This window comes from Neolamprologus brichardi, chromosome 23, assembly GCF_056152115.1.
Source record: "Neolamprologus brichardi isolate AB-2024 chromosome 23, ASM5615211v1, whole genome shotgun sequence".
Classification (NCBI taxonomy): Eukaryota; Metazoa; Chordata; class Actinopteri; order Cichliformes; family Cichlidae; genus Neolamprologus; species Neolamprologus brichardi.
The window spans coordinates 37,287,847-37,359,089 of record NC_142125.1 but is presented as its reverse complement, the minus strand read 5'-3'; the positions used below and the strand labels follow the sequence as shown (position 1 = coordinate 37,359,089).

The 71,243-nt window shown below is 42.5% G+C and overlaps 4 protein-coding genes and 1 long non-coding RNA gene across 6 annotated transcripts in view; all 5 read right to left on the bottom strand.

Moving 5' to 3' along the window:
* The window catches only part of appa (amyloid beta precursor protein a), a 35,857-nt gene extending 24,542 nt beyond the window's left edge, over nucleotides 1-11,315 (bottom strand). Inside the window, exon 1 of one of the 2 annotated variants that reach the window (XM_087836851.1) lies at nucleotides 11,068-11,315. In XM_087836851.1, the coding sequence (XP_087692977.1) occupies nucleotides 11,068-11,127 (60 nt within the window). In that variant the 5' untranslated portion in view covers nucleotides 11,128-11,315. The remainder of the gene's footprint in view (nucleotides 1-11,067) is intronic. The other variant, XM_087836852.1, reaches the window with a different exon arrangement.
* A 458-nt stretch (nucleotides 11,316-11,773) lies between these two features.
* Nucleotides 11,774-22,947, bottom strand: cyyr1 (cysteine/tyrosine-rich 1). The gene is made up of 4 exons (XM_087836209.1): nucleotides 22,613-22,947; nucleotides 18,889-18,988; nucleotides 16,816-16,979; nucleotides 11,774-12,871 (listed from the first exon to the last, which is right to left on the bottom strand). The coding sequence occupies exons 1-4, from the start codon at nucleotides 22,686-22,688 to the stop codon at nucleotides 12,738-12,740; spliced, it is 474 nt and encodes a 157-aa protein (XP_087692335.1). The 5' UTR covers nucleotides 22,689-22,947; the 3' UTR covers nucleotides 11,774-12,737.
* A 6,606-nt stretch (nucleotides 22,948-29,553) lies between these two features.
* LOC148096292 (uncharacterized) lies at nucleotides 29,554-31,528 on the bottom strand. The gene is made up of 3 exons (XR_015717222.1): nucleotides 31,389-31,528; nucleotides 31,051-31,185; nucleotides 29,554-29,765 (listed from the first exon to the last, which is right to left on the bottom strand). It is a non-coding gene; the product is annotated as an uncharacterized LOC148096292 (long non-coding RNA).
* Nucleotides 31,529-41,174: 9,646 nt separating this feature from the next.
* Nucleotides 41,175-47,018, bottom strand: adamts1 (ADAM metallopeptidase with thrombospondin type 1 motif, 1). The gene is made up of 8 exons (XM_006804993.3): nucleotides 46,008-47,018; nucleotides 44,844-45,184; nucleotides 44,612-44,744; nucleotides 44,062-44,519; nucleotides 43,780-43,966; nucleotides 43,482-43,660; nucleotides 43,078-43,253; nucleotides 41,175-42,981 (listed from the first exon to the last, which is right to left on the bottom strand). Exons 1-8 carry the CDS (start codon nucleotides 46,630-46,632, stop codon nucleotides 42,234-42,236), a joined length of 2,847 nt encoding a protein of 948 aa, XP_006805056.2. The 5' UTR covers nucleotides 46,633-47,018; the 3' UTR covers nucleotides 41,175-42,233.
* A 5,412-nt stretch (nucleotides 47,019-52,430) lies between these two features.
* On the bottom strand, nucleotides 52,431-70,621 carry adamts5 (ADAM metallopeptidase with thrombospondin type 1 motif, 5 (aggrecanase-2)). Its single transcript, XM_006804994.3, has 8 exons — nucleotides 69,290-70,621; nucleotides 60,948-61,080; nucleotides 60,543-60,710; nucleotides 59,744-60,027; nucleotides 58,252-58,435; nucleotides 57,979-58,154; nucleotides 57,718-57,893; nucleotides 52,431-56,847 (listed from the first exon to the last, which is right to left on the bottom strand). The coding sequence occupies exons 1-8, from the start codon at nucleotides 70,367-70,369 to the stop codon at nucleotides 56,175-56,177; spliced, it is 2,874 nt and encodes a 957-aa protein (XP_006805057.2). The 5' UTR covers nucleotides 70,370-70,621; the 3' UTR covers nucleotides 52,431-56,174.
* Between the last annotated feature and the right edge of the window lie 622 nt (nucleotides 70,622-71,243).

The window sequence follows — 71,243 nt, the reverse complement described above, 5'->3', positions numbered from 1 at the left end:
CAAACAGTCAGAGATTACATTCTGCTCTTTACTCCAGTGAATATACCTTTCCAGATGTCAGTGATACTTTAAAAGCTTTTTGAATCATTTCTTATCTAATTGTTGTATCCTTGTAAAAAAAATGCTGTAAATATCTGCATCATAACCCTGTCTTATTCCAGCATTTTCCTTCCTCATTCTGTCTGAAATGATCAATATATGATGATTTATTGTAACATAAAATAATATAGTTGGATGGTGAGTGTAAAACAGCTGAATTTTAAAAAGATCCAGTGTTAAACTTTATTTGAAAATAACGCTACTTCCCTACAAAAGGCACAGTTTTTAAATTATGTGATAGACATCTGGGTAAAAGCCCCTGGTTATTTATTGGATTTTTATTTATTAAAGCATAACAGACATTTTTAATTAACAGGGAAATGCTGACATCTGTAAAATAAGAAAACACACACTTATGCTTTATTGGTAAATAAAGGTAATATATAAGTGTATTCAGTTCCCAATGGGCTAATCAGTCTTTTTTTTTTTTAAACATAAAAAAAATAGAAAATGGTAATAAGGCTATTCTAAAACACCATTCAGTCTTAAAAATGTCCCAAAATCTTGTTTTGTTTTTAAATCTCCTTTAAAAAAAAAATTCTTTTTGAAATAATTAGTTCAACCTTGAAAAAACAAATTCGGTGTAAACTCTACTATCTGCTCCTCGACTCTCAGAGGACCAAACATGCCCAGCGATCTATACCACTGCACGCCACTCCACACGTGGGAGTCATAAAGACATAACTCTTCTTCCGCTTTATGGTAAACTGCCTAACCGTTCCCGTCTCAGAGCCGCCTGTGACTGCTGCATTCACTGATGTGATTATCTGCATTAATAGCAGAGAAAAGCAGGGACAAGTTTATTACCCCTTTGGTGTCACAGAAAGAAATATTACATCACATGTATACGAAATGCAAATAAATCCATTTTCTCACGCACGCACAGAGAAGCACAGAAATAGTTTAATGTATTCCAGCGCACCGAAAGACACACACAAACGCAATCTTTGAAGTGTCCCCCATGGGCACTGGTCCTGAAGCGCTATTAATTGTGCAGTCTTATCTGTGTGGCCCAGGCCTGCCACGGGGAGTTGGGTGAAGGTGGTGGGGCTGGTGAAAGGAGGAGGGGGGGGGGGGAATAAGAGGGAGGGTGTCTTAGATCAGCTCTCCCTCCAGGGGGAGACTCCCTGGAGTGCACAATGTGTTGCAGGAGCCACACACACACACACACACACACACACTCTGGGACGCATCTTTTACAGGCATCTTTGGTTCTATATGTCCAGGCAAGCAGCAAACAAAACAAGGCATTATTGTCCAAGCTGGTACATAATGTTCCACAGACAAATGATAACGTCAGCTGAGTGGTGAGTGTTTAGAAATGCCTAACAATTACTTAGATACACACGAGAAATGGCAGCTTAACACAATGTAAATAATGACTTTGCTGCGTTAACCTCAGAAGCTTTCAGCATTTGAGATTCAGATTAGATGCTGTGTGAGACACTGCAAACTTGGATGGCTTTCCTTCCAGTCATTAATCAATCAGCTGCGGTGGAATCGAGCAGAAGCCCGGCTGTCTGTGGCTTGTTTACAAGATGCATCACTGAATTAAATAAGACCGGCGAGGTAATGGAAGTGCTGCAGTATGTGCGAGTCTGCATCGGCACGACGAGCCAGCCTTGATGTTACCCAAACCCCCAGATCACCTCTGACCTGCCCTAAAGTGTGTGTAGAATGGCATTCCATCATACTGGTGTGTATATAACATTACCAGTGCCTGATGTTTGGGAAGCACATCTAATGGATAGTGTTTCACTAATTACAGGGCAGTCAAGCCTGCTTCCCCTCCCCTGACCCACCCTGTCGACCAGAAATTCAATTACAGAGTAGATCTAAAAACTAAATAAATATCATTGTCATCAAACATTTTTAGGTTATTCAGGACAGAAGCTCTGATCTAAATATATAACAGGGAAAAAAAAAAAAAATCTGGGAGCAGGATGATTACTTAGCTCATCCTCCAATAGCTTCAGGTGGGGCATATGGAGCTAAATCAGGTTTTAATGAAACCAGAGCACCTCAACAACAGTGCATCATGTCCATTCAGGCATTGCTTAGAGAAAAAAATAAAAAATCAATAAATCAATAGATGTGCATCAGTATGGGATAAATATAGATTTCCTTACTGATTTCTGCTTAAAGAATAAACTGACACAATCAAATGTTTCCTCGGATCAAGACTGACGGCTAATTCCTTTTAAGCGCGTCTGTCTGTGTCGATGACCTTCACAACGACACCCTAACTGGTGTTCTTGATATGTTCTCTTCATGTGCGTGCCATCTATTTTTTTCCTTACTCGCGGCTTATCCCACAGTCCTCATCTTAAAAAGTTTGCATACAGTCTGAGAGGAGAATTTAAGTTTGTTTGAAGAATTATCTTCATTCATATTCAGTGCGATTAAGCTTTGTCTCGGGGGGTTCCCCTGGAATTAGCATCTCAGACAAATCTGTTTAAAATCTGATTAAGAAGTGTGTAAGAAACACACATCTGACTTCTGCCCATTTAATTTGTCTAGAGGTGATAGAAGGACTTTTGGTTTCCGTAGTTATAATCACCATGGACACAGAGGCTGGTCTCAACCTCGGGGAACGGCTCGTTATAACCTCCCTCTGGCTGCGGCAACCTGAGGCAAAACCATTATCCAAGTCGCCGGGGAGCAGGAATTTCATCATCTGGTTACTTAGCTTTGAAAGGAAGTGGGTTGGTTGATGTGTAACTTGCACATCACTGCGTGTGCATGCGTTTGTGTGTGTTAAACGTTAAGCCATTGTACCGGCCTGGTAAACTGGCCCTGACCTCAACACCACTCAGGCGGGAGTCACTTTGCAGCGACATGCCAACATAAACAGATGTACCTCTGATCGCTGATGCCCACAGACACACAAACACGGTGACTAATTTATAAACTTAGATCAGAGATTACCAAAACCGCTTTTGCTTCAACAGAAATATGCACAAATACACTAAATATTTCTGTCAAACGCTTCTTTGCAGGACTGCGGTGGGAATTCTTTTTAATTAATTAATTAATTTTTTACAGCTTCTTGTAATTAAAATGTTTAATTATGTGGGAAAACATTTCTGAATGTTATTGACTTTTATCACCATGTCAGCTTTTTTGTCAGTGGCCAGAGTTACAAAACCAACCAACCCACAACACTTAGCCAGTTACAGCCTTGTGGTCACAAATGGACCACAGGAAAAACAGAATTTCCAATTATAACCGATGGGCATGGAAATAGACGGGCTTTTAAATATTGCTGGGGTTTGTTTAGTCTCAAAGAGCATTACACTAAAACTTGTGCACTTTTAACCAAAAAGAGTCAATGTACACACTTTCAGGACTTGAACTACCTACAGCCAATTTAGATTTATGGATCAACTTAACATGCATGTCTTTGGACTGTGGGAGGACGCTGGTAGCACTTAGAGGACAAGCAAACACCACATAGAAATGAAAGCCAGGGTAGAGCCAGGATTTGAACCAGGACCTTTCTGCTGTGAGACGACAATGCAGACAAAGCTGCTACCACTGTGCCACCCATTGAATACACATTTCGTAATTTGTTCATTAGCATCAATTTTAGAGGACACTGCTTAAAATAATTCAGCTGGCTGATGTCAATACTCATTTAGTGTTTGATTATTTGATTGGGGTTTTGTTTGTTTGTTTTAAATACCCCAATTTGTACCTGGGGAAACAGAAATTATCTGTCTCTTTTAGCTCTTAACATCATGTTTGCATATTTAGCTGGCACAAAATTGATGGGAGACAAAAAAAATAGACATCACAGCCAAAAAGAAATGTCTTATTTGTTCTAGTGAGGAGCCTGAGGTCTTGGTGATCTCTAGACAGGAGGTAAATTAATGAGGGGACAAACATGCTAAAGCACCACACCAGTATTTCCAATGTAGATTTTAGTATTATGCAGTGTTCTTATTTTCCTGTCCTTAACTGCATTACATGCAGAGGACAACAAATTGACCAGCTTAGCAAGGTGGGCAAATTCTGTTTCTAAAATCTCAAATGGATATGAAAGCAGCTCAGGGTTTGTCATTGTCATTTCAAACAATTGGGATTTTTTAATGAGTGGTTTCCCACCATCCACGCAAAAACACAAACACACATGGCTTGTTCTGCATCGGTCCGGTTTACTGCACAAATGCAGGAAGCCCGCTTCTATCATGGAGTCCAAACAGGAAGAGGATCCAGAAATAGCACAACGCCGTCAAGAATTCCCGTTCGCTCTTTGGTGCAAATCTCCGCTGTGCTTGCACACAGCACAAATCATGCTGACACACAAACACACACACACACACAAACACACACACAGAAGCTTGGCATTTGAAACAAGTGTTCCAATTTCACAGTTGGACTCCGAGAGCACTTGTCATCTACAATTGATGGCGTGCCGCCTGACATGAAGAGGTTCTAGATTAATAAACCCTCTGATCTGTGCATTTCCATCCCATTCCATGTACAAGCACACCAGTAACACATGGAAAGCACGGGTTTTTCAGAATAAAAGCAAAAGTGACAAATTCGTGTGATGAAAATCTAGACGCGGGTAAGAAGAACAGCGGGAATAACACGGAAAAGCCTAATTATACCAGGCACTTGGGGGAAGGCTGTACTGCTATGGCAACCATGAACACCCAAGACGACAAAGGGGGAAGCGAGACAGGAGAGGATGAGATCATTTCTGTAAGTGATGAAATATAAGCTTTAAAAACAAGGACCCTTGTGGCTTTTTATGCAGCGATGGTGAAACCAAAAACAAAAAAACAAAAACAAAACAACCCCCCCTTCCTTAGGAAGGAACTTTCCCTAGAAGATTCACCCATCTTAGAAAAAGCCCACAACCTCTGCAGTAATCAGACACATACTGAGGCAAAGCACTTTCTTAGTCTACATTCATTTAATGAAAAGGAAAAAAAGCTGCATACGAGAATGATGGAAACTCCATCTCCAGCCGCACTGTGGCTCTGGGAAACATTTGAACGGTTACTGTTAAAGATTCAGCCTCTGCTGTTTAGTTTGCTTGTGTATACCTTGTCAGGAGCTCAAATAAGATGCATGCATATTTAATTATGATTTAAAATTCAGTTCATAGGCCAAAAATCAAATCTTTAATCCACAATTATCAAAGGACATATTTAATCACTGCAACCTGAATTTTTGATTGTTAATTTGTGCGTTCGAAAGCTTTCTGACCTTTTTTGCCAACAGCATCTGGCACACGTCTGCTAGTTAGCATCAGCAAAGAGAAAACTATTAGCACCACAAGCATAATGCCGTTTCTGGACTGTGCCCTGCAAGTTCATGATTAAAGAACATTTACTTTTTAAGTTGAAATGTAATCGTGATGTGTCAAATTTGTAATGGTGCAGCATGTTTTTGGATGGTCGGCAAATAAGAAAACAGGACAGCAAGCAGAGAGGCAGCGAGAACCTTACAAAGACTTTCTTGCAAATCAAACCTGGTCCTAGCAAAGCAAGTCTCTCTTCTCAGCAGGCTTCTTGCCAAGGCCTCCAGGCACATAACTGAACAGTTTTTTGAAGCATTGTCTAAATTAACTTTAATTTGAAATCGTCACCAAGACCACAAAAAGGTTTTATTCCACCACCTAGCTTCCTTTTGCAGAATTATCTCTTTTAAAATGTCACTGGCGACAGATGTTTTCTACCCCACCATCCTTCATAGTGGGGTAGAAAAGACAAGTACCATTAAACTGGCACTCTAGTTTAATGAACCTGAGTTTATAGAGCTGCAGTATATATGTCAAGACCCCTTAGCAAATGTCAAACCTCGCCAACACAAAAATGGGAGCTGGACCTCCGAGTATTGAGGTTAGCTTAGAAGATCCTCTCTGGTTCATTACAAACCTCCAAGCAAGGCAGCCTGTCAAACACATTGAGTCCTGTCTGAGTCATGATAGTTGTGATGAGGATGATGATGATGAAGGACTTCATATATAGTAACATAATGACTGCAGCACCATGTGTTACACCACTGTGAAACTATACACTCAGTTATCATGCAGAGTCATCCATCCTGCTCTGATAAGGCTGCATTTGTGCGGTAAAAAAAAAAAAAAAAAACATAATTAAAATTTGATTGTCATTGGTCAGATCATCACACTGCAGGTCATATCTAAGTGGAAAGCCAGTTCCATACAACAAATCACAGCCAAACAGATGCTGCACTCGTGATGGAGCTTTGACGCATTGATGGGAAATGGCAGGGGTGCACTTTCAGATGTGGCATGACTACTGTGCTGGATGTACTCTGCGCAGCTGCTGAATGATTGTGCAGGTCAGGGTGACTTGCTTCTCAGCTTATTATTCAGATTTTGTACCAAACAGCTGCTTACTCAGCAGCAGAGAAATGAAGAGTTTGTCTTCATGGTGCGTTGATATTTACAGATGGAAATAACACTGGAATAATGATAAATGGTGCTGCCGTGTAGTGGGAGATTCACTCTGAAATAAAAGGGGGGGGGGGGGGGGGGGGGGGAGGAGGAAGAATGTTCCCTGAAGACAACCTGAGAATAAAGTACATGTTGACCTATTAGAGCTAATTATAAGCCAGACACAAAGAGGCGGAGGAAGAAGAGGCGAAGGCTTTTTCTGGAGGACTGACTTGCAGAATCGCATTAGTGAGACACAATGTCTTGAAAATGAAGGCGCCGTGGTGTGACAGAGTCATCAAAAACTGTCAGGTTAACACAACCGCACATTAACCAAAAAGAAAACCAACGAAAGCTCCCCTATACAACTTGGCAACTTATGCCTCGTACTACTCTCCATTACAGTCAGTGTAGCAGGTTCTTGACTCAATCCTAAACTTAAAACTAGATGGAAAAACCCTGAGACTACTAGTACTAATGCACCTGCAGAGATATACTTTGCAGACTTCAAAGGAAGCCCAACCATCAGATACTTGATGGATTTATTCAAACCTTCTTGTGGTTGTCCACAATATTTCATTCAGAGAGCAGGCTGAAGTACACAATGCAAGCCTTTGACCTCGCTGCTGGCCTCTGCACTACCGGATTCCTACCATGCTTTGAAAAGGACGGAGTCTAGAGAGGAAAACGCTAGAATAAGGTTGAGGCAGACCATTTCTAAACAAACGCTCCTATACTTAAACTTACAGTTTCAAAGTGTCTCACAGTGTCTTTTTTATTAGTAGCAAAACTGATCACAGTAAGAGACTTCTCTTTAAGTATTAGGTACGTCACAGCACCACAAGCCACCTGATAGCATGCGTGTCTAACTTTCAGTTTTGAGTCAACTCATCTAAATGTTTATTGTGCTGGTGTGTTTTGAGCATGTTTGGCTTTCCTTTCACATCTTAATTTACTAAAATCTGGGCTTCTTTGTCTACATTCAGCTGTAATTGCCTTGGCCGTTTAGCTCTATTCACTTATATTCAATGAGGACCATTTTTTGAGGGAGTGATTGGTGAACTGCACCCATTTCTGATACAATGGGAAATGAACACTGTTTGCTGTTTTGGACAGTGCATTACTTGGAAAGAAAAACCCCTATGAGCAGTCGCAGGTTTTGTTAGGTGGAGACAGACTCAAAGCTACAAAAGACAACAAGCAGATAGGTGTCATCCCAGTTTACCACAACAGAAACAAAAGGTCAGGAATGCTTTTCTCTTGGTCAGACGGGGAGGGGAGAGGCATTAACTGGGAGTGCTGCGGTATCAACGTCGTCGTTGTTGACACAACCAGGATGGACAATGTGCTGTTTGCACCAGTATTTTTCATAACCAAATATTATCACAGCTGGTAGGAGAGGCGGGATTAAAGCCAGATAAAAGAAGGGCAAATGACAATATCCAGGAAAAAAAGTTACAGCCTGACAGCCTAATTTTCATTGCTTGGCAGTTCACTTAAATAATTCTTGATGATTAAAAAGAACTGAAAAATCTAAACTGATTATTTTGGTCACTACACTTAGCAATGAACCAATGTATCACTTAAGAGCTCAAGTATTTGTTTCCAAAAACATCCAAACCACTGATTTGAGTGCACATCTGTACTGAGTACAGTACTGAGAATTTGAAGGGTTATTTATGAAATCGAGTAATCCCAGTTCGTATACAAATAACAGCTTTATGAGAAATCAATACGATTCGTTGTAAAACAGGCTGTAAACAGAGGATTTTAATTAATTACGAGTAGTTGATGCTTTCCATGGAATGACTGATCAATTAATGGACTAATTGTCTAAGCTCTAGATTACCATACAAAGAAAAAAGAAAAAAAAAAAAACTACAGCAGGTTTTTTGGTGTCAGTCCCAGACCAATTTGACAGTCGACAATCACGCACATTTCTCAGAGTTAAAACTCACTCACTTGCAATTGCTTTTCAGTCTGCAAATATGCTGGAGACACCGGGTTAAACACAAAACGACCCCCTCCTTCTGTGAGGGCTGTCAAAAAGGCCTTCTGCAAAATATCAACTTCAAACTGGAACAGAAGTGGATGCCATGCAGGTGAAATTGAGCTCAAGAAAGCGGAAAATAAGAAAATGGAAAATGAGAGAGGACACATTAGTGTCAAGTGGATTTCTCCTTCAAAGACCTCAAACTGCAGTGTGAGCAGCGGAGAGCATGCCAGAGAGCGAAGCACTGGCACTGCCAACAGGCATAATGGCATTAAGGTTTGCTAATAAAGGGAGAGGGCTGGTCCACCCCCAGGCTGAAACACTGCAGTGTGCACACAAACAGGCTACCAGCACCCATCCAAGAGCCATTTCCCAAGGATTTGGAAATAGACAAAGACTGGCATCTAACTCCCACGCTCCACACTGCGGCCAGCGTGTACAGGGCGGGTCTGTCAGGAAAAGCTGCTTCCTCGGGCTAAGTGTTTAGAAGCGTTTGTATGTGCCAGTCATCAAGGGCCGAGAAAAAGCAAGCCATAACAAGATCAAAAAACTTATAACATCTCGTTTTCAAGTCTTATCTCGTTTATCTCATCTTGGGTAAATTCGCTCTATTCGTGCTTGTGTCTTTGTTTTTGATGTAAACACAGGACTCAAAGGCCAGGGACTGTCTGGACTGACCTCAGCTTTGGATAATCAACAAAGCCAAGGGTTTGCTTAAAAAGAAGTCCAAACTCCCCATTCCAAGTCCACTGATTGCAGCGTATGCTTACAGGAAACAACAAAGATCAGCTGCCTAATTTCACCTCAAACACTGATCCTTAATACATAGAAGGACCCAGGCTAACAGGTTGCTGGCACCATTAGTCGATTTATCATGTTTAAGAGCTCTGATTATTAAAAACCAACAACCCCTCCTCTTCCACAATTGAACATTCAATGTGGCTAAGGGAATGTGTCATTTCTCTCACAACAAAGCCACAGCACAAATCATAAAAAGCAAGATTTTAATACATTCTTATTCTCATGAAAATTACCGATTAAAATAACTGAAAATTTCATCGTTAGGGAGGGGATTTTGATTTATTTATTTATTTGAGACAAGGAAATGAGTAATTCTGTCATGACAGAGCCACAATACACAATTATGACGACAATGATGATTTTTTTTTTGTAACGCGTAGGCCACTGAACATGTCTGAAATCAGACAGGCATCAGCACAGGACTGAGTAGATGGCGTGTAAAAATAGGCATTTTCGCAGTGGACAGTCACAAAGCGCTGTCCCTGGCAAAGACCATGTTTAAAAAAAATCCATAAGCAGCGATTATGTAGAGCTCCGTGATAATACATAACCAGTGTTACTGCTCGCATGTTAAACTCTCCTATATGGCTTTAAAAAAAAAAGAGCAATGAAAGGCAACAATGCCAGTCAAAGCTCCTGTTGGCTTCCCAGTTTCCCCTCGATAAATGCTGCAGTGCACCGCCGCCATCTTACTTCTCTATTCTCGCCCATCTAATACGTGGAGGGCGTTTGTGGCGTTTTGTTTTCTCGCAGAAACTCGCATATTCGCTATTTTATTTTTACATTGTTATTGTATTTAAAGCCCCGTCATCCCAAGCTTTTATTATTATTATCGTGAGAGAATTACGTTTTTACTTACACTTACAAAACAAACAAAAAACACGCCCACTGCCAATAAATTAGCCCCGGGGATATAGAAAATGAGACAATACGCTTTTACGTTTATTCACCGTGATTAGTATAACGAGATTGAATTAGCGCAGATGACCACTGGACAGGAACAGATTCCGTAACCATCTGCGCAGTGTCACTGGCTGGAAATGGTTCGCTGGCAAACCGGACCGGTTTGTAACGTTTTAAATCACAGCAAAACGAGCAGTTTCTCAGTTTTAACGCAAAGTGAAGGGGGGAAAGGGAAACACATAGGCTACAGGTTTAAGTCAAAGGTTTCGGAGCTTGTCTCCTTTGTCACAAAGACTCAGTAAATGAAATGAAATTACACGTAAAGCGAGGGTATTTAAATTAAACTACGTGAATACATCATTTGTTTCAAATTGTACTTGTTAACAACAGACAGTGAAGCATAGTAATGAAATAGCCCAGTAGATAAGCGAAATTGTACTAAATATTAACGTCGCCTCTGATTTAGGAATCTAAAATAATTCATGTTTAGCGTTCAAGTTAGCTTGATTGTTTTACATTACACTTCCGGTTACAGCCTTCAACACAAAACAAACTGCGCATTTATATTCAAACACACCGTGTTAGGAGCAGTTTTATAGGACAGAAATAACAGCTTGTTGTTGATGGATCGGTAGACACAATACATTTACCTACAAAGATTTAATTCCTTCTTTTTTTTTTAAAAAAAATTAAACAAATCTAGTCTAAGCTTTACCTTTGAAGGAACAGTTCAACTTCCGGTCTCCTTTTAGCTACCTCTAGCTCACTTGACTCAGCCGACATCAACAATATGGTGGAGGGGGATAAATGCTACAAATTCTCGCACATAGGGGAAAAAATGAAGCTTTTCTCTTACCTCGACAGCCAGAGCCGAAGCCGCTAAAACCAGCAGCAGTAAAGCTACTCGGTCCCCCATGCCTTTTCGCTAAAACAACGCTCCTACAGGCTAGCGTTATACCGCACCGTTTTCTAAAGCTTTGCGTCAGGCGAGAAAACGAGTCTGCTCAGCGCCGGTGTCTCCCGTTGTCTGATGGTGAGCGATACCGAGGCTGTACAGCTGCTCAGCGCCGGATCACCTGACCACGGCAGAGTGGGATTAACACACACACATACACACTCACGCGCTATCTTCCCGGCGCGCACACGTTTGTTTAAATCGCTCGTTGAGCTTACTCACACGCGCACATAGCCTACTTGCGCGCGCATGTTCCCTTTTTTATTTTAGAGCAAAAAACAAAACAAAAAAAGTCCCCAAGCATTAAGTTTCTTTTAACTGAGAAAAATAAATCCCCCAGTATTAGTCATGATTAGTATTATTCTGTTTATTTTAATGTCAGCCTTGTTTCTAGCTTACTTCACTATATTGAGCAACTGTAATGCTGCTATTATGAGTCACTGGATTATATTGTGAATATTTGTATTCCTGTTATGAGTTTTTGTTATTAGGAAAACATATTAAACAGAAAAAACCCAATAAAACAAGTTGTATTATTAATCATAGTGTAAAGGAATACTGGAGTTAACACTTTAAACACATTTTATTTACAACAGTTATTGGAAACAGTAACAAAGCACTTTATTTACCTCACTATATTTATTACATGGTTTAAATCCTTTCCATCATTCACAGTCAGCCTGGGAAAGCGACCTCATTGTGCTATGGCTGAGGCCACTCTAGATTAAAATCTTTAAATCAGCCTTCAGCTATAATTCCACCATGAATCTGTTACTGTGTCAGTTCAACAATTTCATAAAACACAACAGAAAGACATGTTTCTGTTTCAGTGTGACCACAGTTCATAACATGTTTTTTCAAGTAAGACAATTAAAAAAAACCCAAAAAAAACCAAAAAACAAACCAAAACAGTTCATTAATCCTTACAAGCCATCCAGGCCATTAAGACAGGCATTATTATGAATTATATTCAAGTCTTTATGTGACAGGTCCAGACCTGCATTTAAAAAAACAGACTTAATCATCAATGTACACTTCAGACGCTGACATAACTCAAGATTTAAAACAAACAAACAAGAAAAACCCATGAGGGCTTGATAACTTTCTGTAAGTCTACACTGTGTCCAGGAAAGACTCTTTGCCTCAAGTGATACGAGCTTTCTCCCCTCTGTGCTGACAAAATGATCATTTGAATGCTTTTAATGTGCACAGGTGTGGGGGACGGATAAGGGATATCGGTTATTAGCGGGCAAAAAAGTACCAGCTGCAGGCCAGCAGGGCTGCTAACTGTTAAGTCTATCATCAGATGAGTTGAGGCTCTTTGGCCAGCTTGACCCACATTTGTCAAATGATTACTTCCCCGCCACGTCTTCAACTACAGAGCAGCAGAAATACGGGAAAGCTGAACCAAGTGCTCTGGCCTGCCAGTTAGGTTTGTGTTTCAGTGTGGAAATTTTTGGTGGTCACACCCAAATTGCAACACCAGCTCGCTGCTTCGGAGTTCGGATTTGCACAGCCGTCTCTGTGTCTGCGAATCTGGGCCGTGGCAGCATGTTTAGTGCAGCGGGGATTCACTTTCGAATGTATCCAGGGTAAGGAGGCGGCGGGGAGTAGTTAGCTGACCTAGGCTGTGTTGGGGTGTAGGGCGGGGGATGAAGGGATGGAGGGTACATCTCACAGTCGTAAGTGTATGGAGGCGGTGGACCTGTGTGTGAGAACAAAATTGACAGTAAGCAGGCTGGTCAAAAAAAACAACTCAGTTATTCTGTAATAATTGCAGGCTTCACATTTCTTCCATATTCAATATGAATAAGACCCACTGAAGCTCAGGATGCCTGCCCCAATTTTACTACAGGTTTCACACGACAGTTGCACCCTCTAGTGGTTACATAGAGAAACCACATTCTTTGGTGCCCATGCTGAATGAAGGAAGAAATGGAAATACTGTAAAAAGGCACTTTAGTTGACCCCCTCTATCAATTTCACTGAGGAAACTTGCATTATTTACAAGAACAACAAAGCTGCAGATATAACAGAAAAGGGGTTAAGAGGTTAGAGCTTGCAAACAGTCACATAGTGGTGAGTAAGGACTTTATTTTAAAATGACTAGTGCTGATAGGGAAAATAAATAAAAAATGAATATTAATCAAAAGTGACTCACTTATGGGATTGGAGTAAGCAAGTAATAGCAGCAACTACTCCTCACACCCAGTGGAGAAACAAGCGTACGTTTATTATACAGTACATGCACTGACATTGCACTGTGCTGTATTCATGAAACATGATCAGAGCTGCAGGGCAGCGCGGCGAGCTCTCGGCCAGTGTAACATCAAGGTGATACGCAGAGAAGAATGAAACATGATAAATAAACAATGAGCCCCAGGAGGAAAAAAAACAAAAACAAAACATAGTAGCATTCCTTAGGCTGGAGAGTATCATAGAACACAGACTATGATACGCAGACAATGTACCTTGTGAGAACAAGGTGGAAACATTGTTGCCATTTTCTCCCTCTTAAGCAGGAACAGAGTGTATCAGATGTGGAGCTCTGAGAGCAGGGAGAAAAAACAAGCATAGAATCTAGCAGATAATGAAAGCTATTTAAAGAAAAGTACTTATTTGTCTATAATGATTAAATAGTGGCAATGGTAAATCTGTTTGTGGTCCCGGTGGAGCTTGTAACATAATATGCTCCTTCATTTTTCTTTTTCAATTTTATTTTCTGGTGTCGCCTGAGGCCAGTAGATAAGGTTTCACCATACCAAAATCAGTGTAGCAGCCTCATTTGTGCGTAAGTCATCATGTAGACCCAAATGAATTACTTAGACTGCTTCCTGATAAACTATAGTATAAATAAACTTCTAATACTAATAATATATTCATATATGACAGATTTGTTACAAACAATTGAGCAGCATTAACTAATAAATATCCTTAAAATGTTTGATTAACTTGGTTGTACTGCTTTTATTATTGTTCAGTATTGCCCTTTAACAGTTATAACACTAAGGCTACGTCCACACGTACACGGGTATTTTTGAAAACGGAGATTTTCCGTTTTCATTTTAAAAAATAATCCCGTCCACACGTAAAGGCAGAAAAGAAGGAAAACGCTGCTAGGAACATGCCAAAGCAACAGGTGGCGATATATTCCTAACCGTGCAGAAATGTTGGCCAATCAGAAACCTCGGTGGGAAAAAGTAAACAAAGCTGGGGCATAGAAGCAGAACCGAGTCGTATGTGTGGAGGGACAGTAACTGTGTGTGTATATGTAAGCATTTAAACACTGCACAGAGTACAATTAACAGTAACAGTATTGTAGAAATTCATTTCAACGAAACAATAACGTGGCGCACAGTGTGACGTCAAAAAAGGCGCACAACTTTGACGCTGCATTTTCTCCGTTTTTCTCGTCCACACGTAAATGCAAAAACAGAGTTTTCAAAAATATCCACCCTGGCCGGAGTTTTTAAAAATCACCGTTTTCAGTGACCAAAAACGCCGTTTACGTGTGGACGAAAGGTGCAAACGCATAGAAAAATCTGCGTTTTCAAAAATACCCGGGTATGTGTGGACGTAGCCTGAAAGTGCACATGTGCTCCAGTATATAGTATTGTTCCGGTGCCCACCTAGAACCGGCAGATGCAGCCCACAAGATGTGTCCTAATGTTGTTCTTATGGGAAATATCCCAATTCTGGGTGCAAATGCTGCGTGCTAATCACGCTGAAAAGCAGACCAGCTCTGATATGGAGCAGACTCAGAACGGCACTAGGGGTACTATTTTGGTGTAAAAAGGGCAATAGTTTGTCCAGAAGAAATGCTCCAACTCCAATATGCATTCAGCACTGTCTACAGCACATGTAGCATAATAGGATCACAACTAAATAGCTTGAAACCCCAGACCCATCATTAACATTAATTAATGATTTTAGTTTAAAAAAAAAAAATAGTTACAGCTATCAGTGTTCAACAATAGTAGAGCCTGATCGATATAGAATTTTTAAGACCGATACCAATATTTAATGATTTAATGCTGACGTGTGTAAAATCTCACCACTAGATGTCAGTAGATTGTAGTCAACTAAGCACTGTTTTCTTACCCCTACAGATAATACTAGTTATGGTGGCCGCTATACTACAAACACATTAACTTTAGATCCCCATAATGGCCACAGACAGTCAGCATGTTTCTAATACTGTTTGTACAAATTATATAATAACAGATTTAAATAATACCAACACTTAGCAATGACTTCAAAACAGATTCAATCAATTAAATATTTTGCAGTATTTTACGTTTTTACCCCAAAGTCACCTCGAAAAGTCTGACCACTGTTCATCTGTATTGGGTGTACTAAGACAACAAAAGCCTCAGCCTGACACAGACTGGATCTGCTCCGGAGTCTCGTGCTGTGTGGGTGGACCATCAGTCCATTGTTTATCTCAGCTGTCAATATGCCAGTGTAAAGCGTCCATGTCTACTCCGGATGAGGCTTTGAAACTTTGTGAAAGGAGTTCAATACAGGTCGCTGAGTCAGTGAAGTTCACTTGTGAAGATGACAAGTGAGTTGTTGAGGATAACCTAAACTTTTTTGTCAGTAAATCCTGCACTTTTAGCTGTTATTAGCTGGTGTTTTGCCAGAGTAATTACCCCTGTCAGAAATTGTACCGCAGTGGCACAACACCGGCTCGTGGTCAACTGTCCAGAGAAGGGGGGGGGGGGGGGGGGGGGGGTCACATGTCTAATCTGCTGACAGTAAGTAATTGTGACAATATCTGTAATAAATAAGCATGTTTATGCACGTTTCTGTGTGCTAGAGCAGCGGTCCCCAACCCCCGGGCCTCGGACCGGTACCGGTCCGTGAGTCGTTTTGTACCGGGCCGCGAGAGTTGAGGCTCAGGTGTGAAATGTATGGTTTTCAGGGTTTTTATCGGTTTTCAGCGTTATTTTGTTATCGTTTTTATCGTTAACTCGGTTTTCCTGGGTCTTTTCACGTGTGTTTTGAATAAATCTTCTTTTTTTTCGTTACCGGTACTAGTTTTATTTTGTTGTATTTATCCGCGACACCTTAAAGGCCAGTCCGTGAAAATATTGTCCGGCATAAACCGGTCCGTGGCGCTAAAAAGGTTGGGGACCGCTGTGCTAGAGCACTGATTTCAGTTCTGGAGATGCGGCTTTAGGTGAGAAGGAAGAAGATGACATTTTAATAACATGTCCCTTTCCTTTACGTTTTCACTTCTTTGGTGAAGAGGACTACTTCTCCGTTGATAAAACAATATTATGATCCTTCATATCAAGTCTGAAGGTGCAGACACAAATTGAAATTTACCTAAGCAAATGCCTGTTTGTTTTCCAGGTATACACAAATATTGCCCTCTGGTGGAGAGCACGCCTGAGAGCAACACTTGTGACATAGTTGAAAGGCGTTTCTCCTCTCTTCTTTACTTTTTACTATTTGATGAAAATGATGACAGATGACAATATTGACCTATTGATAAATCTTTCTGTCTTAAAGAGTAAATATCTAATTCTCTTGCCCCTTGTATGCAGTTAAAATCCAATTAACTTGATGTATTTTAAAATATATATAATATAGTAATAAAGGTATAGGACACATCAAGTTGTGTGGTTGTGTATATTGGCCCACCTGGATAGCCCTGGGTCACAGTGCTGATGTTATAGGAGGTGCTGAACACGCCGACCCGTGCACCACGCCCGTTCTTCATGCACATGCACACGCACAGGAATAAGGCTGCCACGGCCCCCATCAAAAACACCACACCAAAAACAATACCAGAGATGGCAGTGCCTCTGGAAAAAACACACACACACACACACACACACACACACACACACACACACACACGTGAGAAAGGAGGCGGCTGTCTCCAACAGACATGCTACCCAATATTTCTAAGGTGCTGCCATGGAGATAAAATGCAGCATCTGATGTAACTCAGCTGTGTGTGATATGCGTGTGCCTGTGACCATGTGACTGCTGAAGATCTTGTGAACTGGCACTGGAAAATAGAAAAAGGACTCATCGCTGACAGGTTTGTTACATCTTCGTGGTCAGCATGAGTCAACATGTCAGCCAAGGCTGCTTTGCAAATTCTGAATATAATCAAGCCTTAAAAGGTTATCAGATAGAATTGGTACAAATATACACATAAGATGCAGGGAAAAAAAATGAAGGATACAGTTACTTTTTTACAATTACCATCAATTCAATTTCAATACAGTTTTATTTATAGCACCAAATAAGAACAACAGTTGCCTCAAGGCGCTTTATCTTTGAAGATAAAAAAAACTAGAAAAACCACAAAAATCAGACGACCCCCTATGTGCAAGCACTTGGTGAGAGCAGGAAAGAAAAACTCAATTTTAACAGGAACCTGCAACAGAGCTAGGCTCAGGGATGGACAGCCATCTGTCGTGATGAGTTGGAGGTGAGGGGAGAAAGACCGGACAAAAGGCATGCTAAGACTTTAAAGGTCTGAAAGATATGTTAAAGGAGACCTACATCCATCCTCCATTGTCTTAAGGGTTGCCGGGGGGGCTTGTGCCTAATGAGAGCTTGGGTGCAGCCTGAGCAGGCCACCAGTCTATTGCAGAGCTAAAGGGGACATGTTAAACCCTCACTTTAAGCCAATGTACTTCTGATCGGCTGCCCCTCATAAACAAAAGATCTGAACTGGGCTGACCATATTAGGGATATCTGCTCTCACTGACATCACATGGAGCCAAATATTTTTTTAAAACTGCCAATTATTATTATTTTTTTAGACCAGTCTGAAGCCCGAGCCCTTGACTTGCAGGGACTATTTGCACATGCAGTGACATGATTTAAAACCGGCCATACAAATATAGGAAAAGCCCCCAGGTCCCCTTGTATGCGCTAAAGCAGCTGTGCTGTGCAGGTCAACTGAATGTCTTCTGAATAGCTCCGACCTGAATGAGTTCTCTCTCCTTTAAATAACCTCCACACTTTAAACGCACGCTGAGGAGGTGTCGATTCCAGTCAGAGATTCAAATACTGAGGGCTTTCTTAGCCAGCATTTACCGACTCTGAGCAGATTAAATCATTGACCTCCTTTTTACGCTTTTAGCACCAAACTACCAAAGCACGTCAAGCTCTTCCTTCCACTCTTAGTTTTATGGTGGCAGCAAAAGAAAAGAAAAACTAAAACAACAAAACAGTAAACACAGACATCGGATAATGCGTTCTCTTATTTCCAGTAGGATCCGACACAATACATGTAATGTGACCGTGAACTGATGGGAGATAATTGCGGCTTCCTGGCAACCAAGGCTGTTAAAGGCTGGACAGCTACACCGGGACCTCGAGTCAGTACTTCATTTATCCTGATGAAAGTGTCTGACAAACAGATTTGCCAGCGGCTACACCTGCATTTTGTTATCAGCTATATTTAGACACAAAAAAGGGAAAGGGTGATGGCAGTCTTAACACCACCCCTAGATATTTTTGCCTTTACAGAAATCAGGACCTTAAAACTTGAGGAAACTCCAACAAAAACACTGTCTTTGATATCTCTGTATTGCTTCCGGTGTACGTGGGGTGACGTGATACTGTAAATTGTGGTATCGACCTGATATAAAGTAATAAAGTATCGATCCTGCTGGGCTAGTATCGATCCAGTACCAATACCATTAGTATCGATACTATCGATATTTGGATTAATCCCCCACCTCTACTTACGAGAGGACGTCTCCCACATAGGCGTAGTAGGAACAGCAGAAAGGCGGCGACCCATCGCAGCAGTACTCTACGCAGCCCTCACACTGGGCCTCGCTGCCACCTGTAACACACACAAAAGCAACCACACACGGGTTACAGACTGCTAATGCAGGATGTTATAGGTTTGTGTAGCCAAAGAAGTGCAAGTGGACAAAAAGGTGAAGCCTGAGAGATAGTTCCTTCGATGAAATAGTGGAAATAAAAAGTCACAGAGCATTGTCAAGGTGTTAAGCTGCCAGTGTACACTTCAAAAACTTCTTCATTCAGGTCTTGCCAACACTTTTTGATCCTTTCCCATCATGAAAAAGAAAAAAAAACTTCAACACTATAATGAAACCTCTTATGAACTAACCCCTAAGCACACAACCTCCAACTGGCAGCTTCTATTTATATTTCAAGACAGATTTAAAGGCGCTGCCTGCGTTAAATGCACCTGCGGAGCATTCAGGGGAAAAGAAAAAGAGAAACACACACATTAGGGTTTTGTTTCAGTGCACTCAGCCAACCCTGCTTGCCTCCATCACAATAATGTTTCTTAATATTAGCCAGCGGGGACAAAAACATTTTAATTAAGTCTTCAAGTACAAAGAAAAATGTCACAATGGCCTATGAAAGAAGAACCTCCTGATGGCATAAAACAGCAAGGCCACGTGCCGTTCAGGGTTTCACCGTTGAAAACTACATGTGCACGGTTTATTTTCCCACACGCAGGCTGGACCGAGGTGGCAAAACAGCCCACGTGTCCCACCGGCTGAATCAAACACTGTAGGCTGATGTAGGATGACAGACAAATCTGTGACACAGCAAAAAAACATAACACTTTTCATATGATGACGTACCGGTAATATTAAATTTAGATCGTGTTAGGATACCAGAACCTTCCTTGTCTTAAGGTTAAGGTTTTTAAAGCTTATTCCATGGGCTTGAATATAACCCAGCCACTGGTTAATAAACTATATGTAAAATAAAGAAATGACCTATTTTGTAAGTGTTTTTATGGCACTGCATTACTGTACCTACATTAAAATCAATCCAGTGGTTTCTGCAGCTTCTACCTGATGACAAGAGTCTTTTGATTAGCTTAAAATGACTTGATATCCTTCATGACAGCTATGTTTGACATATTATAAGCCAACAAGTCATTTACAACTGTTTAAATACAGGCAATCCTTTTTGGTACTTCACCAGTCCCAAGCCTGGATAAATGGGAAGAGCTGTGTCATGGAGAGTATCTGGCATTAAATCTTGGTGAGGCATTTGGACACGGTGGACACCATCGACTCTTTTCCACTGACTCTGGGTGTAATCTGGTGCCTAACCTGGAACCGGCACCACCACAAAGTTGTTGTCCCAAAACTGTGTGAGGCAATATTTTGTATTAATCACTTATATTGTGCAACATAAAAAAAAAAAAGAAGATGAAACCGCTGTTGTGGTTTTCTGTTTGAGAGCTCACAGCTGATTTCACAGATCCATATTCAGTCCACTCTCGGTTTCTTCCCACCAAAATTACACAAACTTCTTCTAATGCTGCGTTCCATTGTGTAGCCTGTGTACAGGTATGCAACACCCAGGCAATGCGGCACTAGGCAACCACCAGGGACACAAGGCTCACTTCTCAGAAGTGATCAAATGAGGGATGGTTTTTAAAAGGAACTCAAGCAGAACTGGCTCTGCACTTGAACAATAGATTTGAGAATAAGCACCAAACAATGCAGTTTATCAGTAATAATAGCACGCCCCTAGCTTAGCAGCTCCTTCTGTCAAGGCTGCCATGACTTCAACTTGATAGAAGTAGATTTTTTTCCACTGCATTCAGGCTCCGGGAGATAAAACCGAGCATTTACCAAAACTGATGAAAAATCAAGAAGAAAACTGAAATCTCTGTGGACCATCATGCTCTGACTCAGAGACTGCAAATTGCTAGAAAAAATGCATTTGGTACAAATGAAGCATAAAGATTGGTCTTATTATAGGCAGCCTAGACTCCAGTGTTTTGGAGAGTTGACCGAAGATGTCTCAACCTCTAAAATTAGTTTTTTAGCTATTCCATTAAGTACCCATTTCCTACGAGCCCCTCAGCTTTGAGAAAAGCCACATTGCTGGAGTTCAGGCAAACTTTAAGAGTCCTCAAGATCTGTTTAGGCTCTCAGTCATCACGCTCATGGCAGTCTTGTGATGTGATGATCAATAGTGGGTGTCCAAAGGGGACAACCTCCACTAGGGTTTAAATACGCAGGTCTCTCCACCTTTTTTGTTTTTAGAACTGAGGAAGCCTCTCGGATGGGAGGTCCAGTCACCCTTTTTTTCCCCTCCCAAGCTCTTAAGAGCACTCATGACTGTGGCTCTCAAATTAGCACACGATCGTGAGCCTCAGCAATCCACCAGCTGAATTAATTACCCTTTGAGTGTTAGACCATTAGAATAAGATACAGTACAAGTGTTTGTGTACGCGTGATGGATCAAATTAAGATGGTTTCAGAGCTTTTCTCCTTCTGCGCCGACGCAATTCACGATCCACAACGAGAATTTAACACCCATTTGAGTGAGTGACACTGGCAGGATCTCTTTTAGTGTGTGTGTTTGACTAATGTGCTTTATTAAACCCCCCCAGGGCTCAGCTAAAAAGCATTGTACACACAGCTGTGCCTCTCTGTATACTCGTCTCAACCTGCTGCCACGACACTAGCCCTTTTCATTCCGAAGGCTGTCTGCGATATTTGCAGCTTTTTCGCGCAGAAGGTCGGGAGCCTTTCACAACCAAGAGCGCGCCGGGGACGTGATTCAGATGAAGGACGCTGCAGGAAAAAAAAGGAAAAGAAAGGAAGAAAAAACAAGCATGTGTGTACACCCGGCTCGGCTTTCTCTCAGCAATCACTCACACTCAGACTGTGTTTGCCCAAGGGGAATATGCACACACATTTCCACACATGGGTTCAAACGGAGGCAGAGAAAGTAGATGAGAGGGATGGCTTTACATTACTACAGATGGAGGTATGTCATAAAAAACGTAATATGAAAATCGGGCAGGGCGGGGTGGCAGGGGCGTGTGCAGTGAAAGTGTGGATTTCCAAATCAGTTAAGCCTTTATTTATTTATCTTAGTTTAATAGATGCTGTCTTTGCAGTGGTGACACATCCTTTTAATTACACACTAGCTCCCTGAATCAAATACTTCCATGTCAAATCAATAGGAGGTCCCATTTTTGGTTTTTTTGCAGACCTCTGGTGTGCTCAGTCTGGGTGGTCCCTCTTGAGGTCCTGGCTCCTGTCTCTCCACACGCTGGGAGACAATGGGACCATGTCCTTCACCCCCCCACCCCCTTTTCTTTTTTGCTCCTTCTCTCAAATACATACACCAACCCCTCCAGCCAGTCCTCTCCCCTGCCCCCAACCACAGCAGCCCTGTAAGGCACACTTTAACTCAAGATGAGAAGTTTCTAGCAGTTTTCAAGTCCTGACTGTTCTCGGATTTTGAAAATCTCTACAAAAAACAAACAAAACAAACAAAAAAACCCCAATCATCCCCCCAAATGTTCTTATATATTAAACACAGTTTCCTTCCTTTCCAAACGTTTCATTGCGCTTGTCCAGTGGCTTATTTGTACGGCTGGAAGAGCCACTACAGCCACCTTAAAGGTGACTGGGAGATAAAAGTGTTTTAAACGATTAAAGCAGAAACTCACCGGTGAATAAACAGAGCAGCAGCGAGTTCCACTTCCATCTCACCGCCTGCGTCCTCCTCCTCCAGAGGTTTTCCATAATCTTCACTCACCGGGTGCCCACTTTTCCCCCTCTCTGCTCTTACTTTCTCAATCACAAAATATAAGAAAAAGCGCTCATTTACACTGCCTGGTCTCCTCACCTATACGGCTCTCCCAGTAGCATTGCCTTATCTCTTCATTCCCCCCGAAACACACAGCAGTTAGTTGGGCTACTTGTTTAAGCGCTCGGTTTGTTCCTCCACGTGTGAGCGTCTTTTCCTGTCCTGCTGGGTCTCGTTCTCACACCTCCGACTGATCGCCAAGGTTTTTTTTTTTTATTGTCCTGCCCTCCCCCCTGCCGTCCCCCCTTCTCTCAAATTACAGAGGGATACGGGCTATATATAAAAGCTTCTGGTCGAGACTTTCAAAATAAAATTAATGGATGGTTTTTATTTTTATTTGTTTATTTATTTAGATTTTTCTTCACCCGAAGTACATATATATATATATATAAATCAAGCTAAAACCATAAGCCCAAGTGGAAGACACCCTTTCATCTCACTTCTGCCAGACAACAGAAAGTGGTTGTTAATATTAAATTACGATTTTTATCATTTAAAAACGTTTCACGCGAAAGTATTAATTAGCTCGAGAGGTCTTAAGAAAAATACATTTCAAAAAGAAATATACCTTATTTTTTCCATATGCATTGAGTGTACTGTCATATAAAAAAATTAAAGATTTCAGAATAAAGGCACAAAGCCTTTGAGTTTTGTTGTTGTTTTTGAGGGAAACAACATTATTAGGCCTATTTTCTGTCTTCATGATACAAGCTTTTTTTTCTAGCTCTATAATTAGTTACCAGTTCAATACAAGGCCCGTATTCCAGATATCAATACCGATACCCATAGTTTTAACTTATAAATGCAGCTTACCTAGGGGAGAGCAGTGTGTCATGATTTATGAGATGATTATTTTCCATGATAATTAGTTACAACAATAAAATACAACTTTCAGCTTTTTTTGTATTTTGAAACTTTTTTGAAGAGCTGGAATTAAAATGCGCTTGTCCCTGAAGCACTTTGGGTCCGCTATGTTATTTAAATGTGCTATAGGCTATAAATAAAAGATGGATGTTGCAACAAAAAATAATTATTTTAACACAATTCAGTGCGCTTCATACTGAACTGAGAGGATAGAAACAAAGTATCGATCCTATCACGCTAGTATCGATCCAATACTAGTACCAGCATTGGTATCAATACTATCAATGTTTGGATCATTTCACATGCCTCTAATAATTACTTTCATTTTCATCAGTTTCATCAGTTAATTCTGACTCCTGTCTAAGGCTAGCATCACCAAACCAGGAATAGCCATGCATTTTATTGAAAATATTGCCATAATTAACAACATTTTCTGCAATTTTCACTTTGCAAAGATGACCTGCTGAAGCTCAAACTGAGAAAGGTGACTTTGAACATGACAGGGTTGTTGGTATTTGCATGCTTGGTATGACATTTTAAAAAACTGCTGATCTGGTGGGATTTTCCCATGCAAGCCTCTCTAGGGTTTACAGAGAATGGTCTAAAAGAGACCAATGAGTTCACTCCACTCAAATGACCCCCGCAGTCACCAAGTATCAACTCAATCGGGCACATTTGGGATTTGGAGACTGGAAATTTAATTCATGAACAATTAAGGCAGTTCTAAAGACAAAACATGGTCCAACCCTGTGCTAGTCATGTGCCACTAATAGAATGTAGGCCTATACTGTCAACCTACGCACTTTAAGACTTGTTTTGACTCTATAGCACATAGGTGTCAAACTCTGGCCCGCAGCCTAATTACATTTGGCCCGCGAAGCCATACCAAATTACTATCAGAGCTGGCCTACTGGTATTATACAGCTAATATATATATTGTTTAGTATTAAGCTTTGCTTGTTCCATATTCAGTTTTTCAGCAAAACGTGTTTGAGTCCATAAGAAAAGATTCATTCTTATATCTGGAGGAATAAATATATTTCAATAAATATTAACGTTTGCCCGCGACTTTGTTCCAGTTTTGAATTTTGGCCCACTGTGTATTTGAGTTTGACACCCCTGCGTATAGCACGTATCCATACAAATCATCACTACTGAATTTTAGTAGTTTATGGTTCAAATGTCTGGTAACTATAGCAACTCAGGTGTTCACGTTGTGGTAAGAGTTGAGTAGCAATGAGATGTAGTTAGCAATATTGGTATACAATGAATTTTACAGCCACTGGTGCTTTTACTTTGAAGGCACTGTCTGGGCTCCTCTTTTATCTTCGTTGTGACCGTCAGCCTGGCGCGGAGAGAGAAAGGTGCACGTGTTTCGACGTGCTCGCGCACACGCTTGTCCTCCACTCATCTCAGGGCGCAGCTTCTCGTGCTGCCGTCACATCACGACCTCTATTGAGATAAAAGAGGATAATGACCCACGGCGGCACGATACACCGCTTCACACCTGCCTGACAACACTCAGGGGATTTTTTTTACAGCAAGCGAAACAACACGAATCACACACGCTTAGATCCGTGTCAGGGACAGGGGAACACAAAAAGTTGCATAGCCCCTCAAACTCAGGGGTAGGGGGCGCATAATAGGTACAGAGAGCCATTAATTTTAAAACTGTATATACTGGATATTCTGTGTATTTATTATCTCACTCTTATTGCTTGTTCTTATTGTCCTTGTCTTCTATCTACCTCTGTTGTATGTTAATTGCCCCTTGGGGATAAATAAAGTCTTTCTGATTCTGATTCTGATTAAATCTGGTCCGTCTTTCAAGGCCTCTGCCTTCTGAGTATTGTATGCAGGAAAAATTATGGCCATGACAGCAGAAACCATTATTTATTATTTATTTAAGGGATTATATATATCTGATCACATGGCAGAGTAAAGGCAGTATATATAGGGGAGGGGAGGGACATTATTGCACCTTTAGCCAAAAGGGCAAGTCCACCACCCCCATGCACCCCCCACTGTGCTGGGAAATTTGGTCAGACACAACAGTTGTCCTTTTCTGCTGACTTCACCACAGAGAAAGAAGTGCAACATCAACTGCACGTCTCAGCTTTCTAACGAAATCCTGAACTCACCTTGATGTACTATGAATGGCCATTCTGGAGGCCTTTATCAGTAGAAAACAAAAAAGAAGCCCCAAATCAAGTTTTCAAGAGCTCCTCAGTGGGCCAGATTGGAGCGCTGGGCCAAATCTTGCATTTGACACCCCTGATCTAAAATGTGTACCAGTTTGAGGTGATGGTCTACCGTGCCGCCCTACACTTGAATACAATGGAGCTAAATGGCACTGGTCGTATGTGTTAAAAATACATATGAAAACCTCAGATCCAGTTTTCCTTTCCACCAAACTACACACCATCCACATCACTCTGCAGCAGTGTGAAGAGACATGTGGCCAGATGCTAGCAGTGGCACGACAGGATGTGAACACTAATATACCCCCACCCTCAAGCATGCTTTTTTTGGTTAGTGGATGTAGAGAGTAGAAATAAAATAGTTTCATATTATATATTCAAGACACTCCAGACATTTTTATAGCTGATATATTAAGTCACACGAAAAAAAAAAAGGCGTGGATGGAAACATATCACTACATGCCAAAGAAAAAAATGTGCAAACTCCAGTCCTGATTTCAGAAGTAATCTGTAACAATTTGACTTAAACTGTAGAATTTATCTAGAGGACTATGAACATTTTCATATCTGTGCTTGCACACTCATATTGCACTTTCTGCACAGGCCTACTGAAGTCCTCTTTTGGCCATAATGGGTTTAGATCCTCAAAATATGAATGCAGTTTCTTCTGCAGTTGGGAAAACTGGATCAAATTTGCCATAATTTAAACAAACTTTTACAAGCAACCAAGGGTGGCAAGAGGATGAAGGTAATTTAGTTCTCGGAAATGCCACCCACATCGAGCAGCGATGATTCATAATGCCTTCCAGATGTTTCTTTTAAGCTGTAATGATGTGACGGCAAGACATGTAAAAACAAGCAGGTAAAAAAAGAAGAAGAAGAGGAAGAAAGTAGGCATCGCTTTCATTTTAGACATTCACACTGAAGGTGACATCTCCCCCATAACTGTGTGATTTTCTATTAGCTGTAATTTGAGAGGGGAAAAAAAAAGCCAAAACATCACTGTGACCAGTTGTTTGGGCTGGTGACACATTATGCTATTATCAAGATTACAGAGACAGCCAATCTTCTTCTCAACCATCTATAATTAGGGGATAATCATTTCCTTTGTGCTGCACTGAAGCCGACAGGGCGGGAAATCATCTTCCTCGGGGCCAAACAGGAAGTGCCACATGTGCTCCAGCTTCTAGTTCAGGAGAGACGAGGTGGCAATCAAACTTTTCAATGAGGCAAAAATGAGACGTCAGTGGCTTCCTAAAAGTTATTTCCTGTTATACCGGACTGTACAGTAAGGACAGTGTATTTTCCACTTTCTGCACTGTAGCTCGACATGACAATGACTGCTTTTAAGCCGGATCTGAAGTAGCGCCTCGCTTTGATTAGACCAATTTTAGAGGAGGCGGTAAGGTAGGTGCTCGGCTTATTCAGAGTGACGTCAATGTACTCAGCACAACATTTGTTATATTACATCTGAAATTGAACAGATATATATGGGAATAATAACATAATAATGTCAGACCCATCCTTACCTTACTCACAAACAAGGAGTTCTTTTCAGTCGTGCACTGCAACTTACTTTTCTAATTTAGATAATTTACCTACTGGTGTGTGTGTGTGTGTGTGTGTGTGTGTGTGTGTGTGTGACAGAGAGAGAGAGAGAGAGAGAGAGAGAGAGAGAGAAATCCAACCAGGCCTAGGTGTTGCCGCTCGTTTTTTCAAGACAGATAACGATACCAATATTTCATGATTTTTAAAATCCAATATATTAACCGGTATTTTTTCTTTCTGACACATGAAACATAAAACAATTTCCCTAATGTTTGTTAAGTCTAGATATATGCGAGTCCTTACTAAGATAATATGGAAATGCAGTTTTAAATATAATCAGGTTGTGGATTACTCACTTGGATCAACTGGCTGGGAAGTTGCCAACACAATAGATGATGGATGAATTATCCAACATCAATACTCACAACATGGTTGAAGGGTATTTCTGCTGCTTCTCCTTTGCTTCTTAAATTTTCTTTTCATAATAAAATGCAGTTCTGATATATTGGCAAATAGCTAACATTGACTGATATAAGCTGGGCTCTACTAATAATGGATAACTCTGAGTCTTTACCAACCCCCTGTACAACTGTCATTTAGATGTGATGGTTACAGTTAGAAGCTACTGATTGTTTAGGTCACTAAGGTCCAAATAGATATAAAACACAGCAAAAATACTCTTTGTGTTCCACTTCCTTCTTTGACTTTAATAACAAAATGTATAAATAACATTTTATTAAGTCAAATAATTATACAGGTTGTACAAAATAAATAAAGTTTGGATATGGTTTAATTGGTTTAATTAATTTGAAATTAAGAGGTTGTCATGGCTGGAAGGGCTGGTGTGTTTGAGGAGGGGACCCAAAAGCAGAACGCACGGGAGACAAAACTAAAGAAGCGTTTATTTAGGCTGATAACTACAACAAAACAAAAACACAGGTGAACAGAGATGAGAAATTAATCAATAACCTGAACTGGCAGGTTAATGGCAATGCTGGAGAATACACCCCACCCACTCCATGACATAGTGGCCAGTCCCAGGAGCACAATTAGAACTGCATGTTCGGATGAAGACTTGAACAGCGGCTAAGTGAATAAGGATCTGTGTCCACAAATCCTCAGCAGTGACAACACTTAAACATCATAGTTCAAAATCTTCAGTGCACACCTTTTTCTCCGCTATGTTCAAAGCTGTTAAAGTAGAGGAAAAAGTCTTACATATTTCACAACAATTAAATGTTAGAGAAGCCTCTGAAAATGAGGCCAAGGTAACTTCCCAAGCAAAAACCTCTGCTTGTGCGCACAGCCCCTGAATCGCAACAAATAAGACAATAATAAGACAAGTGACTACAAAGTGATACCAGGCTAAGCGCAAGCATAAAGTGACACGTTGTGTGTGCACAATTTCTCTTGTTACCACTCTTCATATATCCGTGTGATAAAGTCCTGAATGCAGCATGTTAGTCCATCAAGTTCTAATTGAGCTTTAAATAAAATACAATCCGCTTTTCCTTGGATTTTCAGTTCAATTCAATTCAATTTCAATTCAATTTTATTTATATAGCGCCAAATCACAACAAATGTCGCCTCAAGGCGCTTCATAGATACAGAGAAAAGCCCAACAATCATATGACCCCCTATGAGCAAGCACTTTGGCGACAGTGGGAAGGAAAAACTCCCTTTTAACAGGAAGAAACCTCCGGCAGAACCAGGCTCAGGGAGGGGCGGGGCCATCTGCTGCGACCGGTTGGGGTGAGAGAAGGAAGACAGGATAAAAGACATGCTGTGGAAGAGAGACAGAGATTAATAACAGATATGATTCAATACAGAGAGGTCTATTAATACATAGTGAGCGAGAAAGGTGACTGGAAAGGAAAAACTCAATGCATCATGGGAATCCCCCGGCAGCCTACATCTATTGCAGCATAACTAAGGGAGGATTCAGGGTCACCTGGTCCAGCCCTAACTATATGCTTTAGCAAAAAGGAAAGTTTTAAGCCTAATCTTAAAAGTAGAGATAGTGTCTGTCTCCCGAATCCAAATTGGAAGCTGGTTCCACAGAAGAGGGGCCTGAAAACTGAAGGCTCTCCCTCCTATTCTACTTTTAAATACTCTAGGAACAACAAGTAGGCCTGCAGAGTGGGAGCGAAGTGCTCTAATAGGGTAATATGGTACTACAAGGTCATTAAGATAAGATGGGGCCTGATTATTTAAGACCTTGTATGTGAGGAGCAGGATTTTGAATTCAATTCTGGATTTAACAGGAAGCCAATGAAGGGAAGCCAAAACAGGAGAAATCTGCTCTCTCTTTCTAGTCCTGTCAGGGCTCTTGCTGCAGCATTTTGGATTAACTGAAGTTGTTCAGTTCATACAGGAACTCCATCTCAGTCACAATTTATTCTGAGGAAAAACAGAGAAACAAAAATATATTTTAAAAAGTTGTTTTTTTGTTGCTGTTGCGTATGTTTAAGGTAAAAAAAAAATGAAGAAAAATACAAAGGATTAGGACTGTGAAATATGATGAAATATATCAGATGATGATATTAAAACCTCTATCGTTTCATATTATACACTATTGTTTGTTTCATGGTGTCACAAAATAAACCGTTTACAGCAATATTTTTCATCGTTTTGATGGTCACTGTAGTGGCTATACTAATTTCTTTAAGTTCTCTCGTTCTATTATATTTAAAATCACCACACTGCAGACGGACAAGCGACTGTTTTCACGCGTTAGTTCGTTAGCAACGACAGCAGAACCACCGCTTGTTTATTTTCCACATAAACCTTTCACAATAAAGCTAAAGATCCCATTGAGACTTTTCAAAAATAAACTAAATAAATGATGACATTATACAATATTCTCCAACATCAAATTTCAGAATATGCATCAAACAAATTACCTCAAATAAAAACAGGAAGTAACTATAAATGGCGCTTACAGTCACCACGTGGATGCAGGCACAGAGAATACGAGCATGGCCAGTGAAGATGAGGCAGAACCAGGTAGCTCCAAACAGAAGGACCAGTCAAAACAAATCGAGGACCTAATTCCTAAACGAGGGGCTACCTCTGTAGCATGGACATGGTTTGGTTATGAATAGTCTGACACGGACCAGAAAACTGTACTATGCAAATTGTGACGCAAACCGGTCCCTACCACAGACTCAAACATGACAAACCTCTTCTACCACCTACACAAGAATCACGTGAAAGAGTATGGAGAGAGTTTACAGATGAGAAGCAAAAAAGAGCTGTCAGGTGCTCAAAATAAACCTTAGATTCAAACGTTATAACAGGCTTTTTCCCGCAGCACGCCATGTAATAAATACTCATAAAGAAAATGGAGGCTGTTACAAGTTATATCTAAAAAATATATAGTTTCATGCATCGGTCCAAACACTCGACTCCAGGTACATGACGCCCAGCTGGAAACACTTCATGCAAGTCGAGTTGCCCGAGATTCACAGAATTTACAGAAAATGCACTATTTTGCGATATATATCGTTATCGGGATGAGAAATGTGTTATATGAGATTTTGGTTACATCGCACAGCCCTACAAAGGATTATAATACACATAGAGTCGCATATACATAACAGCATTCTGTTGCAACATAAACAGTTTATAAATCAAGTAACATACATCCCTTGAAAAACTAAATCAATCACAACAGTAAACTCACCGTGTTTTTGTGGAGAAGGTGATCAGGCTTTTTCTTCATTTTCTGACACCAGCTGCACTGGATCATCACCAGCTTGTATCTTCATCCTTTTTTTCACTCAGTGAAGTCTTTCCTTTCCTTGGCCATGTCTCTGTGCTGGAAAAGGATCTGAATTTTTAAGAAAGTCACAAATATCTCTGCATATATTAGGCTTGATCAGGGCCGTGCAGAGAGGTTTAAAGGGGCGGGTGCTCAAAGTTTAAAAGGGGCACATTGAACCAGGCTGAATAACAATAACACACATTCATCAAGAATCTAATATGGGCAACAAGGCAAAGCAAACGAAGCCAATGCTTTACCTGATGGGTACAATGTTGCTGTTCAGGGGTTGCTGTGGATAGTGCTGGAGGGCAGGGCTGTGTTGATCTGAGACTGTAGACATTAAAAAGTCCATAGGAGAGATGGTAGCTGATTAAACAAGTATCATGAGATAATAACAAAATGCAAAGATTGGTGACAGCGCTTGGAACCATAAGGCAACAAAAAACTGAGAAATAATTTAGGCTCTGAAGCACCCCCAAAAATGGGCTAAAGTCGCCCCTGGTTCCTTCTAGCTTGTCCAACTCACGAACTACGTAATCACAGTGTGCCGGAAGCCCTCACAGGTGCACATTTTTAGCCTGTTCACATTATTACAAACACATCAAAGCTAAAAAAAAAAAAATTGTTTGAAGAGTTTGTCATTTTAATTATAAATTTGTTTTTTTCTAAAAAAAAAAATTAAGTGGAACTTTCTCAAAGGTAAAAAAAGAAAAAGAAAAAGAGGAGGCAGGTAAGTGACGGAAGTGATGGGAAAAGGTAAGCGACCCATGTTGTAGGTGACGTCAGACGCCGGAGATTTTGCGGGAAAAAACCCCACGACCCTGGCACCACTCCGTGGTTATATTGACTGCACTCCAGATAAGAATCCACTACACTCTTTTCTTATCCACTCACACTCTCTCCTTTAACATGTGTTCAACCTAGCAATAAGGCTACGTCCACACATTTACCCGGGTATTTTTGAAAACGCAGATTTTTCTATGCGTTTGCACCTTTCGTCCACACGTAAACGGCGTTTTTGGTCACTGAAAACGAAGATTTTTAAAAACTCCGGCCAGGGTGGATATTTTTGAAAACTCTTTTTTGCATTTAGGTGTGGATGAGAAAAAACGCAGCGTCAAAGGTGTGCGCATTTTTTGACGTCACACTGTGCGCCACGGTATTGTTTCTGTGAAATGAATTTCTACAATACTGTTACTGTTAATTGTACTCTCTGCAGTGTTTAAATGCTTACATATACACACACAGTTACTGTCCCTCCACACATACGACTCGGTTCTGCTTCTATGCCCCATCTTTGTTTACTTTTTCCCACCAAGGCTTCTAGACTTCTGATTGGCCAACTTTGTTGGAGGGGGCGCAGTATGAATTTAAAAAAAAAAAGAATGCTTGGACACAGCTAGCATAATGGACAGGTTTTTTAACGGGGCGCCCACACAAATGCAAAGCAGAAGATGAAGAATCGCCAAATATGTTTTCAAACCAACTTCCTTCCAAGCCAAACACTAGAAAATATGATGAAGCATATCTTGCCTTTGGCTTCACCTGCACAAGTGCCAAGGTAGGTCAAAATTAGTTCCCCCTGCGTAGGGAGCACCGTTGTATCCCACATTCTTGATTTTTATTTCACAAACACTTCTTATAATGACTAACTACTCCTTTTGGAGATGTTAGCTCTTTATACAGTAAAGTTACAGTGGGATATAAATAATATCAGGCTGATCCTGCCACCGTTTGTTCCCCCTGTCTAAATCATGGAAGTTTGTGACAAAGTGGTGACTTGACCTCTTCTGCAGATGAAACGTCGAATCGCATTGATACAGGAATCTGTGTCAAGACTGTCTACAACTCCAATATGCACAGCTCGGAGAGTGAGGCAGGTAAACATGACACCAGATCTTTTGACATGACCCTGCTTGACATCAAATGGGCCAAAGTAGTCGACACCAGTGTTCGTGAGTGGAGGTTTGTCTGGTAGAAGACGGTCTTCAGGTAAGTCATCTTCTGCTCACCAACCTTTCCAGAAATCCTACGGCAAGTTTGACATTCGTTGATTATCTTTCTAATTGCCGAATTGGTTTGTGGAAATCAATATCTGCATCACAGCTGCGCCAGCACGTAATTGCGACCTCAGGGACCAGTTCTTTGATGGATGTCCCTCAAGATGAGTTCACAGATTTTGCTGTGCTTAGAAAGAATTGCTGGTTGTTTAGCATTTTCTGGCAAGCCCGATGCTTTTCGGGATCATTTTCATTTTTCTGGATTATTTTTGAGAAATGTTTGCTTTCTTCTTTTAACATCCACAGCACTTCCCTTAGCTTCATCATCCAGGCCACTGATCTTTTCAGTTTATTCCAGTCTGAATAGTAGTCAATCACACGGTTCAGTTGCTGAAGTCTTGACTTCTGGATCATTTTGAAAGTTTTCCTTCTTTCTCACTGGCTGTTCTGGACATTCATTTTCATCTAGAAGATAGTTCGGCCCCTGAATTCATGAACCTCCTTCCAACAGATCCTTTGCCATTAAGCCTCTGCTTGCTTGATCTTCAGGATTTTGAAGCGAGATGTTTCACTGTCAATGTATCTAACCACAGGTGTACTGTCCATCCAGAAGATGACTGTTGCAGAGGAACATGAAGCTCTTGTCGCAGTAATCTGTCCATCCTCACTGAAATCACTGCTGCAGTCAGCTCAAGCATGGGAATTGTGATTTGCTTCAGTCATTAATTCATATATGGAATTAATGACTGACAAAATGCCTCTTCTGGTTGTTGGCTTGTCTTGCAACTTTATGGTATAAGTGAAGGTATCTGTTTCTGTGTCCCACTGTACACCGAGAGTTCTCTCAACTGGCAAAGTGTCATGCCTAAGATGCAGATCTTTCACTTCATTTGCTCTGTGTTCTTCAGGAATTGACATCAACACTTTCCTATTGTTACTTGTCCACTTTGTTAATGTAGTGAAGTAGATTTTGGGGTAGGATCTTACGTGATGTCCGCAAATGCAGCACTAACATCCACTCCTTCCCAGCTCATAATTAGCAACCTTATAAGAAACAGCTGTGCTTCACTACCACACAGAGGCATTTTCTTTTCAAATCCAAGGTGGCTGAGAGCGTTAGGCAGCTAAGCACTGCAGATCTCCTCATGAAAGCTGCTCATTTTAGTATTGCCCTTTAGAGAGTGAATTGTGCCACACTGCTGCTGTCTTGTTTTATCTCGTTCTGTCTTGTTTGGTTTTATTCTGTCTTGTTGTGGACCGTTATCTTACAAACGTTTATGGACTGGCCCCAACTGACTCCTGGTTTTATGGTCTTTTACTCGGAATTGTTTGCTATATTTTAATCTTGCTTTTATAATCAGAATCAGAATACTTTATTAATCCCGAAGGAAATTAGGGTACTGTAACTTAGGGTGTATTTGTTTATCTTTTATGAACTTGTTTAATGTTTTATGCTTTGTTTTATTGCTTTAGTGGAGGTACGGCCGCTTGTTGAGGGGCTAGGCTCGTGAGGTGGAATCCCCTCCCCGATGCATGAGAGTGTACACAACGGGCATAGGTAGACTGTGTAGCTGCCCACTTGGAATTACCACTCGTGACGCAGAGAGCTTCGACTGATGCAACTTTATTCTCTCCTCTTTAAACCACCGACAATATGGCACTGTGAAAACTATAAAGATGCACAAACAAATACCATTAAACATTTAAGTAAAAGTGCAGAAATGTTCACATTTTACCATAGAAAATTATTTTGATTAACTCAAATAGTGACATTGACATAAATTAATAGTTTTTAAACTATTTATGTTACAGCATTTAATAAAATGAATTAACAACAACCTTTCTGTCTCTTAAATACATAAACAATTATTTGCATCATTAAACCAACCTCTTTCTGCTTCCAAGGGTGCTAATCATGCTGAACCAGCTAGCCAACTTCCTCCATGCACATCTCTTAGCCAGTCTTTCCACACCACAAACAAATGACATGCATATACAATAAAAAACGAATTCAACCACATTGAGTAAACTTTCAAAGTTATAGCATGTGACAGATAAATAAAATACATAGTTTGCACGAGTATTTTCAAAAATTAAACGTTTTTACTCACTCTGAAGCAACGTGTTTGTGTCGTTTCGCTGAGAACAGAACAGGAAGTCTGACACAATAAAAGAGGAAGTGCTGAGGTACTTTTCAAAATAAAAGCGCAATGTAAAGTGGCATTTACAGACTGCACCAATTAGATTTTAGTGTGAGTAACAGTGAGGTTTGCAGTGGAACTACACGGGTGAGCAATTGGTGGCACCCTTGGGCACTCCTCCCTGTAGGTTGCCTCCTCAAGTGGCCGGTCTCCACTATTTTGTTTAGTTATTTTATCAAGCTGTTGTTCTAGGGTAGCATCATGGCAGTGAGCCTGGCCGTTTGTTAATAAAGTGTTTTACTTAACCGTCTTGTAGACTCAGCCCTGCTACCTTAAGAACTTCTGATTTTACAGTTCTATGCTTTTAGTAGTTTTTCTTAATAAATTTTGATTTGTAAAAACCGATCTGCCTCACCTCTGCTGTTAATAATGAGCCTGTGGGTCTTGGTAGCCAGTGTAACATCTACATTGGCTATAAAAATCTTTCCTGGGGTGTACCTCTCCCCCCAGGTGGCGTTGTCAACATCCCTTAGTCACCTTCCCTGGTTATTCCCTCATTCGCGCCACCACATTAATGTAAACCCTCCACTGGTACACAAAGCATGAAGATCACTGACTAATTTTACTGTAGCTTCTTCTGTAGCTACGCTTTTTAGACAGTCATCTACGTAGAAGTTGCACAGGACTGTCTGAACAGCTTCTGGAGACGCTTCCTCCTTGTGATCCTCTGCCGTTCTTCTTAGCGCATATGGGGTGACACTTGGTGAGGAAGTAGCTCCAAAGAGATGCACCATCATCCTATATTTCTTCATGGGCTCATCCAGCTTACCATCTGGCCACCAAACAAAAAAACAAAGAAGATCAGCATCTCGTTCTGGTACGTTGACCTGGTAAAACATTGATTCAATGTCTGCCATCAGCGCTACTGGTTCTTCATGGAATCTTAAAAGAACACCCACCAGCGTGTTAGTCAGATCTGGTCCCTGCAGTAACTCCTTGTTCAGAGACATATCCTGGTATGAAGCCATACAGTCAAACACGAAGCCTTTTATTCTTTAAAAAAATTGAAGGTTCTTCTTAAACTTCCTGAGCAAACATGCTATTCACTGTTCTGCAACACAACGGTTGTTTGGCATTTGGATATTCTCATTCCTGAGCGGCAATCCAATGCTATAGTGTCCATTTTAAAAGGTCGTTGTCTTTTCTACTGATCTTAGAAACTGTTTTGTCTTCTTGTGACATTTCCTCTTCGTTGTCATAATTACGTTCTGAAAAATCTATATTGTACTGTTAGACTAGAAGCTTCTCAACTTCCACCAAGGAGATTCTGCTTACTGAGAAATGTGGTTCTTTGTCTTCTGTGCCATTTAGTTCTTTTCTTATGGGTCCATTCACAACCCAACCAATGGTAGTCTTCACTGCATAAGGACCTCCATTTTGTCCATTAATGACACGCCATGGCTCCATTGCTTTTGCACAGTTAACTCATATAAGCAGCTCTACATTAGCCTCTATCTCTGGTAGCCTCACTTCATGTAGATACGACCATTTCTGAATGTCTGACTGTTTGGGTATGTTTCCACTACTCACAGGTATACTAGTGTGAGTAAACACCTTGGGTAAGTCAATGAACTTGGAATCTTCCAACCCACACACTTCCAGGCCTGATATAACAAAACTGTTCATGAGTTTCTGTTCTCCTGGGTTTTCTTGACTCATGGTACTTAGGAGTATCCGTGTAGGCTGTCCTTTAACATTCAGTTTCCTTTGAAGTTCTTTAGTGCAGAATGTTGCCGTGCTTCCTGGGTCTAAAAAGGCATATGTCTCTATGTATTTATCACTCATTTTAGATTTGATCTTAACTGGTACTATAGAGAGCACACATCCCTGTCTGGGTGCTTTAGTGAACATTCTTTACATTCCATTCTTCGTTTGCAGAACTTGCTGAGACGCCCAGAAACCAAACATCCAAAACAGAGTCCTTTTGACTTCCACAAGTCTACTTGTTCTTTGTGTGGTTGATTCTTAATCTTGCCACAAGAACCAAGAGTGTGAGGCTGCTGACAGTACAAACATGGCTTCTCAAAAGCACTCACTGTTTTGATTGAGTTTTCTGTTTTAATGTTTGTTTCTTGTGGTCTTTTGTTCTCAGTGGAATGTTGGTGGCAAAACTGCCTTCCCGAAACTCTCTTTGCTGGATACCTTTCCCTTTGGTCACTCTTTCCACTTGTCAATATACGGTTGTCTGGGATATTACCAAAGAGTAGATCCATAGCTATTTTAGCTTGGCGGTCTATGAAGTTCATCAAGTCAGCAAATCTTGCTCTTTTACCCCTTTTCTCTTGGAATTCAAATGCTTCAACACGCCAACGTTCTTGGGTTTTGTAGGGCAGCTTGGATATCACTGTACGTAGATTGGTAGGATTATCCATCTTTTCCAAAAATTCAACATCCTCCATGATGTTGCGACATCCAGTCAAAAACATAGCATAAGCATTTAATGCTTTGCTGTCATCATTTTTCACTTGGGGCCATTTGAGTGCTTTCTAAATGAATGCATTTGCGATCCTTAGCTCATCTCCATAGTGCTTATGTAGCAATTGTTTGGCCTCACGATAACCTTTGCTAGGAGTCATGTGTACACAACTGTGAATTAGCTCCTGTGGTTCGCCAGCAGTGAATTGTTCCAAGAAATACAACTTATCTTGATCGTTATCAGTCTTTTGCTCTACTGCATGCTTGAAGGTTCTTATGAAGGCCTTATACGCTAGTGCATCACCTCTAAAAACAGGAATGTTCTTTGTTGGCAACTGAGCCAGCTGCTGCTGTTTCACAAGTAACTCAGTGATAACATCAGCTTGTTGTGGGAGCATCATGGCAACCCTTTCCTTTTTAACTCCTCGACCTTGCGATCTTTGTATTGATACATAACTTCTCAGACCATCTTCAGATCTTTCATATTCTTTAAGGACCTTTAACTTTGCTTGGCTTTCAGCTAATGCAGTCTCCAGCTCTAACTCTTCCTTTTCAACTTTGACTCTTGCTGTTTCAAGCTCAAGATGTTGCCTAATCCTGGCCAACTCAAACTCAAGTTGTTGCTTTTTCTTCAGCGCTGCGGCACGTTCCAGCATGGCTGCGTGTCCTGCTTCCTGTTTAGCACGAGTGGAGGAAACTCTACTAATTTGGTAGTAATGTGGGTCTCAAGATGGCTCACTTGAGACCCACATGAGCTATGATCTGCATCATTTCTATCTCCAACCTGTGATGCACTGTCATTTGGTTTCACAGCTTCCTGTAATTCATCTGTGGCGTGCTCCTGCTGCACAGCTTCATTTGGCATCATATGCTTATGATCATCTGCGATCCACTTCTTTGTTGTTTTCAGAAACTCTCTTATTGATGCCATTTTGGGATCAAACCAACTGTCCTGGTCACATATGTGAAGCAATGCTGTGACGCACTGGCAATGCAAGATCCCATGATGTGGATTAGTGGGTGGCTGTAGCTCAGGTGGCAGAGCAGGTCAGCCACTAATCAGAAGGTCGGGGGTTTGATCCCACGCTGCCTCCTGGCTGCATGCCAAATATCCTTGGGCAAGATACTAACCCCATGTTTGCCTACTGGTGGTGGTCAGAGGGCCCGGTGGCGCCAGTGTCCGGCAGCCTCGCCTCTGTCAGTGCGCCCCAGGGCAGCTGTGGCTACAATGTAGCTGCCATCACCAGTGTGTGAATGTGTGTGTGAATGGGTGAATGACTGAATGTAGTGTGAAGCGCTTTGGGGTCCTTAGGGACTAGAAAAGCGCTATACAAATGCAGGCCATTTACCATTTACCATGATGTTGAGACTAACATAAGAAAAGAAAGAAAAATACAAGTTTTGGTGGAACAACTGCACCAGCAGACAAAATAAGGTTTCTGAAATGTAGGGAAACTGTGATATCCACTGAAAACATTCTTTAAAACTAATTGGAGACTTTAAATGAGCTAGTTTTCAAATCATAATGGCTCTTTAATTGATCAAGTTATTTTTGAAAACCCTTGGAGCAGTCGTGAAATGGCCGCCACTCACTGAGCCTGGTTCTGCCAGAGGTTTCTTCCTCCCCACTGTGGCCTAGTGCTCGGCTCAAAGGGGTTTGTCTGTTGGGGTTTAGTTTTTAATACTGCAAGGTTGTTGCCTCACCTTACAGAGTGAAACACCTTGAGAAAGCCATCATTTCATTCTATTTGGCACTATACAGATTGAAGTGAATTGAACTTACAACATAACTAATTCAGCACTTCAAGTTAACATCAGTTAACAAAAGTACATTTTACACGCTGATTTCTGTTAGTTTTCATTGTCTGTGACTTTAAAATACATGTTATTTGTTATTCGGTTAAAACTATGAGTAGAAATCGCAGAGAAAATGATATCATGTCATGTGACCTGTTCTCTAATGTGTGCCTTTTTCTTGTTTTGTATATATTTCTCCTGTTATCTCCTCCTGTTATTTATTCCTGCTGTCTTACTATTAAAATGTCATTCCTGCATTTGTTGTGGAATTCACTTTTTCCTATAATTATTTTAAGCTTCTCTGGCATTGATTTTAATTTTTCAGAGAAAAAATAATTTACCCTGTTTTTTAGAAGCTTGGGGAGCAACTGTGATTATATAATTTCCTCACAGAATAATAAAGTACTCTGATTCTGATAATAATGAGCATATAAAAAGGTTTTGTGAGCAGTTCAAACAACAGATTTGGGCTGATAACAGCCAATGAACTGATTGTTTTGCAGTCTTCAGTCCAGTTACACCATTATTTAAAGGGGCCAGTTCACCCAAATGTCTAAAGCCCTTCCCTCTTTCCTTTTGCAACCCAAACGTTTCTGAGACACAGACCTCTATATGGTTAGTTATGGAATATAGTGGTTTACGGGCTGCAGTCATAGTGGAGGAGAAAAAATTGATGTAGTCCCATCTAGTGGATGAACTCTGAATCACACACAATGACACAAAAATCACATTTTGCCCAAGTCGTCAAACTCCATTTTGCTGTTTGCCAACCATCAATAAATAATAAAGAAGAAGTTGTCAAACAGGCCCCCAGAGCTCAGTGGAACCAAAGGCTGTATGTAACAGATGAATGTAGCAACATCGGCTCGGTGAAGTCTCATTTTAAAGTTAGATATTTTTTAAGGTGCATGTGTGTATTGGAGTGCATCACCTGACCCTAATAGACTGGATTAGCGAGGTAACATGCTTTCAATGACCACAACTGTCGCACAGATGTCTTGGACGGACTTTCCCACACTGAGGAATGTTGTTTGTCATACAAAATGCATTAAAATGCTCATAGGGCCACAGACACCATTGAGAGGTCCTGTCAAATTGGTGGAGATGGAGCCTAGCAAACAGCTGGCAGCTACAGCCTGCTTTTATAATTTGTTATAGCCTGATTTTAAGACCAATACTGATACCAACCAATATTTATTGATTTAAGCAGTTGATATAAATTAGCTGATATTTTTTCTTTCAGACATACGAAACAGAGGAATTTCCCTAACATTTGTTAAGTTTAGTTATTTTAGAGTCCTTATTGAGATAATATGCAGTTTAAAAATAATAGTTTAAAAATAATGTAGTTGTGAATTACTTGCTTATTCTACTGACTCTACTTGTATGAGCTGGTTGGGAAGTTGCCGGCACAATAGTCGATTGTCAGATTAAAACAATATCAACTCATACAAAATGGCTAAAGGATGTTTCTCTTGTTTATTCTTTACTCCATCATAAATCCAGTACTGAGATCTCAGCAAATAGCTAATATCAGCTGATAAACGTTGGGCTCTGCTAATAATGCATAACTTTGAGTCAGACAAACAACTCGGGACACATAAATTGCACAAGTTAATGCGATGTTTTATTCATGAACCTAGGACCATTTATATATATAAAACACTGTATAAATACTCTATATATTCTACTTCCTTCTTTGACCTCAATAACAAATAAAAAATAATATTTTTTTAAAAAGCCACATGGTTATATTTAACAGGCTGTACAAAAATAAATAAAGTTTGGATATTCTATACAAAAGGAAAAAAAAACAAAACAAAACATGGTGTCTTCACAGAAGGCAGGAGAGACTTACTTATGAAGTAGTAGTAGGAGACACGTCCCTCTTTAGGCCTCCACGCACACGCATGTTCACACACACACACACACACACCTCTTTGGTCTTTGAGGAATTCCCTCTTGGAAGGCTGTGTAGACGAGGGCAAGATATGGCTAAAAAACACTATACTGAGGCATTCAGAGAAACTGGGTGTTACAATGTGCCGCTGGCTAAAACAAAAGAATAGAAAAGAAGATGAAGTGCTTCAGGTTTATGATAAATAAATGCAGACTGAAGTTTGGACATGACTATGAGCCATCTTATTTTCCATACCTGATGGGGTGAGCAGTTAGATTATGAGCTATTCTCTTCCTTTTGTCTCTTTATATACTGTGCGATTAAGCTCCTCCCCCATTCCAACCATTATTTATCTGTCCAGCCCAGCTTGGACAAACATTATATACATGCATTAAAATTATGACACACGCATACTGTCTGACACACAAACACACACACAGGTGTGACATTGGCATGATAAGCAGCATCCTCTTTTAGGGAAATCAGGAATGTCCATGCGTTCTTCCCCTCAATGGGACGCAAATGAAATGTGCCACTGCTTTACAAGGAGGACAGACAGGCAGCAAGCTATGTTCAGTCCTACTGTTCAACATTTAACCCCCGGATTGATGGAGGGAATGGCTAAATATTGATAGTTACAGTGACAATTGTGGACACACTGAATTCTGCAGCACTCTCACTCTGGATGTAAACATTCATTAGCCTCTGTGGGCATAAAAGATCAGAGTTTTTAATCTGCTGTCTTTCTGAGTGCTGGTGTAACAGAAGGTTAGATTGCATATGCAGTCCTCAGCAGGCACTCTGATCGCACAGCTCCAGCAGGGGTCGCGGACGGTCTTTGGGGTCACAGCTGTCGTTGGTTAGCGTGCGCCCGTCGTGGTCGATGCAGCGCAGCGCACGTTTACGAAAACCTCGGCCGCAGGTCTTAGAGCACGGTGACCATTCGCCAAGGAGCCAGGAGGGGCAGGAATGGAGGGCGCAGGACCGTGAGGCCAAAGGGCGAAGCTCCTCTGGGCAGTCTCCAGAGGGATGTCCCTGGGAGTCCAGGCACACGACCGCTCTCTGTTGCACACCTTCTCCGCAGGTCTGGGAACAGGGACCCCACTCCCTCAGAGTCCACTCGGCTCCTCCCACCTCTTGGATGGCATTGATAGACTTCCGACGGCCTCCAATGTTGTTGTTGTTGGAGGATGAAGCAGCATGATTGGGACGAGGGGCAAAGTAGCTGTATTTGACCCTGGGCCTCGGGGATTCCCCTACGGAAAGCACCTGGATTGTGAGGGCCTCAGGGAGCGGGGAGAAGCTCCTGATGCGCTCCAGAGTGGCTGAGGAGCCGCTGTAGCGCAAGAGTGCCCCTGGGAGGGGAATGTCCGTCTCCATGGTCATCAGCTTGTAATCACCATTAAGTAAATAGGTTCCATCCTGGCGCCGCACTGCCAAGTAGCTGTTATCGTGACGACTACTGGCTGGAGCACGCTGCTTGATGTCAAGGTGTGTGGCACCAGCAGGGATAGTTACAACATCCTGGTAACCAGGCCTGAAACAGACACAGATGGAGGATAAATTTAGCAACATATATATTAAAAAAGAATCTGATACAAGAGTGATGAATACTTTATGGTCAGATGTCTACCTGGCACGCTCCATAGAGCCTGACACCTTCTTGCAGGTCGAACCAGCTCCGCCACACACGCCACACTTATCGAAGCGCCGGTTGGAGCCGATGATACGATCACATCCAGCCTTCACACACTGGCCCTGGACGCAGACTGAGGTGGAATCAGGGCTGCATGGTGTGCCGTCAGCCACCTGGGGTCAGCAGAGAAGCACAAATGGGACATTAAAGTTTTGCTTTGTAAGATTCAAAAGGTAAAAGGTGACTTTTCCATGCTGAGACTGAAACCCAGAGGGTGGGGGGAAAGAGTGCAATGACTAATCCTTTCACTTGGATGTCTGCATGACTTAGAGGACTGTTGAGGGTAATAACAAACTTGTGCACTATAAATATTGTTTTTTGTAGCCTTTAGAAACTCTCACCTTAGACTTGAGGACAAAGAAGTATCCGGTCCCCTTGGCCCTGCACACCAGCTTGCAGCGGTCTTTAGGTGAAACTCCAGCGTACTTGGGGACCCACTCGACGCCCTCGCCTGAACCCAGTGACACTTGAGCTGACATGTCATTGTGGGCCAAGCACTGCTCCTCACGGAAAGACAGGCCTGACAAAGAGACGAGGATAAGTCAGCTTTAGTGCTAGAGTATAACCGCAGGCCAGCATTCACACCCAGGTAATGAGTGGGATGTGAATTATTTCTATTTAATCGCCAAAATTTCTTACCATTGGTGTCTGGGCACACTTCTGTGTTGCATGAGCGGTACTGGATCCTCTTTCCCTCGCAGTATTTTCCCCCATTCTTAGGCAGAGGGTTATCACAGGCACGGAAGGAATACTGCACTCCTCCACCACAGGTCCGAGAGCAGTCGCCCCAGGGACCCCAGGGACCCCATCCACCATTAACAGGAGTCTGAAATCAGGGCAATTTAAAAATTATAGCTTGATTGGTCCAGCAGACTAACAGCATGTAGGAAAAAAAGTGCTTAAATCAGGTCTGGGTCATACCTGTTCTTTAGCGGCCTGGCTCTTACTGAGACAGTGCCCAGCCAAGCAGTAGCTGTCATGCCCGCAGGGTGTCCCATCAGCCCATGGGAAGTTCTTGGTTTGGCACACGAGCAAACCATTCGATGTAGTCACAGTGCACCACAGAGCTGCACAAGTGGTGCTCAGGTCAGGGCAGTGCTGGGAGTCTTCACCAAAGGTCAGGCGACACTGATAGTCAGCATCATAGACTGCCCCGGGCAGGGGCTGGGGCAGTGGCTGGGGCTTAACAGGCTTATCCAGCAGACACTGACCATGGCCGTTGTCCAGGAAGGTGGTGACCATGAGGGCGGAGCAAGGAGACCAAGGCTGCTGCTGGTCCAGGTTAGACAGGGTGGAGGCCATCATGTGGGAACCCCAGTGGGCACCGTTGACGCCAGAACACAGCTGGGCATCATCATGAGGCATGTTAAACACGTGGCCTGAAGGAGGAGATGAAATGAGTTATTTAATAAGTGATGCATGTGATTAAAAAGATTTTACATCATGGCCAAACTTTATTTTTTTTACTTACCTAGTTCGTGTGCCACTGTAAATGCTGCTTGGAGTCCATCATCCTCAATAATCGAGCAGCTCCTGTCCGGGTCACACACCGTGCCAACATCCGCCATGCCCAAAGTGTCACACGAGTGGGCACCGCAAAGGTCCTAACAAAGCAGAAAGTGGAGAGCAAGATCGTGAATACTCCCCATTTCTCCACACCTGTTCTATTATATGCTCACCATAAAACAAACACTCTGACTTACCGTCCTGGTGAAGAGCACGGCCGTGTCGTAGTGCTCCGGGTGGCGGTCGCTTGGAGGATTGTGCTGTCGCTGCCACTTGCAGAAGTTGCGGAGAGTCATGGCAGCGTTGGATGACACCTGAGGACCTCGCTCCTCCTCGTACACCACCAGCAGCTTCACCACCGCCAGGCTGATTGAGTTGTGGATGCTAGGGTGGCGGTAAAGGCGGGACGCCACTGCCATGATGGTCAGGAGGTAAGGTTTGAGCCCCGTGCCGTGGAACTCGGCCATAGACTGGTCAGCCACCAGCATGATCTCCAGATAACGAGGGGTGGAAACAAAACGCCTGGCCCTGTGGTGAGCTGAGAGCAGAGGTTTTATGAGCATTTATTCTGTTAGTCCTAAGTTTGCTGCTGAGTTCTGCAGTGTGCAAGTTGCCCCAGATAAACTGAATGACTTCAATTATAAGAAATGCTAGAGGGCAGTTAGTGTCCTAAATAGCAGCTACAGAGACCCGTTATTTTTTTTTTCTTCTCAGAGGGATAGAGGCTCCCAGGAGAGCTCCGGATGTGCCTGGAGCAGCCTGGCTGCCATGACTCAGCGTCACACCACCAACAGCTCCTCCTCCTCGGGGTCCACGCATTCTTAAACTGACCTTCTCTGGTGGAAAATTATGCCAGAGAGAGAAAGAGCGAAGGGAGAAAATCCTTTCTGGGGGTGGGGTGGGGGGAAGAGTGTCTGCCGGTGAGAGTTGTACCAGGAGGCGAGTTTACACGCCTCAGCGCTACCGGGCTCTGACTGGCCCCAACCCCCTTCACCCACACTCCTCCTCTTCTTTCCTCTTAAAGTAGTTTACCCCCCCCCCACACACACACACCACCCCCACCTTTCCTCCCCTCCCTTCCTCACTGGCAGTGCGCTGACAGAGCTGTCAAAAGGTAGTCGAGTGCATCGCGCACGCTGTGCAACCCTGACACATTAACTTTTGCTACATTTACACGTTTAACATAAAATCTAATCTTTGCTCTCTTTTTTTAATATTTAAAGCTGAATACTTTTCGTTTTTTAAAGTACATAAATAACCTTGTTGGGTTTTCTTTGCTTCTTTTATGTTGCTGCTCTCCGCATTTCAGCTTAGTCCGTCATAAAAATGAGTAACAGCGTGTAAAATGCGCACAGCATTACCTGTCTGGTCTGCGTTAGGGGCTCCGTGACTGGCCGCTTTCCCCAGATTCTTTGGCACCCTCTCCTCATCCTCGTTGACCCCGCACTTGGAGGTGCTCTCCTCAGCCGAAGCTGCCCGGCCTCTCCGGCGAATCGTATGCACATCCTCGTCAGTGCCCAAGAACTCAGTGGAGTTAAGGGGCTGAATAAAGTACTCTTCGCCCTTGAAGTAGAATCCGCCCCTGAGTCCATGGCACAGGTTGAGCGCAGCGGCGGAGCGCTCATCCCCGTTCACCGTGCCCGAGTAGAAGCAACCCGGCTCGGCTCCGCTATTGGGTTTCGTTGTCGGTTCAGACACGGGAGTCCCCACGATGTGGAAGACAAAACCTGGCGCCAAAAAGGTCTGGTCAGGCTCTAGACGCAAAACCAGCTGCATGCCAAATACGTCCAACCGGTACACCCTCATTTCCGCCTCCTTCTCGCTCTCCTCCGCGGAAAGAGTCCGCCACGGTTCGGTTTCGCTCTCCGACCGGGCCGTCGGGTCTAACCTGACCGGCACAACGGTGCCCTGCTCCCAAGCACCGTGCGCTGCGCCGACGCACAGAGCGGCAATTAAACTGATGGAAATGGGTAAAAACGACATCATGGAACTGTGGAATCCGACAAGTGGAAAGATAAACTGAGAGTTAAGTCTTTACAATGAAGAAGTAAATCCTTTAAAAATCCACCATGAACTAAAAAAAAAGGTCTTTGAACTCACAAAACCCCCAAACCCAATATTACGCACACGTATATAAATCTAAACAAATAACTAAGAAAAAATCAAATCCAGTGCAAAACTCATTTAAAAGTTATGTGCAGATTTGAACTGTTGCAAAGAAGTCCGTTCATTAAACGACAATAAGTGTTGCGGCAGTAAAATCCAACAGGTCGCCTCTATCTCTCTATCTCTTTCTCCAAAACTGAGATGTCTCCGTGTCTAAATCTAGCTGTCAGGTCAGAGGCAAGTCTTTGCTCTGCAGGACCGTCTAGTCTGTTCTGCCTTCTGTCAGAACTGAGCCGGTCCCTCCTATTTATCCCCATATCCCGGGACCACCCCTTTCCTGAGGGCCCTTTGATCTGAGTGGGGCCGAATCCCGTGCGCAACGAAAACGCACCAGCGACCTGGAGCGTTGCCATGATAATCAATCATTGTGGAGGAGAGAGAGGGAGCTCTTGGCAGAGGAACTTTTCTTCTTTGGTCCGTGCTTATCTGTCACAACAGTTACTCTTAAAGCCCCTCACGGTATCTTTGCTGTATGTGGGTTATATTAGCATTCACCTTATAATATAGACTTTCGAAGAATTTCACTGGAAACGTCTTAAGGCCCCTTTTAGTGTATACCTGATAAAGCTTTGTTATAGAAGCGGTGTTCTACTTTCTCAGAGCTGTATAACGTTCATTAGACGTTAATCCGTTTCCAGCATGGCGAAGGCGTGTAGTGGCTGATGTGGAGCAGTATTGTAAGTGTCACTGCAGCTGAAGAAGGGAAGCTGGGGAATGGGAACAATATCGTGCTGGCCTGGGCTCCAGAAGCCGTACTCACCTTTTCTGTGCCAAGCCGGCTGTGGTGCGCCGTGGCCAGGTTCCACCGCTCTGCTCCCCGGGGAGAGGGAGCAGAGAGGGGCCGCCGAGGTCTTAAGGTGGAGCGGTTCCTCCACTGGGCTGTTTCTGCACTACAGCCACGGCAGGCACAGCCCCAGCCTTCGGGCTCCTTCCCCCGCCCGTACCGACTGCTGTTCTCCTCTTAGACACAGGAAGAGTTTACGCTGGAGTTTCATTAAAAAGTAACTGGCAAAGTAAGGTTCCTGTTATCTACAGTGCTTGCAAGACACGTCAGAAATGAATGAAAATACCCCGCATACATTTTTTAAAAGAAATCATCAAAATAATTATGCAGTTTTTAAAGGCAAACATACTGATATAACCCTTAAATGTGTTAAGGTTAGAGCAATGTTACGACTTTAAAGACACATGTGTGAAATTATTGAATTAATTGTTTTGGACCAAGTTTGATAGCTCCTAAATTGCTTATTCTCTCTCTGTATCTATTTTTTGTGTTTGTTTTAACTGTTGACTTATAGAAGCAAACATCAGTGATGAGTGTGAATGGACAGATTGTGGAATTCCACCTTAAAAGCAACAGGTTCGAAAAAAAGAATAACTGTAACTTCGGCTACTTCCAGTAGATGGCAGGTAATTGTTCGGGAATGTCTTCAGGCAGTTGGAGAAATTTTCCACGACCCCATAGAGCAACCATAAGCGTGGCCGATAGGTGGTGCTCTTGCATCAGAAATGGGGTGAGCTGCCGAACGCGAGGAGGCAGCCTTCCCACATAAACCAATATGAAAGTATTGCGTAGAGAACGGTGTCTGTGCTTTAGGGTGCTGATTATGCAACGCAGAAAGTTAATGAGATGATAAATGTTCAATAGAAACGGGAGATAAATGATTTCACCTTTTTCCTTTCTGCAAAAGAAAAACGTGAGGTGTGAAACGTTTCATCTGAGACAGCATTAACTGGTGATCCAGATGGGCATTTGCCCACTTAAGCCAGATGCAGTGTAGAAAAGTTAACAGTGTAGCTTGAAATGATGTCAGAAGTGAATAAATAAACAAATTCACCAAAATCCTATATTTTATTGAGTAGTATTGAAAGAAAACAAAACAAAAATAATGAATCTGAGAGATATAATCGTTTATTAAAATAAATGCTCATTTTGAATTTGATGCCAGGAATATGATTCATAAATACAGGGACTGAGGCATCTTACCGATGTGGTGCATCAGTGCTTGGGGAAAATAATTACTTAAAAATAAGTCACATAATAATTTCTTCTGTTTGTTCCAGTAGATTTTTCTTTGTGTACAGCTGACCTGGGCTGCAACTCTATATTCACTGCTCTTTGTGGATTTAGCCAGTTGAATTCAACAAGCAGATGAGATGCGATTTTCAGTTTCATGAGAGTTATATGGCTGATCTTCAATTCCTGGACATTATAAAGCTAATTTAAAGTTAGAATTACAGTTTTTTCTGATTGCTTAAGCACATTTTTTGTAACTATTGGCTATTTTTGCAAAACTCTACACACAAATAAGAAAACCTGTCACCCAATTATCAAAACATTGTAGTTCTCTTGCAAAAGCGAACACAGCTAGATTAACTCTTCACACCTTCGTAAAAATGGTGTTTTCGTATCAAACAGTACACACAAGCCATCATCTACTAAGCACACAATGCGCTAACTGCACACTGATGGTATGAATAAAAAACACATCTGGCTTTTGCTTTCTCTGTGCACAAGGTAGGCTATGTCAGTTAACTTCAAGTACTATTATTCACACACATCAAAACAAACATAAGTGTTTATTTCCAAGTATAGGATTATTTGCAATCGCCATATTGACTATATGGGTTTCTTGTTCTGCAGTGAACATGCTTCCTCTGCCCCCAGCATCTGGTCGTCTAGCAATTCTGTAAAGTAACAATTTCAGTATTTTTACATCTATGGTATTGTTGTGCTACAAATCTTAGTGCAAAGTGACTGTACTAACTGATTCTCATTTCAAAATGTCCTTATGATGCTTGCTACAGAGTAGTGGCTCGAGTTAGGCTGAACCCGTTGGCCAGCTTCCCTCAGGGTCATTCCACGGTTGATTACATGGTCCACTATTGTAGCTCTGATGTCATCAGCAATTCTATTTCTTACTCTTCTTACCCTTCCTCTCCCCCCTCCTCGTCCTCCTCTCCCCCCTTCTCATCCTCCTCTTGCTCCTCCTTGTCCTTGTCGTCCTCTTCATCCTACTTCTTCACCTCCACGTCCTCTTCCTCGGCCTCCTCTACTTCTCACTCTTCCTGCTCCCTCCATTGTACTCCACACACAGAGCTTACCTGTATTATAGTGCTTAGGCTGATTGCAAAGTGAACTAATTATCTAAAAAAGTTTTCACAAGTGAAAGTGTGCCAGACAGTTGGCAAAATAGTGTTAATGATAGCCATACATGTGTATAATTTTGCTAGGAGTGTGTTGGAAATTTGGTAATTGAGTGTAAGCAGTGAGTTGTGCCTACAGTTTTGCAAAGTGTGTGTTACAAAATTGCAAACTGAGTGCAAAGCAGTGTTTGTGCTTTTAGATTTGCAAACTCAGTGAGTGGTTTTGCTATAAGTATTAGTAGTTTTAGGAATTGTGCTATAAGAATCACAGTTAGGGTTTAAGCATTCAGAAAAAACTGTAAGCATCATCATATTAAATAGAAATCTGCTACCTGAATACAACCTAACCTGGACCATGAACATGATAGCCTGCTCTGTAGCAGTCCAGCTTAAGCATCACTATAATCTTCTCTATATGGTACTGCCAACTAACCAGTTTACCATACAGGAAGCAAAGCAATGCTGCAACATGCAAAACATTAACTCATTCCACAGAAGTATGCATTAGCCCGCATTTTACATCTAATTGCTCATTACTTGAACTCACAATATCTTAATTAACTTAAAGTGATTTATGGATCATTCTGGGCCACTTTAAGATCTGTGTGTAAGTGTTCAGAAGCTCAGACCAGTTTCTCTAGTTTTAAAGGAAAATGATGCTTTATTCGAGCTGTTAGTTTGGGCCAGATGCACTTAATGGGTTCAGATCTTGATTGTGGGTGGTGCCCTGACTGTTTTACCTTTGAACCATGGTGTAATATATGCAGAATATTTCTGGGCATCATTGCAAGGTAAGCAGGGTGTTCCTTGCAAAAGACGTCATCTGCAAGCGGGATACAATATTTCAGACCCTGTATATATCAACCACCATTAATGGTGCCTTCACAGAAGTTATGTGTGCAATGTAATAAACTAGAAACTGGAAACGAGCCAAATCTTCCCTTTCACCTAAAACCTGAAGGATCGCAGTGATTTCTAGAAAGACCGTCAAGTTTTTACTCGTCCATCAAAAGGACAGATTTTTAATTCACTTTGATTGTTTCTAAAAACCGACTGAGGCCCAGAGACGGTGGGAGTGCATGTATTTTTACATGGTAGAAGCTTAACTTGCATGGTTGGATGCACTAACAATTAGGGGTGCAACGATACTCGTATCGATATTGAACCGTTCGATACAGTGCTTTCGGTTCGGTACGCATATGTATTGAACAATACAAAATTTTGTGTTGAGCGCTCAGTGGATCTGCGTTCGACTACTCTGCCTAGGCTGCACTGTCGAGCGCAGATCCACTGAGCGCAGCGCAAGCTAGCAAGACAGAAGCTAAGCTCGTTGCAACATGGCTACTGCCTCAATGCTAGCCGAAATTGAACCTCCCCCACCCTCATTCAGATCTGGCGTTTGGAACTATTTTGGTCTTTATGTGAAGTATGACCCTGAAGGTAAGCGAGTCAGGGACAAAAGTAAAACAGTATGTCGGATGTGCCACGCAATGCTCAATTGGTGGGAACTAGTGCGTTAGCGCAGTTAGCTTGTTAATGTGTTGACGCCATCCAGCCCCACGCACGGGGCTATCCGCGGTAACTTGTTAATGGAGATTTGCCGCGTTATGGCGTTAATGTCATTTTAACGAGATTAACGCTGACAGCACTAGTGGGAACACAACGAATATGACTGCACATTTACGCCGACATCATCGTAGTGCAAAGACAAGTGGAAGCAGACAAAAACAACAAGCACGCATGCTACAAACTTTACCCGAGTCATTTAGACAGCCGTTAGCACATGATTCTCATTATGGGGACCTGATATGTTTAATATGCTGCTGAGAATATAGCCCAGAAGAAGCGTATAGTATAGCTTTTATTTTGGAAAGAGCCATTTCTCTGTAATAAACTCTCTTTTTCAAAGATGAGTGATTTCTTGATCAGATAGATTTATTATTTTGTTGTTTCAGCAACATTACATTTAAAAACTGTACTTTTGAGTTAAAATATATATTTATAATTTTAATAAATGACAAATTAAAAAGGCATGAACATTTTTTTGTATCGAAAAAAGATATCGAACCGTGTCACCAAAGTATCGAACTGAACCGAACCGTGAATTTTGTGTATCGTTGCACCCCTACTAACAATCTGTATTCAACAGTGGGTTTTAGACATGTCCTAAAACCATGTGGTTTCTACAACTGAATCATGGCTCTTGTTTTACACCTGAAGTGGTTACTTAAATTACTTTACAACAGTCCAGCTTCAGAGGTCAGAGTAGTATGTCCTTAAAATGGATCAAATATCTATAGTAGAGTATTTGTCATTTGCACATTTTTTAGTCTAGTTTACTAAATCTGTAATTGGAAGACAATATGTTATTGACTCTACCATCAGGTATATACACTGATGCCATGACAAAAACGACACAGACACAAAGACTTTTAAATATATAGATTTTATATACATATATTCATGTGGGTGACTAGAAAAGAAAACACTATATTCTTACAAAGGAATGATTCTGCACAGTCATATTCCTAAGTTAAATAGTAATTTGATACAAAATTACTATAATAAATAAAACTCATCTCATTGCTTTTTTATTCACACATACCAGTTATACAAACAATAAATTACAAGTTCAGTGCTGTGTTTCTGTCATTCAGCGAGAGGGGTTTTCCCCACAGGAGTCAGAGTCGGGTTGTGTGTGGAGTCTGTGTCTGCGAAGTTTATGTCTGAAATCTGTGCAAATGATGGATTGTTTCAATGTGACTGCATGTGTACATTACTGTTACAACATGGCTGAATACTAACACATATGAATGATCTATGCATTGTACAAACATTGTCTACATTGCGTAAATAAATGTGAATGTCTGAGCGGCAAAGAGAAAACATTTTAAGAGTGACCTCGGTCATGTCATATCAGCAACTTCTTCTCATGCTTTGTTTTCTCCTGCACAGATGCCAGATGGGTGAGGTTGGTCACACAGGAAAATGTAATAGGTGCCAGATACTTTAATACAATTACAGGAAGGTATTTTTTAAGCCCATTAGATATGTAATTAACTTTACTTTGTTATACTAGGGATTAAATATTATCCACAATAAGTGAGGTAATTAAAGTCCTCGGTATTAAATTCTTATGGGAACATTAATGCTGTTCATATAGTGTTGCTAAAGAAAACCCCAAAATGAATATTTTAAGGAGTTGGTCTATTTAAATTAAACAAAAACTTACAGTAGATTAAGTATTAACTAGCAAGGTTTTGCCTAAATGAATCGTTTTAATATCTATTTGCCAGGTGCTAAGCATCAGTCGTCTTGGAACAGCTTGTTAGCGTAGTTTAGCATTCAGACAGCAAACATAGGCAAATTTGAATACAACTTTACACTCCAGTTTATGTGAAACGTGAATAAGAATGGTATAATGACATATTTTTTTAACTTTAGAAATGCAAGTGTGTGTATTTTTAATCTTTCTTGTGTGTATTTTTGATCTACAATTAGCATAAAGCAAGCCATGCTAGTTTTGTGCGCTACTCTGTTTAAATGTGTGTAATTTCACAAAAGACAAGTGTTTTGTCTTTGTTTTCTTTTTACAATTCAATGACAATTTCTTTTTGTACAATCAGTGTTTACTAGCTAACATATAACAATTTATACGGTAGTTAGTTAAAATAGTTCCAATAACATTAATGACAGCTGAACCTGGAGTCCATATAAAATTTTAAAAAAAAATTCCCAGGCGCCTTAACGTCCACTTATGATCAATAATGGGTTGACGACCCTCTTAAGATACTACTCCCACTAGGGCTTAAATACCTGGAACTCTCCATCATTTGATCTAAGAACTGAAAAAGCCTCTCGGATGAGAGATAAAACATCTTTTAGAACTTAAAGAAGTCCAGTCACTTTTCTTTACAAGCTCCTTAGATTCCATATAAAATGCTACCATTTGCTGAATTTCAAAAAAATCTGTCAACAAACTATACTTATATTTTTGGTGGAAACACCGGACAAGCTAAGACCTCAGACACATAGACCTATAAATTGGTCAGTAACCCCTTGGCAACCACTGGGCACAGAAGAAAGATGCGAAAATGTGTTGGCAAGTGGATGCTGGAGGCTGCTGGCTGTTGGTCACAAAGAGGGCACTGTACAGGGCACTTGTCGCTGCTTGGGCACTATCAAATTGCTGCACTTGCCTGTAGTTTTTGTGGAAAATGTCAATTTATAAACTGTCTGAGCTGTCGTGAAGCTTAGAAAAACACCAGTACAAACCAAAAAGGTAGAACGTTTGCCTTTACAGTAAAAGCTGTGCCATACCACTACAACCAACACAAATTTAACTTTGAAGGTGAACAGTCTTTGTTTTTGCTTTGCATTGCACAGTTTCACTACTTGGCAAATAGTTTGGCAGCGGCTTTAGCAATTGATTTCACAGCAACCGTTAGCAACCTTCAACAACCAATCACCAGCTTTACATACACAATACATATTATTCACTGGCAACTGGTGGTTGCCAGATAGTCTCCGACTGGTCTTTAGACTTGTGCAAAGAGCAAAAGGTTACTGACAAAAGGTCAGACATTAGCTTTTAAAAACCAACAATCAGATTGAACAATTTAATCCTTGTTCCAAAGGACTTTTTTGTGACATCAATATATTTTTGTATGATGGCCAACTTCACCCATCAGTCCTGAAAAAATGACTTGGACAGCATGTAAAATGAGCAAAAGAGTAAAATGTGATGAAAAAAAAAAATTGAATTGCAAAAGGACAATAATGACTGCATTACTATTTCTCTTGCTGTCGTTGCGAGTATCCAGGGCACACAATGTCATATTAGCATAATTTCCTAAACAGATAAACAGACAAACAGGCATTAACTAACACAAAAAATACCCTTTCAGCACCAGTATAATGACTGACATATGTGGAGCTGAGAGGGAAGAAGTTTCAAGACGTAGTAAAACATGTTCACGGTATATACTCAATGTGCTTAAAACACAGGACTGGGTAGTGGCACATAACATGCACACACTTACACACTGCACAGGCATTAAAACCAAGCATTGTCCCAGACCTGTGAGTCACTATCATTCTCCATAAATATTAGGGAGTGTCATGGTCACTTTGCCTCTTAGTCAACATCTTTTTTAAGATGCTATGCTGCTGTTACAGTGAATGGGTAGTTGTAAAAGTCAGTAGAATCAATACTGGTGTCTTTCGGATAAACTTTCTTCCTATGCTCATTCTGAGTGAAGTGATCACTCAAAAGTTGTCTTGACCTTGGTACATTTGATTAAATATAGAGCTTTAACACAATGTATCATCGATGTCTGGGTTTTCACGTTTGTTCTTGGTCATCGAGCCAATCTCCCCATGTACCTTCAGCTGGAAACTGTATTCATGAGCTATCTGTTTGTGTTTTTGGTTGTCAGTTGGATCTATCAAAGAAAGAAGCAAATGCCTGAAGTCAAAATATATGGGTAGCTGTGATCTGTCTGCAGCTACAGTAATATGGACATTTCAGTCACATTTTTATAAGCAAAGAACCTTTGATTGGAAGACTATGGACCACTATTTAACAGAATGGAAGCCTGTTTAATGGAAGAGACCTTTTTGTCGGTCAGGGTTGCCTTCTGTCCTAAATTTCCTGGAAATTTAGAGTGAGAGACACTAAAATGTCGAAGTTACAGGAGATGACAATCTAGGTTCATGACATGTGGTGTGAAAGTTGTGTGACTGATGATGAGATGAGTAACGAAGGCTTCCCTTGGTTGGGGCTCTTGTCTTAGGACAAAAGACAATTTCCAAATTCCCACAGTGAGATGAACACATGGAATCATAAGAAGACACGACACGCATGCCATTACAGGGCAACACACACTAGGCCTCCAGAATTTGGAGACTGAAGTAAAGACAGTTAGTTATTTGTCCATGTGACATGCAACTTAGCCATGGCAGGGCAACAGTCATCACTCTCATATCAAAACTGTCCTCGATTCTGCATAGCTATTGTTATTCCAGGTAATTCCTCTGCCATATGGTCAGGTACATCCATGCCAATCTGCCTCAGAGTCTCTTTGAGTCTATTCTGGGTGCTATCTGACAACATTCACTGTCCTGTTTAAGGTTCGACATTTTTAATTCATTGGTTCGTAGTTCTACATCCAGCACTTGAGACTTTAATCAATTTACACTTTCCTCTTGCCGCCTCAGCATTTCTTCACCAGACAGTGTCTGAAGGCTGAGGGGCGGGCACCCAGCACACATCTTTTAGACAGTTTCCCATCCCAGTCCTTACACTGCACTGTCCGGCTCTGCCAGCCAGTGTCACAAGTCCTAGAGCAGGTCATCCACGGCCCCGTTACCCACTGTGGCCCTGGAGCCAGGGTTGAGGGACCTGGAGCTGTGGATGGCCCTGGAACAAGAGTGTAGGAAGACAAAGTGGTACTGCTAGTGGTAGTGGTGGTGGTTCTTGTCGTAGTTAACAGTGTTGTAGTTAATTTTGGATTGGGGATGAGAGGAAGTGACCGTGGCTGTGGATTTGTCCGACGGGGCATGAAAAAGCTATAATGGACATCTAGAGGCTTTTTGGCATCTGTAGCTAGAATCTGAACCACCAAGGGTTCTTGAAGAGCCCCGGGGCCCATACTGTGAAGCCATTCCTCCCTCTGGCTCCACCCGCTGTAGTTGAGCACAGAACCGTTGAGCGGGATGACTGTCTCAGAGGTGGAGATCATGAACTTGCCATTTAGGAGGTAGTCTCCATTGGGCCGTCGAAGAGCTAGGTAGGCAGTGTACCGGGTCTGGTCCTTGGCCTTGTGCTGACGAACCTTGATGTGAGTAGAGCCTGTAGGGATCTTCACTACGTCAGTGTAGCCCTTACTGTTTGGCATGAGAGAAAGTAGAGGGGTCAGTTCAGTAAATAACACATGATCTTGTCCTTATAAAACTAAAAGCCGTTTTCAGTGTTTAGATCTGCTGTCACATGCTGTAGAATCAGAATAAATTTAGCCTTGTTTAGCAACACTAATAACAAATGCAAATAGATGGAGTTAAAGAGCAACAGTCAACGGATATCTGCCTAAATAGTCATGTGCGGGTACATTTTTGTTTGTACTATGACTGTAGCCAAGTCTGTGAACTTTTTTCACGCTAGATACTGTTACAAGTACGCCGGCCATATAGTAGGATTAGCACAACACAAAATAAAGTCTTAAGCCAACTGATAATTAGATATAATCAGAGTTAACATTTAGGCCTGGGTATCGCATAGTTATTCACGGTACGATATTATAACAATACACCAAAGGTATCACGATGTAGTGATTCTGCAAGACTGATAACCTGCAAGGCAGTCATCTATGATGGACCACAATATCTGTGTACCTAAAGGAAAACACCACAAAAATCAGGAATTTTTCATTGTATTGTGGTGTTAGTGCTAGTGAATAGAATTATGAAGTTGTAATTCGTCCATTGAGTTAGATAATCAATTGAATGTCTAATATTTTACTTTGCGAGTTTCTGCTTCACTACAAATTAACATCGATTTGCTCTACCTGCAGTGCCACCATCAGCAGTTATGAAGTAGTGATGCTGTTATGTAAATACTGACAAGAGCGTATCATGACAAGAAGCAATATGACATAGTTGTTGACATCTTCCATGTACAAACTGACCAGCTTTAAACTAACAGTCCTGCTCATGCATGCATGCAATGGAGCTACAATGCATACAATGCTTTTGCCTTACCTCTTCTTGGTGAAGTTTCCCACCACACGTATGCATCCTGTGCCATCACCTCCACATATACCACACTTGTCAAACTGAAGCTTGGAGCCAATGATGCCATCGCATCCTGTCCGCACACATTTCCCTTTCACGCACACCGAACTGCTGTACGGACGGCACTCTGTCCCATCTACCACCTGAAAACACAAAGTCGCTATCGCGATCAATCGTGTACATCTCGCCCGTCATTAAATACACAGCGCTGTCGTCTAAGTAACTCACCCTTTGAGAGAACACCACATAGTATCCAGTTCCTTTTGCTCTGCAAGTTAGCTTGCACACATCTTTAGGCAGAACTCCTGCGTACTTAGGCACCCACTCAACGAAGGTCTTCACTCCTTTGGGATCTGTCTGGGGACCGTTGCGCACCTCACACTGCTCCTGGCGGAAACTCTTGTCTGCAGGAAAGTGCAGTAAAAAGAGGTTTGAAATTAACGACTACGTACTAATAGATGTGCGCTAATAGCTTATGCATTCTTAAGCTGTCACGCTCACTTGGTGTTGGGCACGGTGTTACACTGCAAGACCGATAGATGGCCCTCTTTCCTGTGCAGTAGCGCCCGTTGTTCCGTGGTGGTGGGTTGTTGCAAAGGCGCTGGGCAAACTGCACCCCACCCCCACAAGTTCTGGAGCACGAACCCCAAGGACCCCAAGAACTCCAGCTACCGTGATTGGACGCCTGGCAGAGGAGCGAAAGGAGTAGAGAGGAGAGGGAAGATGAAAGAGGCAAAAATGACAGCAGAGGAAAGATCAGAGGGTATAAAAGATGAAGGAAAAAAAGGAGATGAGAGAGAACAATTAGTGCTTATCAAACATGCTAGAAGCCGGAGTCGGCCAAATCACGTGTCATAGGAAAAGCTGTTTGGAGAGAGATCTGCGATAAAGGAAAATGTGACGTTCACTTTGGAAAAGAGACGGGAAAAGATTGGAGACTATGGTCATGTGATAATAACTCTTTTTAAAAGCCACTCGTTATTGCAGCAGAGGAGGCTCTATCTGCGGTCAGAGCTCACATGCTTCCCTGGAGGAGCAGCCTGAATGAAATTCTTTAGGTAACATGACAATTTTTGTGTTTTTCCAACCAGCCTTACATGATTCATTGGCAATAAAAACAACTGGATAAGTAGCTCTTTGCATTTTATGAGACAAACATGATCGTGTAATCCCCTTATTTCTTTGGAAATAGCTTTCCATTTAATTCCACTGCAGAGTTTTATGGCACTTGAACCAATTCTTTCCACAGTAAAAGCTATGCAATCTGCAATCTGCAATCATACTTCAAGAAATACAGAGAGGTTAAAAGATCCCAAAGTCTAAAATACAGGGAGTGGGTTTAAGCTTGCTCCGAGCAGGAAACTGCTCGTTATACAAGCAGTGAAAATGAAATGACTCAGAACTTGAGCCACATCTAGCCGTGCAGCTGTCTGCCAAGGATCCAGTCGCTCTCGTCAAATGTCATGTGACAAACAAACACAAAAGGAGAAAATATTCTCCTTGCTCCCAATCTTTCTTTTTTGGACATTCCCTCTCTTTTCCTCCCCTGATGCACACACACGGGGTCGACAGTCTGCCAAGAACAGATTGGATCCTTTAACTCATGAAGGCCAAATTCAATTTGGGCCTGTTTGAGTAAGGCCGATGGAACAAATAGCACAGATCAGCAGTGTCTTGAATACAGAAGACCACACAATGAAGCCACAGAATGAATTTGATCTTTTGCTCGCTTTCATTTTTTTTTTTACTGACTTTCTACTTCCATGCTCTCTCAAAAGCACCCCTGTGTGCTCTACATATGAAGTGTATACTTTTTCTCTTTGTCTCCTACAAACAAGTTTGTCCAATGTGGAAATGAGATCCTAAAATATCAGCTTGCCATCTATAAAAAGAACTCTATTTCTATCGACTCCCTTTTGTCTCTCCTGACAAATTCCTTCTGTCTCTGCGTCTTTTACCTTAGACTCCAACACCGTCCATCCATCCCTCTTACCGAATAGTGCTTCTTGCGGGTCTTGTCCACGCACTTTCCCTGCAGGCAGATGCGACCCTTCCCACAGGGCGTTCCCTCCACTGCCGGCAGCTTCTTGGTCAGGCACACCATCTGTCCCTGGCGAATCACTGCGCACCACAGCCGCGAGCATACGTCCATGCCCGGGCACACCGTGTACTCAGGGCCGAAGGCCAGGCGACACTGGCGTACGGCGTCGTAGCTCTGCCCCGGGAGCTCCTCGGGGCCGAGGAGGGCCTGGCGGGGCGAGTCGAGGAGGCATTCGGCTGTGGAGGAAGGAGGTGTTTTTAAAGATCTGTGCTGTGCATACTGTTTGTGCACTGGTGTATGAATGCTTCTTTCAGTTGACAGATAAACTAGGCCATTATGACCTATCACTCAATAAAAGTGCTGGAGCAGCAGCACATGCCGTCAAGCCTGAAATCATGCTGTCGGTACATGAAATACGCCGAAATCCATGGAAACGCTGAGCAAAAAGTCAGCAAACTGTGGGGCTTTATGGTCGTCATGAATAAAACTGCCTGATCAAACTGGAATGCAAAGCATGACTCATCCTGATCTTTGGCTGCACTGCAAGTGCTCTTTAAAGAACTTAACAGGATTGTAAATAAGCCTCTATTAATAGAGATTATTGCTTTGCTTGGTAGTAAACAGCTCTCAGTGATAGCTATCACCAGTCAAATTCACATGGATGCAATTTGGAGGTGGCAGCCTGGGAAAAGTTCTCACTTTTAGAAAGAAATTATAAGCATTGCTGTCGTGCATCTTCTCCCACGCTCACCGTTGCCGTCGTCGAAGAAGTCGGTGATGGTTGCTGAGGTGCAGCGGCTCCAGGGTTTGGAGGCATCGATGGAGGTGAGAATGGAGGACATGAGCCGCTTGTCGCTGTTCACTCCGAAGCGCTCTTCGCAGAACTTGGAGTCGTCGTGGGACAAACCAAGCAGGTGACCTGAGTCACAACGAGAGAGGACATTTTTGTTTTTCCCCCTGAAGGACTTGTCTCAGATTTGCACACGCAGAAAGAATGAGAAACGAAAACACACCTAATGTTATCAGTGGTATGACATCAGGGAACACTGGTGTGAGATTAATCAGCGAGAGGAAGACAGAGTGCTGACAGATGTGCATGTGCAAGCCCTGGCTTGTTTACATCTTTGTGTTGCTGTGTGTGTGTATCCATGCCTACCTATCTCATGGGCGACGGTAAATGCGGCGTGAAGCCCGTCGTCCTCGATGACGGCGCAGCTCCTCTCTGGAGAGCAGATGGTGCCGACGTCCGCCATGCCCAGCGTGTCACAGGAGTGGTGGCCACAGAGGTCCTGGACAAAAAAAATACTGCACATTTAAATCAAAAGCTAATAACAAATAAATAATGGGCTTCATGCTCAATCTGAAGATATGAGGTCTAAGATAATCTGTAGTTCATCACAATTAAATTAAATATAGGAAAAGGTACTTCAAAACTCTGGATCTCGAGTCTGCTCCAGCATAGAAATCATCCACTTGCTGAAGAAGCTAAACGGTCGGCTTGTTGCAGGGACCAGTCCTCTCATGCTGGGGGAGGAGAAGGTACGAGTGATGTAGGAGGAAGCTCCATGAGTTCAAAAATGCCTTTTAATCTACTGGTCCCCGTGTACTCGCCATAATCAACGCTTCACCAGCAAAGTCCCTGCTTATTTTAGGAATGCTGCATCGGAAAAGAAAAAAAAAAGGAATGCTGTCCTCTGACCACTTTTGCAAAAAACAAAAAAACCCAAGGTTGACCCTTCTCTCCTCTTGCCAGTAACAAACCCATCTCAGAATCACAGTTTATTGCTCAGATTTTAGAGAAGGCATGTCTTTTATCTTGTCTTCCTTCTCTCACCCCAACCGGTTGCAGCAGATGGCCCCGCCCCTCCCTGAGCCTGGTTCTGCCGGAGGTTTCTTCCTGTTAAAAGGGAGTTTTTCCTTCCCACTGTCACCAAAGTGCTTGCTCATAGGAGGTCATATGATTGTTTGGTTTTACGTCATTCTTCTTCACTTTACAAAACCAACGCGCTACCTATGGGGCTACAGAATAAAGCCAACTGTGAGTACCTGCAAACGAAAGTCAATTCTGATTGACAGGCATGTTAAAATACCCCACTATACAGACTATAAAAGGATATTTACAGCTTGATTTTGTTCATCGTGGATACTTTCCAACTCTACAACTGTATCGTGGTTGAACTATTTTTTATGGTGTGTCGACACAAGCCAATGTCACCTGCAAGGCCTCGCGCCCGCTAGCCGCTGAGCTGGGCCTGGTTTATGGTGTTGTTGCGTTTCCCATTTCGCTTTCACTGGAATTATTTGACATATAATATGGATTTCTGTTTGGTGTAGGCCGTTTATGAAGTCTTTTGTCCTCTTGTCCAAATATTGTGAGTCATTACACCAACATGACGGGAGGCAAAATGCTGAAGGTTTCAAAATGAGAAGCTCAGATACCAGTTGCTACTCCCATCTTTTATCTACAGTCTATGGAAAGAGCTACAGGTGTAGTCACTAGCTACCTGTTTGAACCAAAGGCTGTATAGAAGAACTTCTGCTTCTCATCTTGGATAGAGGGCAGCTATACTGGTTGTACCTCTAGATAGGATAGTCAAGGTATTATTGTGCAAGTGTACAAGGTGACTTCCAATTATGGTGGATGTCTCTGCAATACAATACACAAAAGTTTCAGTAAGTCCCAGCTGTTCACAATTTACTTCTAATGTCTTTAACCACAACACAATATGTTAATTTCTCTGTTAAATCCAGTGTGCTGATTGATCCAGATTAAAGATGTGCCTGTCATTGTTCTTTGGCACCTTTCTTCAAGCTAAAATGATTTAATACGCACTTTTTTTGCTCTCGCTGCTCACTCTCTCCTCCACCATCTGTCTGCCTGCCTCGCCAGAGTACACAGTATTGATCTTTGTTTTGATTCCCACACATGTCCATGCAGATGATGCCTCAGGCGGCGCCGCCTGGCTGCACTGAGTGCTAAAATCAATTGGCAAATCGTACCATTCCATCAGTACACGCAGGCCTGCACATGAGCCAGTCCAACGGGACATGCTTAAAAAATATGCGTTCGGCACGTAGTTGCACATACATATATGGAGACTGAGATTCATGCATTTCCACACACGCGCAGACACACACATGTCCCATGGAGAGGATGAATTGTCATGTTAAATGGTGCTGACAGGCCTGCTGGGTCGTGTGTGAGAGGCTCTGTGGGGAGGGTGTTTACCCGTTCCGGGCCGATCGGTTTGGAACAAACTGCCTTGTGTTCTGCACTCACACACATGACTGACTGGGTGGGACCTGCTCGCACAGAAGCACACACTCAGATAGCTGTAAGTGCATACAATTAAGGACATGGAACATATATAGCATTTTACTGGAAATTCACAATGCACACAGATACAGGAAGACCGCATGTGCTTTTGCCAATTAGTTCCTGGATGAAAGAGGAAGCAAACAAAGGCTGATTCTGACTGCCTGTGTGTGGAAAGGCCTGAAAACTACAAAAGGAAGCTTGTTTATTTTGCTCAGAAACTGAGGACTTATAGAGAAGCTAGCCTTCATATTTTGGCTTTCTCTTCTCCCCTTTTCCCATACTCTTTCACCCGGCTGCGCTTTACACCCCTTTTCCATTTCATTTATTTATTCATTCATCCCCTCCCAGATATTAATGTGAGAGCTGTTTTTGTTCTGCTCCTTTTTTTGTGTACATGCCTTTCATTGATATAACCCCGTGTAACAGGCGGGTGAAAAATTGGAATCTCCTGTTTGATAAATAGTGACGAGTGAATAATACAAGAAATTCCCCCCAAAACTGAACATATTTTCTACTTCTTCCCTCTGCCAAGACTTCCTAAACTCACTTTTATTCGAAGGCCTCTGCAGACATGCAGAGAAAAAGAAAAGCAGGGCGGGTAAAGAAAAATAAGTTCAAGAATCACTCACAGCTGGGAAAGGATGGAGGATTGCCGGAAATTAAGGAGAAGAACTGAGAGGACAAGGAGTTACGGCAATATTGGCAGAAATAACAGGAGAACAGGTGGCAAGCTGGTTGCAAAGGTCAAGAGACGATCAGAGCAGTGTGTCAGTGTGTATGTGTCTGTGTGTGTGTGAGGTACAAGACCACTTGCAGTCTAAGCCGAGGCTAAACAAACAGTTGGCTAGACCCAAACACACAGAGCAGTCCCTCTCGCAGAGAGAGTTCAGCTCACTCTGTGAAACCTGCTGCAGGTTGATTTCCAGCAATCCTAATTACAAACACTGACCGTAATGGTTCCGAATGATTCGCCACCAGTGAGTAACGCTGACCGAAAGCTGACACATATTCGTCAAAAGGTAAATAATAACCATTTAGTAGGTTGCTCTTGTTCTTTATAGTCTTTGATATGCACAAAATGAGACTATTTTACAGTCATAATGTTCATGATTAGTAAAAAAAAATGTCCTTATGTATTTAGATTTTCTTGAAAATAGGATAAAATATAAGAAGGAAGTGTCCACTTTAACATATGACCAAACACCTTTGAAAACTGACATCCACCCCGGCCTTAGCTGATGGTTCTTTGCGCTAAGTACAAAAGATTTGCAACCACATTAAAGACTTTCAACTAAGCAGTTGAGATACTTTGTAATGCTTGTTAGCATGTCTAAAATTACCCCAAACATGTGCATGACCTATCTAGCAAGGCTTTGCCTCCAAAATCCTTACATCCCATCAGAAACAGACTAGTCTCAACAGTTGCTACATTGTTCTCACCTGATTTTAGATCCATTTAGATCCATTACCTTGAGATTAATGGAGACATCCTTGAAAACATTTGACTGAAGAATGTTCAAATGCACCCAAATGATTCCTTACAAGTAAACCTCTACTTTCAAAGTCTAGGAAGAACTACTAGAAATATCTGTGTGTCATCAGTGTAGATGGATTTGACAATGTGGCAGCACTTGCACACTGAACAACAGTGGTCCCAGTAATGATCCTTGGGGAACGCCATAGTTAATCAAAGAACAGAAGCACTTCAGTTCTATACTTTAAAGAAATAAATAACCAGTATGAGGATGCCATAGTCCCTGCTTTTGAAGGTGGCACACAACAGCAAGGCAGATAAGAGTTAAGAAACACACATGAAGGATTAAGTTGCACTTGGTGCAGTTCAAAAGAAAAACTGCTTATCAGTTAATGAGAAAATAAATAGTTTGGTGGAGTGAATAAATGGAGTTATTTTTAATTTGTTGTGTCACATGAATTGGCCTTTAGTCCAGAATCAAAGGAAACTTTAGGAAATGACTGCAAACAGGAGTGTGTTTTAAACCCCCGGGCCTCGGACTGGTACCGGTCCGTGAGTCGTTTGGTACCGAGCCACGAGAGTTGAGGCTCAGGTGTGAAATGTATGGTTTTCAGGGTTTTTATCGGTTTTCAGCGTTATTTTGTTATCGTTTTTATCGTTTACTCGGTTTTCCTTGGTCTTTTCACGTGTGTTATGAATAAATCTTCTTTTTTTTCGGTACCGGTACTAGTTTTATTTTGTTGTATTTATCCGCAACACCTTAAAGGCCGGTCCGTAAAAATATTGTCAGGCATAAACTGGTCCATGGCGCAAAAAAGGCTGGGGACCGCTGTTTTAAAGTCACCGATGCATCTTGAGGGTGAAGAGGGCGAGGTTCGTTTGTTGGCATGGGACAAACCAAACTCCTGCGCTAGTTATGTAATGTCGACAGACAGACATGGGGGGCGGGGGGTTGCGAGGGGGTCGAAAGTTTGGAATCTAAAAGCTGTCTGCAGGTTGTCAACATATGCCAGACGAAGTAAAGCACATGTGAAATATCAAGAGCATTGAAAACAAATAGAGTAACTGGCTGTGACGGGGGCGAGGGCTGGGAAATGTACACTTCAATGTATGGACGCTGGAGAGGAGTGGAGGCAAGTGCACAGGAAAGGGGTGGGGGACTCCAAACTATACACATGTTTATACTGCCAGAGGGCAAATGACTACAACCGTGTGGAGGGAATGGATGGTGTAATGTGTCTCTACGTTGAGCTTTCTCACTGGCACATGAGGATTAATGATGTTAAGACATTTATCATACAGTATTCTCCCCTAATATATGCATTTATCTAACTTGTTGTTGTTTATACACCACTTTCCATTTAATCATTAGTTGTTATTAATCTCTGGCTCTCTTCCACAGTGTTTTTTTTTCTTGTCTCCCTCCCAATAGCCGTGACAGACGACTGCCCCTCCCTGATCCTGGTTCTGCTGGAGGTTTCTTCCTGTGAAAAGAGAGTTTTTACTTCCCAGTGTCGGCAAGTGTTGGTCATAGGGTGGGAGCAATATTGATACAAATGTTTGAAGCGAGTGAAACCCACCCCCCAAATGGCAACATGAACACGTATATCCACAGTTTTGTGCTCATGCTTTCCTTATAGTACTGCTTTGTCTACTGTACACAACACAGCCAAGCACACACAAAAGTGTCCAAAGTCCCGTTCAATGTAGCCGTTGTATTATTCTTGTGCTGGTATGTGTGGAACTGGGTGACACGGCCATACGGGTCAGCACACTGCGGGTACTGGGTGTTGGAGTAATTGGACCCAACCACAAAAGGGGCCCCCGTGCGATCAGGCCCTTTGGTGTGGGAACAATGGAGCGGCCTGACTCTGCGGTCACTGTGAGCTTTGGTTCTACTTTGTCGGACGGCAATAATTGGGCTCTGCATCACAGTTTCACTCTGAATACACAGATGAAAGATTTTCACATGAAAACCAGCGTCCTCTTATTATTTGTCACCTCTGACATTCGGTGAGATGGAGCTTACAAGGAACTTTGAGCTCAGACAAAGCCACATTCGAGCTTGTCTTTCCCCGTGATGTTTCCATTTGGCCTACAAGTTCTGTTCCTGAGAAAATAGTTCTGCTTTTTCAAGGCAAAAAGCAACAAGGTATGAAGTAATTGAGGCCAATCAAGTTATTTTCTTGCTGGCACCCCCTCAGTTAGTGGAAACATTAATAGCTGCATTCTGTGTGTAGAATTTGCTGCTCTTAAGCTCAATTCTTATGCAACAATTGACAGCAAAATATGAGTGCTTTTCTCACGAAGCAGACATTTTTCATGATGTCAGCATCTTTTCACTCTTTGCAGCACCTCTGCAGCAGTGTGGCCCTGCTTGTCGACCTGTCCCATAACAACTCTAATAGCCAGAAACTTCTCTTTGGCTTGTTAAAATCACGACCCTCCAAAAGCTAGGTCATGCATTACCTGATTGTGCTAATGCTCACCGCACACATTAACCGCATTTAGCAGCGACTGGGCTCATTTGTCCTGCAGAGGTGAGACAGATGGAAATCAAGAACCCACCTTATGAAGTTCATCGGAGGACTTCGGTATGTTACGGATGATTAAGGGCACCGCTGGGAGGCTGAATCCACTGTATGACCTCCAGGTTCAGCAGTGAAGGTGAGATGGGTGTGAAAGAAACCCAGAGACAGGTTTGTGAATAATGCAGGAGCCGCAAGAGGTGACACTAAAATATTGTGCTGAGTGATATAGTGAGGATCATATTGGAACTATGTTATTGTACCTTTAGGTATACAGTGGTTTGTCACTTGAACAGTGGAGGGAGTACAGACTGACTCAAAGCTTTATCTCACATCACATGGAGTGACATAAAGGTTCAAACTCAAATAAATATATATGTACACACACACACATATATATATACACATATGCTTTTCTTTTGTGTTTTTCTCTTAATATTGCACTTTAAATTCTAGAATAAACTGTGGAAATATGGACCTTTCGCTCTTTAGGAACATACATGTGCCTTTCCGTCCCTTGAAAAGGGAAATTTAGTTGTCTTGAAGTCTTATAATTAGTCCTGGGAGGTGCATTCATGTGGACTGTAACCTGTGAGGACAGAAATGGACTGAATGTACATGATATAACTCTGAAGTTTCAAACTGTGCATGACTGTAATCTCTTCTATAGCATGCTGGAGATGAAAAGGCGACTTTAACCAGTACACTGACACTCGGATGGATGTGTTATGCCAGTGTGAGCATGGGTATTTTAATGAGATCAAAGCAGCAGAACAGCTGGAAAGAAGTCACAGTACACAGCCTGTCATGTTTCATAAAAAATTCCTGTCCATTCTGAGTCTGCCTGTCTGTCCCGAGTCTGCCTGAGTATCTGGATTAGTGTTTCCGTGCCCGTCCAGCCTGCCAAACCCAAGCGCCCAAGGATGCCACTTCCTCCTGCCTGAGCTCTCTCTCAGTCACACCCCTGCAGGTGTAGTGGCAGAGGAGCCACGAGGTGGCTGGCGCACAGAAACTGTGCCACTCTGCCAGCTGTGCTGACCTCAGGTATGCACTACCGGCTGTCTTGTGCAGGAGATCCGAAGTAATACCAATGCTATTTTCTTTTTTTTTTTTTAGCCCAAGCCATGACAAGACCTTGCATGACTTAAACCCACCGCAATCCAAGGCGAAGCCATCTGACACTGCAGCTAAAACCACCACAAAGCCACACCCGGAGAGGTGAAAAATGCAGATCTGCTGTTGCTGCCCTGCGGCTTCAGGCCAGACATTTAGGGAAGGAGTAGGAGGAGAGAAAGGGATGGTGAAAGAAGGGTTAGAAGAGTGTGGTCTCAGTAAAGCGCAGGGCTTCTCACAGGGTGGATGTGTTTGTTTTTCTGACGGCTCCCAGGCTCCAGCTGACAGACACTGGAAAAGTAACTGGGGAAAAAAATGTGCAGGCAGGAGTGATGAGAGAAAGAGAAGAAGAAGAAGAAGAAAAAAAAGGGGGGGGGGGGGATCTGGGATAGCTACCTAATTAAATGCTCCTTCAGGGGGAATTTAGATCTTTTTTTATTAGGGATAGTTCTGCTCTGCACCCTGCAGCTGATTTCAAGTCTCCAACCCTGGGACGAATGCGCGCGCAGATCACACAGACTGCGAGGCTTTTTGGGGCTGTCAGGGGACTGGGAGGGTTACGGGATGAGAGGATGGGGGTGGGTGGGATGGAGACAGAAGGGCCTGCCCAGAAAAACACCAGGGGCAGGAAATACAGTTTTTATGGCCGTTTTCACACACGCTGCGCTCGATTTACGCACGCGAGTTTCAGCAGAACAGAAGATGGGAGGAAAACACAAGGAGCAGGAAAATAAACACTACAGGGGTGTGAACACAGAGACACGCGGGCAAACTGTCGTTGCTGTTTCGACCTTCGGGGTTTATATTTAGGGAAATCAATTAAAACACAGAATAACGTGACATTTCTTCAGATTCAAAGACGAATATGTGACGTGTGTGAGCTCCTTGGTTATAGTGAACCAGCTGCCCCGCGTGCGCCATCGAAATCAAAACAAACTGTGTCGTCACACTCCAACAGCTGCCTTCGTCTCTCCGCGAGCGCGCAAGCGGAGAAGCGGCAGGTGGAGGCGCGTAAAATAAAAAAGAGAAACATCGATAAATAAGGGAGGGGGCTGTCTGTTTACCTGCCTGGTGAAGAGGATGGCGGCGTCGTGGTGGTGCTGGTGGTCGTCGTCCAGCGGGTTCTGCTGGTTCTGCCACTTGCAGAAGCTCTTGAGCGTCGCCGCCGCGTTCTTGGTCACCTCCAATCCCTTCTCCTTGTCGGTCACCGCGGTCACTTTGACCACCGACAGCCGGATGGGGTTCTCGATGCTGGCGTGCCCGTACAGCTTAGAGGCAATGGAGGCCAACGTGAGCAAGTAGTGGTTCAAGTCCTTTCCGTACTTCTTAGTCATGGTCTCGTCCGCCACCAGGAGCAGCTCCACGTACCTGGCGCGAGACACCGACCTCCTGCGCCGTGCGCCCGGCTCCGGGAAGGGTGCCGTGGCGAGCCGGCTCCACCATCTCCGCCCGCGCTCATCTTCGGCTTCCAAAGCGAGCCCCTCGCGTTCCCGTCTACCCTTCCCGCGACCTCTGCGCCGGCGTTTGCGTTTCTTGCGCCCGTCGCGCGTCCCGCAGCTCTCGCGGCCCTCGCTCATCTCCTCGAAGCTGAAACTTTCGCGCGTGAACACGTGGAGCGCGCTCTCCGCATCCTTGTCTTGCAGGGCGCGCACGTCGTGCTCGTGTCCTTTTGCCCTGACGATGGGGGTGACGGTGTAGCGCGCGTCCTTCACTGCGAAGAAGCCCTCGAGACCTCCTCCGCAAAGGTTGAACACGGCCAGGGACTCCGGGTTGGAGTTCACGGTCCCGCGGTACACGCACTCCCTCTGCAGAGGCGCGGGGCTCTGTCCCATCATGGCGAGCACATACTGGGGGCTGAAGTGATGAGACAGCACCGACTCGTCTCGTTCCATGTCCAGCTGAAAGCGGCTCTCATCCAGGTACACCAGGTAGCCAACCCTCCCTCCCCCGTGGTAAATCCGGTCAATAGTCCGCACAACCCCGTCTGTCCTCCGGGCAGGTGTCAGAGGCGAGCCGCTCGCAGGTGGAAGATAGAAACCCTGGAAAGTGGCAAGCCCGGCTTCCAGCTCCAACTCCACGACGCACAGCAGCAGTAGCCGAAACCAGAGCATGCTCCCGGTCAGAGCACCCAGGAGCTGCACCATTGTTCATTCCAACGTGACAAACATCTACGAATCCACTAAAACAAACCTGGACCAGAGGAGAAGACAACTTTGAGTGCTTGTTCCTCCAAAATGCGCATCCTCTCGGTGTCCACAGCTCCCATCCAAAAACACACAGCATTCACCAACAGGCAGGCAAGTAAAACCATGAAGGAAGAAAAAAAAAAAAACAAGAAAAAGAAAAAAACAGAAAAGGGAAGAAAAAAAGAGCAGCAGAGAGGAACTGTGCGCAGGCTGGAGAGCACCGAGCTGAACTTGGAGAACAAAAACACAAAGTTTGCTCTTAATAGGACCCGGAGAGGAAAAAGTCCTGCCCCCTTTGCGCTCAATCACCATTCCTCCACCCCCCCCCCCCCCTCCTCTTTTCTCTGTCTCTCGCTCTCTTCCTCAAATCAGAGTAAAGTCAAGTGCTGGAGGAGAGGAGAGGAGGGAAACCGTAACAATGCTGTCACTGGAGGATTTTCTGTTGCCTCAGCAAAGGAATGAGGAGGCTGCTATTATCTTTAAGTCACTCGTGGCTGTGAAGAAATAATGAAAATCTAAAACTTATGCATTCATCAGTTTTAAGTTTTCAACACCAACTTCCAGTTTACATTAAAAACTTCACCCAAAAAACCAAAAAAACCCGAACAAGTTGCTTCTCCCCCCCCTTAAAGTGAACTCCGACACCCCTCCATTAAATGCCAGCCTGTTATTTTTAACACTTTTACCACTTTGACTACTTTAATAATTAAAGGCCGGCAGGATTTGAAAGGAGACTTTCAGAAAACTTAAAGCGGAATAGATAATTTATGGCCGCTCCTGAATAAGAACTCTGGGAGTTCACTGTTCCCCGTGTGAGAACATTTAATGCTGT

Excerpts from the sequence above, each read along its gene's own strand:
- adamts5 (XM_006804994.3), bottom strand. The coding sequence starts at position 70,369 with ATGGTGCAGCTCCTGGGTGCTCTGACCGGGAGCATGCTCTGGTTTCGG. Across the intron at positions 58,436-59,743 it reads CCCGCAAGAAGCACTATTCG|GCGTCCAATCACGGTAGCTG; the intron begins GTAAGAGGGATG and ends CTCCTCTGCCAG. Across the intron at positions 56,848-57,717 it reads GGAAACTTCACCAAGAAGAG|TAAGGGCTACACTGACGTAG; the intron begins GTAAGGCAAAAG and ends CATGCCAAACAG.
- cyyr1 (XM_087836209.1), bottom strand. The coding sequence starts at position 22,688 with ATGGAAAACCTCTGGAGGAGGAGGACGCAGGCGGTGAGATGGAAGTGG. Across the intron at positions 18,989-22,612 it reads GCTGCTCTGTTTATTCACCG|GTGGCAGCGAGGCCCAGTGT; the intron begins GTGAGTTTCTGC and ends TGTGTGTTACAG. Across the intron at positions 16,980-18,888 it reads TATGTGGGAGACGTCCTCTC|AGGCACTGCCATCTCTGGTA; the intron begins GTAAGTAGAGGT and ends TGTTTTTTCCAG.
- adamts1 (XM_006804993.3), bottom strand. The coding sequence starts at position 46,632 with ATGATGTCGTTTTTACCCATTTCCATCAGTTTAATTGCCGCTCTGTGC. Across the intron at positions 45,185-46,007 it reads CCCTAACGCAGACCAGACAG|CTCACCACAGGGCCAGGCGT; the intron begins GTAATGCTGTGC and ends CTCTGCTCTCAG. Across the intron at positions 44,745-44,843 it reads CCGTGCTCTTCACCAGGACG|GACCTTTGCGGTGCCCACTC; the intron begins GTAAGTCAGAGT and ends CTGCTTTGTTAG.